Below are 60,948 nucleotides of genomic sequence, written 5' to 3'. Positions count from 1 at the left end.
AGTGCATTTTTTTTTGTTTGGTTTGAGAGGAAACAGAGAGCAAAATAACAAAACGAAGAACGAAACATGGTGAATTTTCCTCTACACATTTCTCAAAATTTTCTTTTATTCTTCTTTCTTTTCTTTTCCCTTCTTTTATTCAAGTTCCAAATGGGCCGTTCAATTCATCAAACTATCTCCGGCCTTAGCTCTATTTTAAATGCAGATAGGAGTTTAGCCCCGATTCAAACCGATATCAAATTAAGGTTTACTCAAAGGGTAGTAATTTTCACACTCCATTTTTTGTCCTTTAGTATAACTTCGATGTTTGATTTTATCACTAAAAGACAAAAGGTGGAGTACATTTATCAAAAAATAAAAAGTGAAATCATTTCTCTTACTCAAATCGTAAACCAAATTAAGGATGACTTAATACTTAAATTTTAAAGGTCATTTTCTCTCTCTTAAATTTACAACCATGTCATTCATAAACCTTTTACGCAAGTTTATGCTTAGATTGAAATTTGGCCATTAGAATGCTTCATATCAAATGATATTTTTACTCAAATTAGGTTAGAAAAAATTTGAGTACAAGCTAGAGATGTTCTCAGAAAACATTAACTTTGTTAAAAATCGTTAAAAATCATAGACTATTGAACAAAGAGACAAAAAAGTAATGGAAAGAGGAGACATTATTCCTTGCTCCTAGAACAATGTCGCAAAGGCACTTTCCCACGGCACATTTGTGTAGGGTCTACCCTTTACACATCAATGTGGGTGGCTTTGGTGGGAGTAGCCATAGGGAGTGACACATGTAATAATACCACATTTTAACATAGTATAATACCACATTTTGGGTTTATGTAATGTGTCATCACTATATTAGTAGAATGTGTCTCATTTTGTCATGCAATTGAGCACATTCTACTAATGCAATATTAAGACCTCACAAAATACTAAAAATGTGGTAATCAGATATGATTACTATAGCATTGTTATTTTGAGGGAGCAAATCAGCTTTGGCGCACGGACGATGGTGTTGTGGTGATGGTCTGTTCTCACGGACAGTAGATATGGTTCGAACTGGACATTCCACAGCAATAGCCAGTTGCGAGCCCCTATGGTCACGTTTGAGAGAGTTGCTACGCTCGTCTCCCTGTCCCACCTCTATGAGGATTAAAAAACAAAAAAATCAGCCTTGGCGCACTTTAGCGCAGCCATCCAGCGTAGCATAGCTTCCCGCCATATATATATCCATTTGTGTGGTTCAAATTCCAACTGGATCGCCGAGTATCATCAGACCAAAGAAAATCTCCACACTCACACCTGCTGCTTCTCTCTCTCTCTCTCTCTCTCTCTCTCTCTCATGTCTCTGTCTTCCTCTCTACCTCTCCCTTTCAACCCCACTCTCTTCCCCAGATCACCTCACCCCCCTCCTCTTCTCCCAGACCCTAATAACCTCTCCGCCTTCCCAATCTCCAAAGCCTCCCCAAACCACTCTCTCTCCAGACCTCTCGTTTGCTTCTCTCTCTCCTCCTCCTCCTCCAATTACGAGCAAGAAGAGGCCCGGTGGCTGCGCGAGGAGCAACGGTGGCTGCGGGAGGAGCAGCGGTGGCTCCGCCAGGAATCCCAGTGGCTCGCGGAGCGGGACTCCCTCCTCCGCGAGATCAAAACCCTAAAGCTCCGAATTCAGGAGCTTGAGGGCCGACAGGGCGAAATTCAAGGCGTTTCTGTGTCCGAGGCACTCTCAAAGCTCGCCGCCCTTTTACAGGTGGTTAGTTAGTTAGGCTGTATTTCTTGCCAAAATTATAACTAAGACTCTCTGACAATATTTTGGGTACCATATAATATGTCACCAATGTATTACTCTGTCCCAATTTGTTTGTCCACTATTTGAATTTTACATTTTACATGTCCCAAAATATTTGTCCAATATTAGGTTGACAAAAAAAAAGTTCCATCAATGCCCTGCTATTTTGAATATTTTTGAAAAATTATGCATTGGAGAATGTGGAATCTCATTTAATGTCAAAAAAATTAAAGTGTATCATTTTGTCTCCTTAATAAATTAGAATTTCAACTTAGACAAACAAATTAAGACGGAGTTTGGGTAGAATGTGTATTGTATGTGTAGTGATGCACATTCTATCAATGCAACACTGACACATCACATGGACACCATGGCATTGCTCCAAAATTGGTCGCTACTATTGACACTTTGCAGTCTTTTTGGGTATTTTATTAACTTTTGTCAAACTTGCGTTAGATATTCTAGGATTATTTATTTGTCTTGACGAACGTAATCTAAAATATATAAATTATGCCCAAAAAATCCACAAAAGTTTACAAAACAATTTCAAAAAAGTGAGTTTTTCATTAGGCTGATAGACGAACCAAACTGCTCGAATTTTATGCGGTTAGGTTTGATCGCAGAAGATCGAGCATTGGTGTAATGTTTAACAAGTCATAAACAAGGCAAACTCAAACATATTTTTAAAGCTCATTAAAAAAAAACTATCCGGCTCGTTCGGTTAGTTTTTTAGCCCTACTTGTCATGTCTTTAGATTGTCTTAGACTTTTTTTCATCTCAGGCACATATTTTTATTCTTTTCCAATTACTCTTGTCGACATTAATATTTTATTACAAAAACTTTAATTGAAAGCTAAATAAAAAATACTAATTGTCAATATACCAATATTTTTGTCCAAACACTGGTAGTTTTTTTTTTTTTGGGTAAATTATCTTTCATGACATAAAAGGTCCAAGCCATAATAAATGAGGGATCAAAGGGGCATTCCCCTGAGAAAGATCAAAACAAATTGCACAAGGCCTGCCTGCCATAAAGCCGAGACCAAGGCAGAAACAAACAGCCAAACGTTAGGAAAAAACTATGTTGGGAATGTTCCAACTAAGGCAGATTAATCTGTTAACATCATTCCTCTTTACACCCCTCCATGAGCAGAAGCATGCACGCAACTCAGAGAATCTTAGCTGAGAGTTCCAAACAAGAAAGGCTTTTCTGTTGGAAGACTCTTCTATTTCGTTCACACCACACATGGTAAATAACAGCAGCAAGGGATAGCTTGAAAACCTGATCTCGAAGATCATTGCCCCTTCTATGCAACAGAGCCCAATTAATCTCAGCCAAGAGATTTAAACCCGGTCTATCAAGCTCGTTCTTCTGCAGAATATGACCCCATACACCGGCAGAATACGGGCAGCCAAAGAATAGGTGCTGATGGACCCAAACACTGTCAGTTGTTACTTGTTAAGCACCAATTCAGCCAAAGCTTAAGCTATCAGTGAGATAACCGAATGGTTCCAGCAATTCACTTGTTGTTTTGCCCATTAAATGCATGGTAATGAGTGACAAATCCCATTTTGCTTGTTAATCTGAATTCTCATATGAAGGAGAATTTCCCTTAACCAGATCATCTAAAACTCCCTTTACTTGTATCCTCAATACAGGTGGTGAAGGAGGAGAATTTCGGGACGACGGTGAATCGACTTACGGAGAGTGGGTCGAGTGCGGTGCCGATGGTAATTGAGGCAGCAACGGCAGAGGAGGCGGTGGTGGTGAAGGAGGTTGCTGGAGTGGGGAAGAAAGAGGTTAATAAGAAGAAGGCGACGTTGAGGAAGGGATCGGAAGGAGAAGATGTTCGAGCAATGCAGGTCTGATTGCTAGCAAATATCCATTTCTCTTCTGTGAAATGCACAAGGCGAGTGTTGTTTGTTTCGTATATGCATGTCATTACTTGGACTTGACTTTCCATGTGTGTGTGTGTGGGAGTGTATTATATGGCTGCATGTTCTTAGAGCTCCTGCAAAGGCTCTAGCAAAACTTTCATCACAATGTCATTTTTTTGGCTTGGTACTACATCAAAAGCCAGTTTGTTGGCTATAGAGTGCTCCAATGATTTACACTCAACTCTCATATCAATATTTGACCATTCAATCTAATTAACCAAAAAAATCTTGTGAGTTGTGATCATAAATGTAATGTGGCATTTCGGCTTGGCAAAAGCTTTTTCCAAATTCAGCACAAGATTTGGTGAAACCAATTTTAGGATAGTTTTTTTGCATGGTATTGGAGAAGATTTTGTACGGTAAGCTGAAAATTGGCTTTGGCCAGACTTCTAGATTTGCCTTGGAGATGCTCTTATGCCCCATATTTCAGATGGAGGAGTGATAAAAGTGCATGCTTAACAGTATTTCCGATGCATTAGTTTCTCCATCTGTCATTCTTCAGAGCTTCCTTCAACATGTACACCTAATTATGGAACTTACATATATGTAATATTTGTTAATGTATCCAACTCAAAATCAATTGATAATGAGTGGAGAGGCCAATCTGTTAAAGCATCCAACTCAAAATCAATTGATATTGAATGGAGAGGCCTATCAGGGTCATGTAAACCCCAGCGTTCTAAAACAAGGTATTCCTCGCCGAGTACTCACCGGGTACTCGCTCCAAGGTTTCTGGCCGAGGCGACTAATCCCTACTCGGTGGGCATTACTCGCCAACTAACGCCGAGTACTCACTCCAAGGTGCCTGGTTGAGAGACTACCGATTAGCGAGTTATAGAACACTGGTAAACCCACACACGTGTGACCCTTGGCTAATGCCTTGCGGAGTTAAATAAATGATCCATAAACATAGGGATCGCGACAAAATAGGGTAAACTTAGGGCACAACCAAAGAGGCAATTTATCAAGAGAGTGATACCATATTACAACATTAAACTCAAGCCCAATTGGAAATGAGTGGAGAGGCCTTTCATGCTGGTATCCTAATTTTGGAGGCAAGAACTAACCAATGTGGGACTGGCTTTGACAAAAAGTTAATACGAAGGTGCACTAGTTGACACAGTATAACACACAAATCTGAAGCCCCAATAAAAGAAATGATTTTTTCTGTTCAAATCTCACTACTTTCTTCTAGTAGTTAATATAGAATGATGTCTGGGAAGAACATAGGTTCTCTTCTAATTTTTGTTGGTCGGCTATTGAGAAAATCCTTACCACATCATGAAATTAGAATTTTGCTCACAAACGAGCATGTCCAGCTCATTTGTGAACTGCACCCTACTAGTGGTCCCACTTGTTTGTGAAATTGACAAGTATACCACCTTGATGTGCTGATTACATGAAATCTTTCTGCGTGGGGAAGGGGGAGGGGATTCACAAAGCTTGACCTTGGGTTATAAATTGTTCGTGTAATAGTTCATTCTGTATTTCATAGAGATTCTCTAGCACCTATGTTCGGGTTATAATAGAGAGAAGTTGTTGAGCCAGTAGAAATTTATTTGGATAATGTTACTGATGTTATTTGTTATCCTTCAGATTTTGCGCACAATTTCCCTCAAAAGTATATCAACGCGGGGGAAGTTGTTATTTCGTGCAAGAATGATGTCGATGTTAGGTATAGTGCTTTTGGGATATTAATGTCCCTCCCAATATTATGCACGCTATCATAAGGGGATTTGAATTAGATGGATTGCACTGTGATTAAACAAGAAAGGCGCGGTTCTCCATATTAGTAAAGTTAAAGAATCCAAATTCCTTGTCTTATTTAGTTGGATAGAAAAATGAGAAACAAATGTCCACGTTGTTGCGAGTAAAATGAAATATTTACTAGCTATGTAACACTTGATCTGCAAACACATCGTTAAAGGGGAGGAGATTGTTGAGTACTAGGGCGTGAGGAAAATATTTCCATGTTATGAATTGAATATGTGAAAACATATGATTCTTGAAGCAGAGTCCTATAACTTAATGAAGTGTTGATGCAAGTTAATTAATGGATGGACTTCAAACTAAAAACTGTATGAGATTCAGAGTCAAATATGAGAGTGAAAGTTATAGTCTTTGTTCTTCCTAATTAAAACAGAAAAAGGGACTTAACCTCGTTCTTGCTTGCCTGGCACCAGTTTAAAAGAAGACAGAAATGAAGAATGTTAAGGAAAATGTTTAAGCATCCCTGCATTTCATGATTGTAAGCCACACTGGTCCAAAACTTGCATACTGGCTTTGGAGTAGATTAAATTCGGACCTCTCCAAGAGCTGTGGTATTAAATTCAGACCTCTCCAAGAGCTGTGGTGCACCTGTCATGTTTTGTTTCTGTCTTCTTCTTAGTTCATATAGTTTTGGGCGTTATTTTTTCTTCTTTTTGGGGGGGTGGGTGCATGGGTAACTCGCTGTGTAATTGTGTGTTCCACTGTACTCTAAACTGCTTCAATGGGGAGCTCTCTTTTGTGCTCAAGTGTTTATCATTGTTTATGAGTGCGATTGTGCATATTCTTCCATAGGCTGTAGAAATCGGATGCTTGTGATATTTAAAGTGGTCTTATTTTAAATTTTTACGTGTTCCTTAATTCTTAGCTCTTGTGGTTTTGATAGGAAGCATTGCAAAAGTTGGGATTCTATCCTGGAGAAGAAGATCTTGAATATTCTAGCTTCTCAAGCGGGACAGAGCGTGCTGTGAAAACTTGGCAAGTAAGTTACGATTTCATTTTATAGGCAAAAAACTCCCGAGAATTGTCAGGATGAGGGCTAATATACTTGCTTGTCAATGGAACCGCCAACTTAGACCATGTTCCTTTTGGGATTTTGGATTCTCTCTCTGCGCACAGTCCCCAATAAATTTTCACTCAATTACTACTCTCATTTCTCTATCTCTCTCTCCACTCATTACCCAAAATCCCAAAATGAACATGGTCTTAATGTTTATCCGAGTATTTCGTCTTTCTCATTTGCTGTTATCTTTACCATACACTGTAGCGTACCTCATAATCTTGCTTGACAGGCCACACTAGGTGCCCCTGAAGATGGAATTATGACTGCTGAACTCCAGGAAAGGTTATATATGGAACACCAACTTGGGAGTTCTGGCTTGGCAGTGAATACCATTCCAAAAGGGATTGGCATGGCTGGTCTTCCTAAGGTTTTTGCCCATTGCCTTTCACTCTAAAGAACCTTACTTTCGATAGTGTTTTCCCAGTATTGGATACTGAATTACTTGGTTTATGGCTGGCTTTTGAAGTTTCATCATATTTATGCCTCAATGTGCCTCCACTTTGAATCCCATTATTTCATGTAAGTACAGTCTAGTATGCAACTTTTTCCTTAACATTGCAGTGTGCACACAATCTCCTCCTGTTCGGTAGAACTACCATTCCCCCTAAGCCTAGGGATTTGTTTTTTGAACGGCCCTAATTTTTGGGATTGGTTTTACTATTTTGGGCAATGTCTTCTGGTGAACGAGCCAATATTTCCTTTCTTGCTTCATCAATAAAAGTGATTGGCGGCTTTGGCCCCTGTAGTGTTGTTTTTTTGCCTAGAACTTGAAGAAAGCATTTTCACAAGTCAATAAACCATTTTTTGTATTTGTTTTATTTTTCTCTTCCTATTCAGTATGTTGCAAAGTTTCACTGGTACTTTGTTCTTTCTGTATGTCAGCTACCTTGAGCCTGCCAATTAAAAGACTTCGTAATGCCCGTTGTCTCCATATCCGTAACTCATCATCCTTGAGCACGACTGTAATTGCAATTTAAAACCTGAAGACTGCTTTCATGATATTTAGATGCAAGCTGAGAAAGCTTGGCTCCAATTTAGAATTTGGGGCTCTCAATAACTATGCTTAATGTTCTAGACTTGAACTTCTTCAAACCTTATTAAAGTATAACCACAATTTGGGTCGGCTTGAAAGTTTAAATGTATGCCTAAACTTTTTTTTTTTTGAAAGGAGTACACAAACTTTAATAATTTTTAAAGAAACAATTTTTTTGCAGTTAGTAGCTGAAATGTGGTCATACATCATAAATGTCTATGAGTGGTGCGCCACATGCCTAAATCGTGGTACTCTAGGGGTAAGCTTCTATAGATATCCAAATTAGAACCAAATCTTCTATGTGATAAACAGCTAATTAAAGTAAGTGTTAATCTTCATCTTCTACATGCAAAACACATTTTTGGGAGCATAATGACCCAATTTTTTTACATTCTCCAAACCAAACCAAACCGAGTTTTGTGTTCCAATCAATTGGGGTCGGCTACATGAATCCTATTTTTCCATTGAGCTCCATCCAGGTCACTTAGATTTAGTAAGCACAAATCCTTCCTTATCACGGCATCCAAAGTCAGTTAGGTCTTCCTCTTCCCCTACCTTTATTATCCACTACTATCATGTCACTCTTCTTGACTATTGCGTCTACAGGTCTACGGTAAATATGTCAAAACCACCTTAATCTATTTTCTCTCAATTTGTCCTGTATAGGTACAACTCATACTATCTCAAGAATAGTTTCATTTCTAATTCTATCTTTCCTAGTCTTACCACACATCCATCTCAACATCCTCATTTCAACTACACTTATCTTACTCACTTGTTGCTTCTTGATAGGCCAACACTCCGTCCCGCATAGCATCACTGGTCATATAGTAGCTTTATAAAATTTTCCTTCCAATTTTATAGGTATAGTTGGATCACACAATACACCAGAAGCGGCTCTCCATCTTTTTACGTTCTCTATCGCAAAAATTTCACTCACTTTAGATTTTAACATTAATGATATTTTGGAAAAACTTTGGGGATCACTATGTTTAAGGTTTTGGAACTGAAGTGTACGATGTTTCAGAACGTGCGTATCAAGGCATAATTCTCTAGGATATTAGCATTCCTTGGTAACATGGGGAAGAAGGCATGCACACTATCAACAATAACAGAACCCATGTAGTCCTCAATCATTGGGGGTATGGGCGGGGGAGGATTGGAGACCGACCTAACGTTTGGCAATATGCACAAAGTGGCTGCTCTCAGAATACCACTGAAACAGTGGCCCCCCTATCAAAAAGATTAAAAAAACAAAATACAAGAGCCTCCTGAACTCAAGTTAGGTGATGAGGTGTGGGTTAGTTAAACAAAAAGGAAAACTGTTTCTAAAGATTGCGTTTTTTAGTAAAAATGTCAACTAACAGAAGTGGTAATATATGGCTAAGGTGAAGTGATTTATTATCCTTTGGGCCTCGGTATCCAATCCTTGTAAACAGATACCTTTAGTTATGGTTTCTAGAGATAGGAGGGCGGCGTGTGACATGTAGCTTAGAGGCTCTATTTTTTTTTTGGTTCAATTTTCTTTGCTTTAGTGGACTTCTTATCCTCTAATCTTCTTGTACTTTTTCATATCTCTTCACTAAATTAGTAAATTTCTTTTGGTTTTTGATAAACAAATCATTTTGTCTTTTTTATGGATATACATTGTCTCCATTTCAATTACTGGGCTACAGTGAGATCACTGGTTCATCCTGTATTGTGTTGCTGATGAAATGAGGACATGAGAGTGAAAAATGGAAAAATGGTGTAGATAAGCTCAACTGTGAAATGCAAAATTGCTCAATCTCTTACATATGTTCCAAAATCCACTAGTATGTTGATTCTGTTGTTACATAGGAGGCTGCAAATGGAGCTGCATTTGCTTCGATAACAGAAATCTCAGAAATTCAGAAGACAATAGTGGAAGAAGGTGTCGCTGACGTTGAGGTATCTGAACATCGAGTCTTTCTTCTTGGGGAGAACCGGTGGGAAGAACCCTCTAGGCTTACTGGCAGGAACAAACAAGGTGGAACCATAAGCAAGGATTCCAAAACAAAGTGCCTCACTTGTCGTGGGGAGGGTCGCGTATTATGCACAGGTACATATCTTTCTGTTTATGCTTAGCACTATTTTTTAAAAGCATTTATAACAACTCTATTCATGGTTGTTTTATTTTTATCATGTTAACCTGTGGACCTTTTCATTTCTACTATAGAATTAGTTGCGTGGATAAACTTCATATGATATGATAGCAATCTTCAAGAGCTAAACATGTAAATATTACCTATAGACATGTTTCAGCATTCAACATATCGGTTGTCACTTCTTTCTCCTAATGGGAAGCAAATGAATTTGTGTTTGTGATCCTTAAAGCCTTAGATAATACACATACTTTCAGCACCCTTCGCACAAGTCTGAAGAGCCAAAAGACATTAAAACATCCTTCTACATCCGAAAATAGTAAAATGAATAAATGATGCTCTCTGCATGCACTTACAAAATCGATAAATTGTTTAGAAACCTATTTTAAACGAATTGAACTGCTCTGATCATTTGTGTGAAACTCCGATTAGTGTTGTTAAAATTTGTGTCAACTTTTGTGCAAGGGGAATGCGGACGTGCTGGTAGCCGTTGGATCGTGATTTCAATGGTCCAGATTTTAATGAAACTTTTTTGGAGAAAAGTTAATTATGACCGGTCATAAACCTTCCACAAATCCGGACCATTGAAATCACGATCCAACGGCCAGTAGCAAACGTCCGCAAGTTTCTTAGAATGAGTGCGCCCTCATGAGAAGGGATGTGTGTGTGTGTGTGTGTATATATATATATATATGCGGGACGGTTCCGGAGACACTCAAAAAAAATCTAAAAAAACACCCCAAATCTCAAACTCAATTCCCGAACAAATTTTAATGATCCGAGCCGCTCAATATGTTCAGAACGTGATTTTAAGGGTAACTGCAAGAAATCGGCAAAAAGATTGACCGGGAAGAGCTTGATTTGAGCAGTTTTTTATTGAACCGCTCAATAAAAAATTGCTCGGATAAAGCCCTTCCCAATCATTTTTTGTTGTTGATTTCTCACGGGTACCCTTAAAATCACGTTCTGATCACATTGAGCAGCTCGGATTATCAAAATTCGATCGGGAACTATGAAGTGTTTTTTTAGTGTCTAATTAGTTGTCCCTGGAACTGCCCCGATATAATTGTTTACATATATTCTTTTAATTCGAGTCCTGTAATAAAGAAGGGTGAAAAAGATGCACAAAATTAATTTTATTGTAAAATATAAGTTTTTATATATATTCTTTTGTCCCAAGGAAAATTTGACTGGGCCGGCCCATAGCTTTGGGTTGACCCAATTTCATTTCGGCCAATTACGTCGGCCCATCTGATTTTGGTCTTGCTCACTTCTTGTAAATGGTTGAGCCCATACTTTGGCGAGCCCAATATTTTTTTGCATACTTTGACCAACATTTGACTTTAATTAATTAAAGATTATTTATTCATCTCAATTAATCGGGCAGCGATTAAGCTATGCCGAAATTTTAGCGTCTACCACACCTTATCGATTTTGGACGACATTGTAACCTTCATTGCAAAACTGCACACATACAGAACTGCTTATTCACTTCTTTGTATGTTTGCTAAATATAACATTTACCTGGAACTCGAGATCCAAAAAAAGTGCCTGTGGAAGGTTTATTGAAATTCTTAAACCATTAGTCCATTACTCCAAAAGAAGAAATGGATGAGAACTAACATTGTTTTCAACATAATAGTAAGAATTTTCGTTATCTTCAACGATAACCATTTCAATCTTAACTTTTGGATGACTTGAAGAACAGTCCAAGTTCTTGGCCCCCCACCCCCACTACATGTTGATGGCTCATTTGGTTCACCATTTGCTTCATGTTTAATTAAAACTTTTGAAACACAAACAATAAAATAAAATAAAATAACCCACTTCTTGACAATTTTTTTGTAGATGACGGCTCCAAGTTGAAAAGACAATGAAGATGTTTTAAGTTGTTCACCCTTCTCCTTTTAACATGCTAGAAGTTTAGTTTCATCCATTGCATCGTCCTTAAAAGCATTGGTAGCATTGCTTGTGTTAAAATAGCCCTTTTTTGGGTAAATGTGTTAAAATGGCCCTTATTTGTTCTTTAACCCTTGTGCATCTAAAGTTCATTGCTCTTGCAGAATGTGATGGGTCTGGCGAGCCGAATGTTGAACCACAGGTTCAATAATGTTTCCTTGATAAATCTTTTCTTCAATTTTCTTTTCTCAGTCCACCCTGCCCTTATCTGATCTGTTGCTGTTATACATGAGTGTGCAGTTTATGGAATGGATAGATGAAGGAACAAAGTGTCCCTATTGTGAAGGCCATGGATTCACAATCTGCGATGTTTGTGAAGGAAAAACATTGGTTTAGGTACACGTGAATATGTACTAATCATAGAGCTTTTCGAATGGTTGGTTACTATTGGCATTATCCATCATGCAATAGTATAATACTGTTGCAGTTGGAATTTTTTTTTAATTGGGGATAGAGAACTACAGATTAATGACTGGTGGTTATCACCCAAAAAGAGAAGCTATAGACTGATGAATGAGATTTAACCTTAGGATTGAAGCATGCTTAGTGTTATACATGTAAAAAAATTTAAAAAGGTCATGTAGGGCATGAGGACATGCCTTGTGGTGTAATAGAAATGTGCAGATGTTGATGATCCCTTCGAGTTTTGTTTGGAGCTGGAATTGGTTAGGAATGCAAAAGACCAAGCAATCAATGGGAGAAGGAAAACCATTCTTGTTTTTTTTCCCCTACTGAAGTATTAGTTGGAGGAATGAACGATTCTTTTTCCGGCCAAATGATAACAAGTGTTGATTAATCCAACAAAACTATGTCACGAGGAAGACCGTCCCTTAGTCGGGGACCAAGTAACCAGGACACCGTCCAAAGACTATAGCCCATACTAACTAATCTTTTCCCAGCCAAAACATGAGCAACTGTATTGGAAGACCTCCGAGCAAAAGAGAAGAGCACAGCACTAAAAGCCTCTGCCCAGCATGTTAAGAATGACCCCGATTCTTGGCTCGCCACAATGTGATCATTGAGCATATTGATTAAAGTTTCGGAATCGCTCTCCAACATCACTGACCGAACTCCTGGCTGAAGTCCGAGTATAACACCCCCACTGTATCCCACAGATTCTACAACTGCTGGACTGGCACTCCAAGGCGGGCTCCCCATAACAGCAGCAAAGAATTCACCTCGACAATTCTTTATCAATACACCAACCCTCCTTTCATGGACTCCTTTGTCCCATTTCCTGGACTTAGTATGACAGTTTAAAAGTTAAAATACCAATTAATATTATAAGAAAATAAGATTTTCATACCAAACTTGTATAATTTACCTGAGCACTTTTCCTGAGTCTGAACTTATAAGTTATAATCCTACGGAATTAGGGAAATAAAATTTTATTTTCCTCTATACATATAGATCATCGAAATTGCACAGACGCATGATTGTGTGGCAAAACGTGGAGTGGGAGTTAGAACATAACAATAATACTATGTGACCATCTAAGAATATCATGTGATGTGTCGCCAATGTATTGGCGGAACATGCTTCATTTGTCATGTAGTAGAGCACATTCTACCAATATTTTTATGACACATCACATGGTACCTAAAATATGGTACTCAAATATGATCACCATAGCATTCCTCTCTTCACAATTTTTTTTGGCAAAAGGAGACTTTATTAATTCATCCGAGGGCAAAAACACTTATACATCTGATAGCAAGGAACCTCATGGGAACAAAATCTAGGACGGTCTTGACTTTTTGGGACCTAAAACGAAGTTTAAAGATGGGGCCTTTTTATTGGAATATTACAAGGGATACCAAAGAAAGAGGGCATCTAAAATTAGTAAATTTTGGAGGCTTAAAGCGGCTACACCTTGAGCTTTCAGCTCAAAGTAAGCTCCAGGCAAAATAGTTGTCCACGTACGAGACAAACCACTAGTAAGGACCTTCTAAGCACAATTGTGTGCAGCCCAATTGCATACACGTTTGACATAAAATTAAAACCCCAAGATATAGAGTTCTTTAAGAACTAAGCAATCATGCACCAAGACCCTAGCATCACAAATGATCCCTTTATGAATATTTAAATAAATCCCCAGGACCTCGCCGTTGTCTCCTCGCGCTATAGCACTTGGTCCGCTTGTGTTCAACTCCTTGCAAATTGCAGCATCCACATTAACAAACCTTTGCGTTTTAGAAAAGTCGGATTTGCTTGTCCATCCACAATACCGCCACCGTTTGGTGATTTGACCGCCGGCCGAACAGCGGCCCATTGGGGTCTGGATGGAGACAACAATTATAGTGGCTACCCTGCATATTCAGTAACTTGGATTTGGTGAAAATTAGGAGAGAAGTAAATATGGTATTGTAATTTTTTCATCTTCTGCGTGTGAGGGAGTGTTGGGTGTCACTTATTTTTAGATTCTGGATTGTGGAGAGTAAATTATACCTACATTTGTTTGTAATAATAACAAGAATTCATAAAGGTATGTGGATGATATGTCCAGCATAGAACTTGTAAAAGAGTTTTGTGGGTCGAAAAATCCAAATTCAAAAGCACATTCAGTGGTGATTTTTAGATTCTACATTCTCCGTTTCATTCTGATAAAGCATTTTGACAGATTGAATTATAGAGGTGACCCCCAAACCCTCAAACTTGAAAACTGAAAAAAAAAATCTATAATCCAATAACTAGGCTCCCAGATAAGGCCTAAGTTTTTTCCGAAATCACACGGCAGTCTTGTGCATACCTAAAAAACATAAAGAGGTAAATCCTACAAGAGGCGAACGAGGAGTTAAGGCGGATTTTGCTTCTATTTAGGGGGTGTTTGGGAGTCCATTATATTTTAGAGATTTTGAATCCTAAATTGCAGATTATAAAATTTGAGATTATGAAAATCTGTAAAGCTTTGGACTCACTAGTATAACCACCACCACTACACATAACTGGAAAACATAGTAGGCACTGGAGTGAGTATTGCAACATAATTAGTCCAAGGAAGTAAATACTTGTAACATGTACACTTGAGACTTGGGGTTGAACTTTCTCCAGCTCAAACCCTATTGCCGATGGTCCAAAATACATTTGTAGAATACAACTCTTCACACCATTCCATTGATATTTCCATGAGCAAAAGGTAATAAAACCACCTCAACAGAACAAAACCACCTCAAAATAAGCCAATGTGACCTATTTCTTCCAAAATAGCAAGAGACCCCTATCGTGTGTCACGTATCCAAGATGATCGAAAAAGATAAGAGTGTGATGTATCCAAAGATTACAACTAAGTAAAAAAAAAAAAGATTACAACAACGTTAAAGAAACTTTTATTCTGTCCATTTGTAAAGGGACAATTTTCCACAGACCTCCCTACGGATTTTTCTACAAGGGGGTCACTGGAGGAGAAAATTGGAAATAAAAGATTCAATTAAATATTTATTTTCCTACAAGAGTAAACCCTACATATGATATAAGAGTCAGCATGTGCAGTGGAAGACGGAATCACCCAAGCATTTCACTTTCTTTGCAATCTTTTTGACACCGGTCTCGTTGTGAAAATATTTCGCACTGTGAGATAAATGGATTCTGTCCATTATGTTGACCTTGGGGGCCTCAAGAATAGCCTTCGGCAATGACAATGCCCATTGCATGCCCCAAATTGAGAGTGGCCTCATATATATAAGCGAACGGAAATGCCCGTCCATAGTCCATGCCTCCGGAGTTTGGAATGAGTATCTGACAATAGCATACGAAAAGCGAAGACGTCAAATGCAAATATTTCATACGGGAGTATATGCAAATCCAAGAGATAGAAAAGACACTTATAATCAAACAATGGATATTTCATACGGGAGTATATCCAAATCCAAGAGACAGAAAAGACACTTATAATCAAACAAAGGATTTTTTGCCATAACTAATTGATGGTACGCTGGCCTACGAAATGTTGATAGGAAAAGAATTAACATGACGACGAGAGCTACTCATCATCAAAGAAATGTGTGAACATTTGAGTAGCATATAGGATATACTACTTTCTCTTGTCAACTTGAAATCAAGTTAATCTAGCATTCTCATCTTCTAAAGGACTTCGCTAATAGTTTGTAAGGTCTACCTACAACATTACCGCCTTTCAGATGCACTAACAAACAACAAGATACAGTTATAAACTATGTAATTTTGAAGATGGTTTAATTATCGTTGGGCATAATGCCAACTGTCAATTATTTCGTTAACCTTTTTCAAACTTGTCCACGGCATGTAATGATTCCGACTTTTATGACATACCTCTACCTGAAAGCTGATTTTATAAGGAAAGGAGGAGGTAAGAAGCAGATAACAAGCTACGCTATAAACCCTGTTATGGATCCGTTAACTCCACGTGCGGGTTAAGGGTCGCATGTGTGGGGGAGTGTTAAAGCTTGTCCCACATTGGTTAATTATAACCTCCAAAACTAGTATAAGCCTAGGAGGCCTCTCTGCTTATCGCCAACTGGTTTCGAGTTGGATGCTTCAACAAATCCCATAAAGAGACCAAAAAACCCCCCATAACATTTCTAACAAGCTTTGAAAGAAAAACGGACCCCTCTCTCTCTCTCTCTCTCTCTCTCTCTGTGTATTGTCTTGTTTTCTTTGTGGGTTAGAGCTCCCATCCATGTTTTGGCCGCTAGGAGGGTTTGATTCAGCATTTTAGGGTTCAATTGACGGTTGGAGCCGGCACTTGGGGGATCTCCTAAGGCAATGGTGGACAGCAACGAGGTTGACGGTTGAGGGGGGCCAGCGTTTTCTGGGCTTGACTGATACAATGGTGCAAAGCAGTGGTGACGGCAGTATGTGGCAGACATTTTGAGGTTCTATTGAAGGTTTTTGAGCTGGCAGGCAGCGGAGGTGGTTGAGTTTTGAGGGGTAGTAGCGGCGGCGGTGGTTTGGGGTCACAGCAGTTTGGGGAGGGCGTTTTGAGGTTCATTTAGTGGCGTTGTGGGGGGCTGATTTGAGGCGTTGTGCAGCTGTGGTGGTGGGGATTTGAGGGGCCATAGCGGCAGGGTGTTTTGGGTGTTGCAGTTAGGGGCCGATGTTTCGAGGGTTTGATTATGGGGTTTTACAACTAGAGGCAGGTTACCGGTGGGGTCGTTAGATGGCGAAGGTGACTTTTCGGTCACTGCCGGATGGGGGTTTGCAGGATTGCCGGAGGGTCGATTGGAGGCAGAGGGTTTTCAGGAGCCACAGTCGGCGTTCATATTCAGGGGCAGCAACGTTGGGATTCAGAGGCAGCGCACAGTTTTTTTGGAGGACTTGGGGAGCATCTTATCTTTACTTTTGTTATTTTGTTGGCATCTTGTCAACAATATGTTGTTTTGTGGTTTGGTTTTGTTTTAAAAAAGTGAGTGGCTTGGACGTAGGTTTTGTTTTTGCAAGTAGCAGTAATCAAAGAGTCGTTACACTCTTCGAAGCTCTCTCAATGCATTTCTTCTCCTATTCTATTAGTTCCATCTTCTGATCTTGATTATTAATGGAATTTTCTTTGCCGTTAAAAAAAATGACCTAAAACAAGAGAGTGACAAAAAAAAAAGGAAATGTGTGAATGTTTCAGTGATCTAACAAGTTACAATGGAGGGAGTATCTGCATGTAACTAGGACCCTTGGTCTAAGGTAATGGAATGCATAATCTTTTTTCTTTATGGTGCACATAATATAACTTAGAAACAAGGAATTGAAGTTGACTCGGCAAAAGACATGTTGCAATTTTCTCTCTGCATATATCTGCAACATATGCATCTAAGAGGGTTCAAAATAGTAGCAACAAAAACAAGAATGTTCAGCAAAAGAGAAGCATTCTACCACATATACGGAAACCATATGGTATATTGCTTACCCAAATCCTTCTTCTGACCAGCCTGCAATGAATATACCCTCAGCTGTAGTGAACGCCTCTTCCTCCATCCCAGCAAGGATCATTGTGGCCGCAGCAGCATAGGTGACTCCAGTCCATATCTCACGCGACTGCATGCAAGTTTCATCCACCTTCCCGTTGGGATGCATGCCGTTCACAGCACCCATCCTACCTCCTCTTACTTTCATTACATTAAAGTCATAGATCTTCCTTAAAGAACTTTCAATCTTGGAATCATCAAACAGATTGGGCAAGCCTGAGGATGCTGTGTACCATTGCCCAGCCAGTTGATCAGTTTGGATGGATTTACTGTTACTGCTTGAGCCACTGTCATAGTTAAAATAAGAACCGTTCCACAGTTTGGCTTCAAACACTGATTTAGCATTTACAAATTTGCCTTTGCACCTTTCAGCAAAGGCCCTGTCACCAAGATGAAGGGCCATTGCAGCGGCAGCTTGAAGTGCAGCAAGCCACAAACCGCCACAGTAAGCACTCACACCGTGAACTGTCCAAGTATCATACGTTTGATCTGGAAATCCATCATTCTCAATAAGACAGTCATTGTCCCTATCAAATCGATCCATGTACTCAATAGCAGCACAAACAGAAGGCCACACCTCAGCTCCAAATGACAAATCCCCAGTTGCAGCAAAATCCCTGTACACCTGAAGCACAAATTTGGGGTTCAAATCTTTCCATGTACTTGTATCGTGTATATTATATGCATTCATTTCATGCCACGGATCGTGAGTTCCCAAATCATGAGGAATGGCTCCTCTGACCTTGCGAATTCCACAATTTCCCTCTGCCAAAAACTTCATTTTTCTTCTGTCCTCGCACAAAACAGCTTTTGCAAAGTCTCGCTGAATACTGAGTTCGATTTTGGGAAATAACATAAGGAGGGCATAAGATGCATAGAAGTGCACATCATACGTACACCACATGATGTATTCTACACCTTCCAAGTACAAGAACCCACCCACATCATCGCTATCATCGTGTGTACCCAACATATCATGTCCAGAATACTTGTTGCCTCTTCTCTGTAGAATCATAAACTCATTTTCACCGTATCTCATAAGAGTTGTTTTATCCGTACCATTTAAACTACTTCCTGCAGTGCTATCATAATGATTAACCATAGACTGCTCAATGGTTACACCTTGTTTCCGGTCCACCTTTGCTTCAGGTGCTTTAACTACTGGAGTTGATTCATGCTGATTACTTCCTCTATTAGCAGCTGGCAAGGCAGTGTCTGCATAGGAAAAAATCAAAGCCCTCAGACACCCACACATAGAAAGAAGCACATTGAAGAAACAAAAATGACCCCTATTAGTTGTCCGCCTGTTTTTCCATTGAACCACGAAGAACGAAAATAACATAATTTTATTTCAGCAGGAAAAGAACAGAATAACTATTGCACAAATAACATATGGCAGGGGTCACACTTCCCATAAGATTGAAAATGCACACAATAAGAAGAATCACAATACCAAACTGAGCATTAAGTCCCAATCCATTGGGGTAATGGAACTAATTATTAGGTCCGAATTCTGAAAATAATTAAAGGGATGAAAGCCGGTTAAATTCTTCAACACTTTGTGTGAAAACAGTCGCCCCCTACCCCATGGTTAAACAAACCCCCTTGTTGCTTTCCGTAACCATAGTTTTGAGCATTAAATAAAGACCACCCCAAAACCCACCCCCCTCCCCCCCCGCCAAATAGAGAGCTTTGGCCAGAAGGACATACAGTAGGATATAATGATGTAATTAGGACGTCAAAAGTTTCCATCCAGGCTCCAGGACTTTTTCCCCCCGCCTTTCAAAAATACCCCCTTTTTAAACGGTGCATGCCTCTCTCTCTTCTCCCTCGCGCGAGCCCCACGTTTAGCAATCAAAGTTTCGTGTTGCTTCGTGTACAGGCTAATGGGTTTGCTTGGGCCCACGTGTGGACAAATCCCCAAGTCCATTTATGACTATTTTTTCTTTTAATTCTTTTAAGCTATTGCCAGACTTCAGTTGGTAGTACTCCAAAGTGAGGGCCCCATTAAACGTGGTGCTTTAATTTTTAGTACTCCAAAGTGTTTTTGTTAGGATAAAATTCATTTTGCTTTTAGTTTTATATGTCGTGTTTTGTAGGGGCTTTTAAATAAACTTCCTAGTAAAACACTCAATTTTTGTCCCCTTTCAAAAAAAAATGTAAAACACTCTTTACACTCGCTACGGACTATGTTATCTATGTCAATCTATTTTTTATAAACATGAATTTTGCATAAATAATCTAATTTGTTAGTCTTCTGGGATAATACATAGTATCAATTTAGATAGATAACCATATCTGTTAATTTTATTGTAATATAAAATCTATGTAATTCGTAAAGATAACCTTATCGATTGATATTTTTGGTATAATACAAAGTATAAATTTGAACAGACAAGCACATTTGTTGATTTTATTGCGATTATAATGAGTTTACACGTGGCAGTGGTGACTTTTTTGGAAAAATGTAAGATAAACAGATAATGTTATTTCTGAGAAATATGTGCACTGTACAATCTCAATTTTACTAACAAATAAGGTTATTTGTCCAAACCAACACATGTGTTTCATTTTTTGACATTAAACCTTTTTCCTTGTTGCAAGGAGGTATATTTTTGGTTGGTAGGGAAAATAAATTTACACGCATCCCACACTTAGAGCTAGGTAAGATAGATGCTAAATGTACTACCTCTGTCCCAAATTGTTTGTCCGGTCCGCAAAACGAAAACTCAAAATTAATGCATTTCTTTCAATAAAAAAATCAAACTTTCTTCATAAATGACAAGTACTCATCGATATCTAATGAATTGTTGAAAAAAATTTGAATTTTTCTTGCAAAAATAGTATTATTTTTACGTTCTCGTTTTGCTGACCGGACAAACATTATGGGATGGAGGGAGTATTAATGATAGTCATTCCTGCGTATATGCAATTATTGCCAAATGCGTAAAAATCTCCCTCCCTATATTGATTTTTTATTCCCTAGGAAAATGTGAACCACCAGATTTTCTCAAATCTCCCAAATGTGTGTTACTTTGTCATCCCAATAACATAAATAAATACAGACAAATTGCGTTATATGTGTGACCCAAAAAACAAACAAATAAGGTTATCTATGCGAAATTTGTACTATGTACAATAGCAATAAAATCTAAACAGTTATGATTAACTGTCCAAGTCTATGCTCTTCTTCATTATCACAAAAAGATGAACAGATAAGGTTCTTATTCCAAAAAATTCGCGTTCGTTAAATTTGCGCCTAACTTTTGTGGATTATTAGTTTGTCTCGTCAAGACGAATTAGAAAAAAAAAAAAAAAAGCCCCAAAGAGTTTAGTGAAACAAGGCCCTTGTTGTCTTCCTCACAGAAATTGGACAAGTGTCCATACAAAACTTAGTGTAAAAAATACTTTTGGAGAATGTATTTAGAAGCCCCTATATTATTATTATTGTGATAAGTGGAGACTAGAGAGAGAAAGAGTGCTCTAGATTCCTAACATGGCACAATAAAAAAAGAAAGCCAACTGACAAGTTTGGGTAAATTTTCAGCCTTTCAGGAAAAAGAGATCAAGTGTTTATAGACTTGAGTCTGAAAAATCAATAGTGGAGATAGAGACAAGTCACCAAAGTGGAGAGATGGGAAAGTCAAAAGTACTCTTGTTCTTCTATTAGTACTACAGTAGTAGATAGTCTCACATAGGACAGAGGATGGCTGACGAACATAGACAGAAAAAGAGAATGAGAGGCGCACGCACTAGAAAAAAACCAACGGTTGGGGCACTTTTGTCCATGAATGTACCTATCACGCTACAACTTTTAAAACAATGGATTCCGGGTATTCTCAAAATCTAGCACGGATTAAAAGGCCATTAGCCCACTCCTTTTGGACTCTAGCCCAATTTACTGCCCCAAATAAAAAAATGACTCAGGTCAGTGGTCTTGAAAATGCAAATTTACCATACGCGTGCAAGCTAATGTCAAATAAAATAAACTTTGAGAACTCCATCGTAGTGCATATGGTTACAAAATAACAAAAATAAAAACATAGCAGAGATGAATACCTGTCCACACTGTCCCACCAGCAACCAGAAAGTACAGTTCATTAAACAGCGTGAATTTGTACCTGCAGACATTGGATGGACCGTTATTGATCTAAAAAAGAGAAGAGAAATGCCAAGTTCCAAGAGATTATTTCTACTAGAAAAATTTTCACATCATGGAATGCACAAGCTGAATGGGAAAGAGCTATTTCTCCCCTGCATTTCTTTCCAAGCAGATCAGGGTAACCATGGAGATCACCTCAATACAGAACCTTTAATACAATTTCCAAGCCAAAACAAGAGCTCCAAGTAAGAGTCCACATGAACCTTAAAGTTGGGACCATTAAGAAGCTATGTTACCAAAGTGCATAATGGAACCATGAAAAACACGTTAGAAAGTGACCAGGTAGTCAGGTACGAACACCAGAATAATTAGAGGTGTCTGGCAAGGCTAAAGGCAAGCAAAATAGTATTCTCTAAATACATAAATGCCGTTAAACAAGTGTATGGGCGTTTGAGCATGGGCGTGATCGTGCAAAGGGGAAGGCTTATGGCGTGAAATATGCATCAATGTTGAGATACCTCAATGTTACAAATGTAAACCAAAATTACCACTAGCAAATTAAGACCCGCAATTCTGAATTGCCGTCAGCCTTGCATCAAAAAAAGCATTAACTTACAAGCCTTTCCCCCTTCTAAAAACTTGAGAATGTAAGCTTACCATTCCGGTAGCCTGTCATCTCTGAGGACAGGAGCTTGCCATTTCTCAATTTCCTCTTCCCAGCGCTTATAATCTGACCAATATTCAAAATTAAATGGTATTTACACCACAATGAATCCAAAAAAATAGTAACATTTTCAGATATAACCAAACATAGGTGGGAATAAAAATTCAGCTCCCGGTATCTGATTCGGTCCACCATTATGTGAGAGGATAAATATTACATGGGAGCAGCTTCCCTCAAGACCTCCATCCCCACCATAACCCTCAAGACTCCATTTTGTGGCCCCACAGGGCCCACAAAAGGTGAACCAAACTGTTCATCTCATAGGTCCCGATGCGAAGAACATATATGCAATAAAAATACATTGACCGGAGTGTCTTGTTTTACAAATTGGACGGTTATTTTGAAATCATATTTGCTGCCCATTTTATAAAACAAGATACCATTAGTTAGCGTATGAATGTCTTATCAAGTTAGTTTTTTGCATGTATGTTGTTCTGGGTCTAGGATTAGTTAGTCCTTCTAGACCCACAAGTTGGAGTCTTGAGGAATATGGTGGGGATGGGGTCTTGAGTGGGAGCAGCTCCTATATCATGAAGCCGAGTCAAGACGATAGGAGGAATAAGCACATTCTATCCCGATATACATACTCGTCAAAGCATCATGTGCCAGATCTAAAGCTGCTCTTTCAGAAGTGCCATAGAATTTCGTATACCTCCTACAATAGATAAAAAAAGAAAATATGACATATGAAAAAAGTATATTATAAGAAATGATAATTCGACCAAGCATACAGTAGGATGTTCCGTCAGGACTAGAAAACTATCATAATTTTTTCATGCAATGGTGCCCCAGAGAGAGAAAAGAGGGACCCAAAGTCCTTGATCGGAGCAACAAGTTACTGCTGAAAATCTCTATGATTCAGCTCTGCTTTCGTAGCCCAACAAAGTGCAACATGCCTAAGTTTCAATCTTTTGTTGTTGCTAATAAAAACGTGTCATGCAAGCCTATTTTATTATGTGCAACTTGGCCAGACAAACCCCCGTAAGTTTTACTTCTCTCTTTGTTTCCTTTTCATTGTTGGTGTGGGGGTGTCTGGTCAGTGGAATAAGTGAGCTCAAGACTGCAAACAGGCATAATTACCTATGCGCCTTCAAATCAAGAACAAGGATACAAGGGTAATATATCAACCCATATGTTGATCATGTACAAATTGAAGGCAAAAAAAAGTCAGAAAATTACCTGTGATATGATTTTCCCTTCATAAATTTTATTTTTGGGGATGACCATGCAACAGCAAATGCGACAGTGCATTTTCCATGAGGTTCAACCCATGTGGAAGCAGAAACCGCAGCACAATGAGTATCACCAGGTGACGAAGGCATGCTCGGTCCACTATCAAAGTTCTCCCGATCGAAGTGCCCATCCTTAGGAAGAAAAGAACAGAATTTGACAACATGATATCATGAACAGTGCTTGACACAGCTGAACTCAATAAACACTTTGGGGAAAGATCATCATATGATGATCAGGGGGGGCGACGCCAGTGTATATCCACTGGGGTCACCTGAACCCAGTCAACCAAAAGTTTGCAAGAATTACTAAGTATGAATTATCTTTTCCTGGAAAGCCAATAGTCTCATGACACCACTTCAAAAATCAAATGAACCCACATAGGTGCAGACTGTGCACCTAGGAAGCATACTGAAGGTTAGTAAAATGTGCATGCTAAAGGCTAGCGTAGAGACGAAGCTACATGTTGCTTTATTCTCTATACATCCTTAGAAGGAGTAGTTTGTCGTAATTCTTATTTATTTTACAAAAGGTCTAGCAGAGTACCTTTTAGGGTGCGTTTCTATTATATTATTGGACTACAAGCTAGTGGCAATAGTCAAGTTGTTTCCGCTAAATGGTATTTTAGTTGATGTATGTGAGGAAAATGACATGCTTAGAAATCTGTGAAAATATGGGCTTTAATCCATTTTGTTCGTGGAAATCCCCCCTAAGCCTTTTTCACCCCTCTTACTTTACCAACTTAAAAGAAAATCAAATACATTGTCAACTTGCATATCCTTTTTAATTGTTTTTTGCTCGAACAATGATATACTGAGTCACCACCGATGATGATGAACAATGCTCGCACTTTTCACTCCGATTACTTGTGAAGGAGGAAGATGAGATTGGCAACATAAATTTTCCTTAGGGAAATTGGTTGAATGCTTGAAAAAAAGAAGCAAAATACTAGTCTTTCGGAATCAAACTAATATCGAGTCAAGGTATGAAGTGCAGAATGGGTCATACAGCATCTCGATGGTAAAACCATTACCTGCACCATTTTCCCCCACATGTCTTTTGCAGTAATGCAGCTTCCTTCAGAGAGCCCAAAGCAGGGCAAAACAGTCACATTTACGTTCTGAGTTTCACATGCAGCAATGGCAAAAGTAACAGGAGGGTTCTCTTTTGCAGTCCTAAAAGAAAAACAAGTAATTGTAAGAGATAACAGCACTTCACCATCATAGAATTACAACTTCAAAGCTTATAATACCAAACAACACGCAAAGGTTCCATGCAACAAGAAGAAAATAATGAAGAATGAAAGCACACAAAAGTTATCTCACTTAGTTCGGCAATATAAACGGACAACAGGGAACTTCATATACACCTGAAAATTTGAAAATGTTATCTGACACCACACACAAAACGGAACAGGGTCTGGCTGGGCAACATGGATTTATCCCCGAACCGAACCAAACTACACCTTATGGTTGGCTATATGAATCTTTTTTCAGCCAGTCTGCTCTATCAAGGCCTGTGTCCAATAAAATTCAATTCCCTGGCAAGATTTATCGTAATCCACAAAAAAAATGTCATCCTGATGGCAGTTTCTAATTACATTTAACCGTTTTTTCAAATATACCTGGAATTTCTAATTGAGAGGTCATCAAAAAGTCTGTTACATGGACTACATGTGAGTAATCGGGTTTGGGTGTGTACCAGACCTCCCAAACCCTTAGTCTTAGGATATGAGCATACGTATACGTGGATACACAGTGAACCTCCGAAAGTACTGGAAGCTCTGTGCTTTTCAAACATAGGACGTTGTAGTTAAACATGGGTCCGGTATGTGGATACAATGTGAACCTCCGAAAATACTGTATCCTGTGTACTATTTGAACGTAGGATGTCATAGTTATTTGGGAATGCACTTGAACTTAAGGGAAAAATATGAGATTTCTGTCTCTCAACATGTGAGAGGCAAGATTCTTTTGCATATCAAATGTAACTTGGTTGCTGCTTTAAATCCTTTAACCTACAGGATCCGAGTGTTCATTTAGAAACAGGTGTTGGACGCATATCTCACACTCTCACGTTTGTCCTACAGCCTGCTCACGTGTATACCGAATTGAAAAAATACCAAGTAACATTCCCAATATGTGGGAAAACTATTGCCAAATGGTGCAAGTAATGGTTTCACTTTTTCACACCCTTCTCTTCAGATCCACACCCCCATCTTCCATGGGAACGAGATTATTTTTAAATTCATTTCTACAGAAGACAGACTCCCTCCACACACTCCCCACCCTCTTTTCTAGCACCGTTCATGGTTAATGGAGCAAAACAGTTTCCAAAGTTTCCTCTTCCCCATCCTCCTTTGGGACTCACTCCTTTGAGAGCTCTGTTGAGGCAACTTTCTCCTCCATTCTATTCAACATCAGCAAACAAATGAATACCCGGTCCTCATAGGATACAACAAAAAATCTAAAATGCCGATCCTCCCCAAAACGCATGTTGAAACCTTCTCCCACTGAAAATTACAGTTTGACCCCCAATGGGGATTATGTTTCCCCAATGTATCGTTATCCAGGGCTTCACCAATTCCATCAATGGAATCCAAATACTCATGGAACCATGTGGTTTGTACCAATAACCCACCATCAACTAAAAGATGAAGTTTCCCCATCTTCTAATATCTGTCTTTCACACTCCCAGCTTCCTCCGGGGATGGAAAAGAAAAAAGGGAAAAAAGCCCCACGATGTCCTTAATCTCCACCCAAGACAGCACACACCATTTTCTTTTGCACCTTTCCTCGACCAGCTTCTTCTCCGACAACAGTGAGCCCCACGGCCCTCTCTGCAAAAAAGAAGTGATGTGGTGTCTACCCTAAACCTCCCCCTTTGACTTCTGGCACCACCCTTCGCCCTGATAAAGCATTTTGGCAATGGAGTTAGACCTTGCTCCCTTCCTGTACTAGCACTGAGTAAGAGCCATCCCTGTTTGAAAACCTCTTTCAGCAAATTGTTTTCTGATTGTCTTGCCATTGGAAGCCTAAATGTCCCTCCTCAACAACAGAACTCTCACAGCAGGTTTGATCCAGAAAACCCAGTTGCTCCACAACCACCTTACCGACTTTCTCAAACCTCTCCCTCGCTCCCCCACCTCAAAGTCTATGAAGTACATCTCACCGACCCAAGCAAAATCAGAAGTCCTTAGTAAAGATACTACCATTAGTAATCCCAAAGTCCAACGTCTCGTCAACCACTATGATACAAGGCTACAAGCAATACTCGTCCCACTATTTAAGACCAGCAATGTCAAATTTAGGCCGTTTCTGTCCTTGCCCCCACAGCACACTCTAGCAGGACCAACTTCATTTTACTAGATTCCACAATCCTGTTTTCCAAATATTCTTCTCCAGCACCAACACGCCTTCCACTTAATTATTTTACCCTCTTTCCTCTTCTTTTGAATCGGCAAAGAAAACTTAAAATTTTGGACCATTTCTTGAGTTTTGTGTGTCATCCTTGCGCAGGGGCCATGCTAATCTTCTCTGTATTGTTCCAATTTTATCGGATCTCCCCAAGGGACAAACCAGTTCCCTCTTCCCACTTCTTCATGTGACAGTTAATGAAATTTTAGTACAACAACTGCACTTCCACACAGTTAAAAACATCTATAAATCGCTTTTGCCAAATTTTTTTAAGCAGTTCAAATTCCAACAATGGGTTTGATTAAGACCTTGCCATCAGTTACGCTGACAAAACCCATGAAACTACCCAAGGGCAATATGCAAACCAATCATTATATAAAGCTACAAGGGTTTGATGACTTGCTTGTGATGTAGAAGAACACCAGAGACTCCATCTTCGCCGCTATCAAATAAAATAGGAGAAAGTCAATATTACAATCCAGGATAATATAATTATAAACAAATGACAGCAGCCAATGCATACTAACATGAATGGTTCATTCACGTGATCTCCAGACAGGTGTGAGATTCCTCCAATTGAGTTCTGTTAGAAACGCGAAACCACAAAAATTAGTAAGACGAAGAAAGCAAATGATATAGAAGAGCTTAGGACATTATTTACTGGCCGACACATGTAAACAAGCTTACCGCCCATGTAAAAAGAAGGCTAACTTTTGCCCTTTCCTTTCCAGTATTCACCAACTACAACAAAGCAAGCAACAGTTCGTAAGAAAACCAAAGTTATGATCAAGGTATCACTTTTATAGTTTGCACACATATAAAAATTTCATCAATGAAATAATAGGTATTGTGAGCTGTGGCATGCACAATGACCTTGCATTTTTCAAGTTTTAACTAGGACTTGGGCGTCACAGTACTTGTGATGGTCACCTTAAGTTAATGTGTGGTTCAAAGACAGTGAATTTGCTTATAAAGAGATTCAAGGTAGGAGTTAAATCGAGGAATTAATTAAACCCAAACTATCACTAATCAAGCCTATAATTTTAAAACTACCACTCTTCAAAGGAAAACTTTCCGCACGGTCCAGCCTGGAAGGTTACTAGCCAGGGAAGATCTACCGTGTTCTATGGATGAGAAAATAATAACTTGTCATGCAAATAACTTACTTCCCAGGATACGCAAAACATCAATCTCATCAGGATAGTGATAACGATCCAGGTGCTAGGTTGGATCAATTATCCATAAGGTTGAGAGAGAGAGAGAGAGAGTAGTTTCCAAATCCTGGGGGTATTCTAATAGACTTTAGCTTAAACGTGTCGGATTTTAGGTGTTTCTTGTACTTATGAAGTAGGATAAGTAGAAACATCTGACAAGTAATTCAACAGTTGCTCTAGTGAGCTAACTTTAGGATCAGGTAACATGATTGCAGAACGATGGAAGCATAAAGGCGGATGAATATACTACGTATTCATGAGCTTATGGAGGACTTAGTAAGAACAGAAATTCAGATGCCAGTACTTCTTTTGTCCCTCCTTCAAAAATTAGGGCTTGTTTTTCAAGCCTGCTAACCATGAATTCAAGTGCACTTGTTTGGGACTTGGATTTTTCTTAACAAAATAACAAATACGCTACTTCCATGCTTGATTCCTTCCACTCTTGCTTGTGGTACTTAAAAATTGTATCTACCAGCTACAAAACAACAGCCACATTCCACACAGGCCGTAAATGAGTATTGACCGATAAGCCCTCTTGTCTATTCATTTAATGAAAAAGTTAAACAAGTATTCAATTTGGTCTTCAGGAAATATCCAGAAATACAAGACCGTAAAACCCCGGAATGTGTTGATGACACTTACCCCCAAAAAGAATAATGCGTTGATGACAAAGTATATAGGCACAACTGCCATTGACGCTAAGAAGCTAAATTTGCATACCGTGTAGACAAAAACAGCAGTGGGAAGACTGCTATCTCGGTAATTATGAGGTATAAAAGGTGATATTTGACGACAGGATACTTTTAGCTCTGGGTCTGGTTCACCTGGAGGTAAGAAGTAATATTAGAATAATACTGTGAGAGAATATCTACATTAATGCAGCTATTGTATGTAAACAAATCGTACCATCATATATGGTCCATGCCCTGGGAAATAAAGCATGATATGTCGAATGCTGCCCACTCAAATTCCATCCCCATGATGATATACCCTGGTCATCTGATTTTCTGTAATAGGACAGAACCAAGAAAAAGCAACAAACTGCAGCATCACTATAACTGTTCCAAGACTTTACGACACATTGTATGGCATGCTTAAGAGCCTAGAGGCCTCAAAATACATCTTGTCCCTCAAAGTTCATTTGTGTTTACTTTCTCAAACCATCTCATCAATTGGATAGGTAACAGGAATAGCAGCGATAATAAATAAAAGGAATGTACGGTAAAGTATAATTTCTAGGTGACAAAACTTATCCCATTCATCTAGAAACAGAGTGTAATCACCTAAAATTCAGACTTCGAGTTCAAAATTTTAGAAACAATGGTCTCTATTTGATCTTTTGCATTGTTACATCGTCTACATTTTGTTTTTCCTTTACTCAGCGAGTAGAAAAATCCCATAATTATTCCACAGGCTAACATCTAATAAATTCATCATGTCTGATAGAGCTAGAAACTAAATAGCTAGGCTAGGCAACCCAAACAAAATTTTACACCAGGATTCAGCAGCCTCGTGAATAGAGTTTCAAGTAGATACACTTCTAGTACAACACTTCAAACTAATCATTGTGGGGAGTTGCAAAGTTGAAATTGCTTCGACCAGTATCCATGGCCTCAAAGAAAGATGCATATCGAGCACCAGTTCAAAAAGAATGAAAATTTGTTAAGTCACTAAGTGTCCAAAAAGGCTAAGCTGTTATGAAACTCCTAACAATATATCAAGCCATCCAACACCCCTCCCCTACATGCAATGTCGTCTTGCATATAGGAAGGCAAACCTCCATTCATTTTCAAAGGAGAAGAAGAATACAAATGGGGATCAAATGCACATGGAGAGACTTGAACCCAAGAACTCCCAAAAAGAGTAAAGTCTCATCCCATGTTGAGTTGTTCCAAAAGCTTCACTCATTCAGGTACATGCCCAACAATGTGCATCAGCGGTCCAACAATTTGATGTTGCTTCTTATTCTCATTTCTCAATTTGGACAATCTCATATGAGAATACTGACCTTTAAAAAGAACCTAGTCTGAATGATGAGTTAATGTATCACAGAGGATACACCAATTTCAATTAGTCATCCTGAAATATGACACTGGTCAAAGTACATCTGCTTGAAAAATAACGCAATTCAAACTTATATTCCTTACCCTATGCCTTCGTGTTGACCTGGAGCTAAAACTGACGCATATTTTTTATTTCCTTCGTCTCGAGATATAAAAATCTGCAGAAGTAGTAAAATGAAATCAAACACAAAATTCCAGAAAGAAAAAGGAACTAAAAGTTCTCATGAAAAACAAGGCATGCGATGTATGAAATATCACAGCAACAAAAATGTTTATATGTGCTGATTACTAAGATCTATAACAAAACAACTAAAGGAGACTAAAAGGTTCTTGCAGAAGTGTCTCAACCACAGACCCTCCATCGTAAGTGACAATTCTGTTAGGGCATTCTGTTAGGGCAACCTAAATAACAACACCAAATTGACGATGAAATTTTGAACATAACAACTCAGGTAGGTTCTAAGTGCACCTGAAAGTAAATCGTTGTGCTTTACTTTTTCCTTCTTGACCTAAATTTAACTTTTAGAACATGTAATTGCATTTGTCCTCCCTCTGGGATATCATTAACAATGTTAACAGACGCCTATCAAAAAAAAACCAATGTTAACAGACATAGGATTCACAGTAAGTAACTAGTATCAAATAGCTAAAATTGAATCTCCAAAAGAAATCTAAACAACTGCTGGAGATTTTATATGCTAATAGGATGAACAATGAACTACGGCAATGAGCTAGAAGCCTTCTAATCCTCAAGCCATTGAGCTTCAAGGCAACCAGAGTTCTCATGACACTTAGCCTTCTAATCTTCGAGCTATTGAGCTTCAAGGCTTATTTCGCAACCAGAGCTCGCATGACACTTGACGGGCAGTCCAGACTACACCACAAACCTCTTTTATCTCACCGGACTAGACACAAAATATCCCTTGAAGAATATGCTCTGAGGCATTTTAGATGCAAGCAGCCATTGGCAGAGTACATTTATTACATCAGCAAGACGCTGCTCACCACTAGCTCATCAAGACAAAAAAGTTTGACGAAATGAAATGTTACTGAGCAAAAGTGTGTTTTTGTTTGCACAAACTTAAAATAGATGGGCATCAAAGGTATAATGGTTCAACAAAGGGCCAAAAGGCCCAAAACTTAATTAGCAACCTCCATGGTTTGTTAAGTTTCTTAAGTGACTATAGAGTATGCCCAGCCATCCACCAATTTCTGCATATTGCATAGCTAGTGTTTTTTATGGGGGGGAAATTTGCCAAACTCGAATAGTGGTCTATGGTAGATATTTAGGCTCCAGCAAAATCCTTTACATTCGTATTTTTTTTACCAATAAACATAAGTTGGAAAAGGTATCAAGGGCCGTCACAGAATACATGCAAACTACTGCCAATTCACCCAAAACAACGGTGGCATCGTCGAGCATGGGTGAACCAGAGTCATCATGCTAATCAGGGACATATCATCAATGTATCATTTATGAAGGACAGCTTGCAATTAAGCATGAAATTTTGATCTAAAAAGATGCATGGGTAGAAGCTACCACTTGGCACAGCAGACACATTCTCTGATGTCTATAACGATCATGAAACACAAAACCACTAGCGAATCATCAATAGAGTATGAAAGAGAAGGGGACACAAGTTAAGGCAGAAAGAAAACAATATCTTATAACTTGGGTCTTCTGTCTCTTCTTTCTTTCAACATTTAACTATAGTAACATTTATATAATCAACCACCACCCTGTAATCAAATTACAAAACAGAACAACAAACCCCAGTACAATACATAGAAAATCTTTTCTTTTCTTTTCTTTTTTTTTGATAAGTACTGTTAGAATAAGAGTTTAGACTTAGTCCCACATTGGTTGGTTACGTTATGTAATTAGCTCTCACATAATATAAATAAAGCTCTCTTGTGTTAGGGTTGATTAACACCCTAAAAACACTTCTCTCTTTCTCAATCAACATGGTATCAAAGCCAGGTTCCGATCCTGGGACCGACTCTCGTCGGCCGTCGCCCAATCAACGGCGACCATCGCCTGTCACCGGCGACCCTCGTCTGTACCAGATCTGTAGTCCTATGACCCCGAAAACCCTTGAAATCCCTCGAAATTACTGAACTAGTGCTCGAAAATCATTACAAGTCCTTACCCAACGGAAATCAGTCGCTGTAGCCTGTAGGTGTTCGAAAAGTCTTCTTGTCTACCACCCAGCATCTCCGAACGTCGTCGGACATCAGTCTGCCTGCTACAAGTGTTTTCGTGACCTATTTGTGGCTTTACAGTGACCTATGTCTTTCTGGTTCTCGGTTCATAACTTTTGTGATGGTTTCCTCGCTTCGGAAAAGTGTTTCTATGCCTGGTTCTTGTCGGATTGATATAGTCTGTGGTTTATGGGTTGTTGTTTTGACGTGGATAGTATAATCACTTGCATAAGTTGGTATATGTTGGTGATGTTCCGGATCTGTCGTGTTTGGTACTTAGTTGGTTGTTGACGCTGTTGGTTGAGTATTGGTTCTTAATTAGTTATTTTTTGTTGATTCTTATTGATAGTTGCCTCGTCATTATACGGTAAAAAGTCTACAGAGGAGATTAAGTCTGCTTCTCCTTCTACTGTTACTGGTAGTTCTGCTCGTTCTTCTCGGTTTCGGGAGAGGCTATCTATTACCTCTACACTTTTGAATGGCAAAAATTATGTTGTTTGGGCTAAAGCAGTTGAGATATATTATCTGGGTGAGACATTGTATCATTTTTTGATAGATGACCCTCCTGCAGCGACTGCTGCTACATATGGGGCATGGGTGTCCGAGGATGCCCGGATTCGATCTGAGTTATGGAATAGTATGGAAGACCATATTTCTAGTACACTGGTGTTCTTACCTACAGCCAAACAAGTATGGACACAGGCTCAGGAGCTATATTCTGGTGTTAACAATCTCCGTCGCACATGATCTTCACCAATCTTTCTTTTCTATCTCACAGGGTGATTTATCATTGGAGTCTTATTATGCCAAGTTTCGTGGTATTTGTGAGGAGCTCAATATCTGTGAGCCTATTTCTACTGATGTTTAGGTTATGCGGCGTCAGCGCAAGCATATGCAGGTGGCTCGATTCATATCTAGTGTATCACCGACTACTTATGGTCCTGTCAGTAATCAACTTTTGGGGTCTCGAGATTTGCCTTCTCTCAGCGAGGTTTTTAGTCGACTTCGTCAGTCTTCTGTATCTGTGCCTGTGCCACCTCCTGATCGTTCAGCATTAGCTTCTGCTGTATTTGGTGGTTCTGGCCCTTCCTTCAGCCGTGGCCGTGGTCGTGGCCGTGATTCTGGGTTCAGTGGTCGTGGTCGTGATTCTGGAGATAGTGGTCGTGGTTTTGTTGGTCGTGACTCTAGCTTTGGTACTCGTGGGGGTCGCATATCCGGGGGAGGTGGTTGTGGTCGCGGCCGTGATTCCAGGTTTTGTACTCATTGTCGGGGAACCAATCATACGGTGGAGTTCTGTTATGATCTTCACGGTTTCCCTCAGGCTCATCAGGTTGCTATCTCTCAGGATGCTGGACAGCTTACTCATTCTGCTGCAGACAATGCGGTGACTATCTCTGCAGAGGAGTACCAACGCCTTATGTCATTTCAGTCTCTAGCTGTTGTTTCTTCCTCCACTGCTACGCTTTCTCAGAAAGGTCCGTCCGTTGCTTGTATTGCATCTTCCTCCACTTCTACTCCTTGGGTTATCGATTCTGGTGCCTTTGATCATATGACTGGTACTTCTACTCTGTTTTCTCGTCGTCCGTCAGTTGGTAAATCATCTCATGTTACCTTAGCAGATGGTTCTACCACAGAACTTACTGGTTTGGGTTCTGTTCCTGTCACTTCATCTCTTACTTTGGATTCAGTGTTACATGTTCCTCGATTTCCTTTTAATCTTATGTCTGTTAGTAAACTTACAAAGTCCTTAAACTGCTCCGTCACATTTCTTCCTCATGGTTGTGTGTTTCAGGATCTGAAGACGGGGAGGAAGATTGGTGGGCGTACTGAACGTGGCGGCCTATATTACTTTGTCGATGACATCTATCCTACGTCTGCTGCCCTTCGGTCATCAATATCACCATATCAACAACATTGTCGTCTGGGTCATCCTTCTCTTTCAAATTTGAAGCGTCTAGTTCCATCATGTAGCAATATTAAGGATTTGCAATGTGAGGTCTGTGAGTTTAGTAAACACCGTCGAGTGTCTTTTTATCCTAGGATTGAGCGTCGTGTGTCACGTCCTTTTCAATTAGTCCATTCGGATATTTGGGGTCCTATTCATGTTCCCACTATCGCTGGTTTTCAGTATTATGTTATTTTTGTAGACGATTTCTCTCGTGTTACATATCTTTATCTTATGAAAACGATATCAGAATTGTCTTCTGTTTTTAAGTCATTTTATACCGAAATAAAGACTCAGTTTGATACATGCATTTGTATACTTCGTTCAGATAATGCACGCGAATATTTTCATAATGCTCTTTCTCGCTTTTTTGATGATCATGGGATACTTCATCAGTCTTCTTGCGCTCGAACTCCACAACAAAATGGGGTTGCTTAACGTAAGATCAGACACATATCTGAGATTATGCGTGCCATGTTAATACAGATGCAGGTCCCTAAATCTTATTGGAGTGATGTTGTTCTTACAGCCTGTTACTTGATTAACCGTATGCCCTCCACTGTTCTTAGTGGTCAGATACCTCACCAAGTTTTATTTCCTAGTCGCCCTCTCCACTCATTACCCCCTCGGGTATTCGGGTGCACATGTTATGTTCATGCGCTTGATCCTGACCGGGACAAACTTGACCCCCGGTCGATCCGGTGTGTCTTTCTTGGTTATTCACGCACTCAAAAAGGGTATAAGTGTTACTCACCCTCTCTTCGTCGTCACTTTGTGTGTGCTGATGTCACCTTTAATGAGTCATTGCTTTTCTTCTCGGGTACACCTGAGTCTGAGTATGTTCTTTCTGAATCTGAGTATGTTATTCCTGTAGATGTTCCTCCTATTCCTGTGCCACCCATGCAGGTATATGTTCGTTGGCGACATGTATTAACAGCCCCACCGGTGCCTACCACTGCGCCTCCTCCGTCTCAAGATCCGGTTCCTCCATCACCACCACCACCACCACCACCACCACCACCACCACCACCACCATCACCTCCTATCGCTCTTCGTAAAGGTATTCGGTCTTGCACTTCTCATCCTATTGCTTGGTTTGTTTCCTATGATCATCTATCTCCGTCTCTTCGTGCTTTTACTACTTCTGTTTCGTCCATTTCTGTTCCTAACACTGTTCAGGAGGCCTTATCTGTTTCTAAGTGGCGGACAGCTATGGCGGTCAAGATGTCTGCTCTTCATGATAATGGCACTTGGGACTTGGTTCCTCTTCCGCCAGGGAAGTCTCCCGTTGGATGTCGGTGGGTATTTACAGTAAAGTATAATCCGGATGGCACAGTCGAACGGTACAAGGCCCGTCTTGTGGCCAAAGGCTATACCCAGACGTATGGCGTTGATTATGCGGAGACTTTCTCTCCGGTGGCCAAAATTACCTCTGTTATTTCTATGGCCGCTAATCTTGGTTGGCCCTTATTCCAGTTGGATGTCAAGCATGCGTTCCTCCATGGTGATCTGCTCGAGGAGGTATATATGGAGCAACCTCCTGGATTTGTTGCTCAGGGGGAGCGTTCTTCGGTGTGTCGCCTACGCAAAGCTCTTTATGGTCTTAAGCAGTCACCTCACGCTTGGTTTGGCAGGTTTAGTGACGCTGTGTTGCAGTTTGGTATGCGTCGCTCTCATTCTGATCATTCGGTCTTTTCTATTCAGTCCGATCGGGGAAAAGTAATGTTGATTGTGTATGTGAATGATATCATTATTACAGGGGATGATCAGAAAGGTATTGATGAGCTAAAACACTTTCTACGTCAGTTCCACACCAAAGATTTGGGTAAACTGCGATATTTCTTGGGTATTGAGGTAGCAAGATCCAAGAAGAGGATTAGTCTATCCCAAAGAAAGTATACGCTGGATATTCTAGAAGAGACTGGTTTATTGGGAGCAAAACCTGTGGAGACTCCTATGGATCCAAACGTCAAACTGTGTGTTGATCAGGGGGAGATATTTCCTCATCCAGACCGTTATCGTCGCTTGGTAGGCAAATTGAATTATCTCACCAATACACGGCCTGATATCTCATTTGCTGTTAGTATGATAAGTCAGTTCATGTCAGCCCCTCGTCTTCCCCATTGGGAAGCTTGTCTTCGTGTTGTGAAGTATCTCAAGGCTAATCCTGGACGTGGTCTATTCTATCGTTCAAATGGTCATTTGCGTGTTGAGGCCTTTACCGATGCTGATTGGGCAGGATCACCATCAGATAGACGGTCAACAACTGGATACTGTACTTTTGTTGGTGGAAATCTAGTTACCTGGAATAGCAAGAAACAAACTGTTGTTGCTCGGTCCAGAAGCAGAATATCGTGCCATGGCTCATACTACATGCGAGGTTGTATGGTTGAAAGCTTTGCTCGAGGAGTTGGGGTTTGGCGTACAGTTACCTATTCCTATGTATTGTGATAATCAGGCAGCAATACATATCGCTTCGAATCCAATATTTCATGAGAGAACCAAACATATTGAAGTAGATTGTCATATTGTTCGGGAGAAGATAGATAGTGGCGTGTTGGCTACCCCTTTCTTGTCTACAGGAGCTCAGTTAGCAGATATCTTCACCAAACCGTTATTTAAACCACATTTAGAGTTATTATGTAACAAGCTGGGATTTTGTGATATATATTCTCCAGCTTGAGGGGGAGTGTTAGAATAAGAGTTTAGACTTAGTCCCACATTGGTTGGTTACGTTATGTAATTAGCTCTCACATAATATAAATAAAGCTCTCTTGTGTTAGGGTTGATTAACACCCTAAAAACACTTCTCTCTTTCTCAATCAACAAGTACAATACATAGAAATTCAAAACCCAAAGAAATAAAAATGTTTCGGGAATCCAACAACTTACTAAACATATACTTTAATGTCCAAAAATTTCGAAAAAGTGTAATCTATATTCCATTTCTCCAAAGAAAGTTAAATTTTGCACCAACTTTTCCAGATATTTGACTGTTTCCAACTTCTATAGAACAGAAAGCAGCAGGACTATGTATTTACCACCAAACATTTTATTACTTCAGAAACACAACAGACAGTCATAAAAGTGTCTTATTCAACCTGAGGCGCTGTGTAAGGCTCCCGTAGAAGAACTTCTCAAACACCTCTTCTGAAAGGTGCACATATATGTATACGTCTATGTAGTGGCACTGGCAATAAACAGACCCGCAGGTCACTCACAGTCAACTCACATACACACCCAAATGTACTAGGAAGTCATATTTACCAATTGTACAAAAGCTACACTTCTAGAGCTGAAATATAAACAACAATGGATAATGAGTGAAGGGCAGAGATTTACAGAGAACTGATTGGCCATGACAGGAGAAGCCTCACATGTACTAGGAATAATTTGCCAATGCCTGAACTCTCCTCTAAAACCTCTTGATATGCTGCCACTCCTACAATAATACAAGGATTGAAACAATCAATCTCATAAAACTATTGAAGCAATAACAACTGTTTGCTAATTGACACAGTGCTCACCCCATCCCTCCAAGCGGGACCCCTTGAGTTGCTGATGGCTTGCAACTTTCTCGCTTGAAAGGATTAATAGGTGCTGTCTGCATTCATCACACGAGTAACCATTAAATCTAAAGAAAGGTCCAGAAGAAAACTGGATGAAGTCACATATTTTCCAATTATGTCAGGTGATAATTGAATACTAAAAATGACTTGTGGATGGATAAAAGTTGAGAAAGTTACCCTTCCCTGGGAAGCCTCTTCCCTTATATAGGACCACATGCGAATACCAAGCCGCATCTAAAAAATTCAAAATTCAAGACATAAATCACAAAACTAAAACTGGGGAAGGATAATGCATGAATTGGGACACAAGTCTATCCACCCTTTCTTCCTGCAATAGGTACACTTACAACTAAAGAATGCTTACCAATTTAATAGCTTCCATAAATGTAACACTAAACTCTTTCAGAATTGTAGCATGGCTGTTTAACCTCCTTCTCCAAGCATGTTCTGGTGGGGCAGCACTATCAAAATCAAGCTGCAAGCGAAATTTGAGGAAATACAATCAGTGAAAACTGAAGTGAAAAACAAGCTAAAACTAAAACAAATGTGCAACATATGGTTCATAAATGCATCACTATACAGTGGACAACTCCAACCGACACGCCCAAGCAATCTTCTAACTTCCATAGTTCCTATTCAATAATAACTTTAGTAAAATCCAAAACAACAACAAATCAACAATTGCCATTGCAAAAATCTTTGAAGCTCGATTTTGGGAAACACAATAAGGAACCTGATCAAAAAGAAAAATCTAGCCAACAGATGAACAAAAATGGTATACCAATACTTCACATCTCAAAATAACAAAACAAACAATAACAATACCCACGGAATTCCCCATTGATAGGGTTATGGAGAGAAAGAAACATTCGATTAACTTTGCAAGGAAAGATTAATTAGCTTTCACACAACCTTTTGAAACAAAAGAAACTCCTTAGCATATATCTCATTTTGGATGGTAACATTAATGTGTGAAGAACAAGAAAAAAAGCTAAGGGTAGCCGCACAGAAATTGTAAAATCATGTCCTCCTTTAATCTTCTTCTTCTTCTTTTTTTTATAATCGTCCTCCTTTAATCTACAAGTCTGTAAAACATTAACAGGGACCTGACCAATACAGTCAAAAACAAAATGTAAGAAACAAGTATTTAGGGTAGCCAAGTGTTAGGCACCATGCACTCTCATGCATTTGACAAGGGTTCAAACCTCACTAACTACAACTGACAATGCTGACTTTCGCCGAGGAAAAAAAGAAAGAGAAACAAGAATTCAGCTCCAATGATTTCATCTACTCATACAACCACCTCCAGCGAGCCTAGATAGTTCAACACAATAATGTTCTGCAACAACCGGATCATTAAATCTTCCCAACAAAAACTTGAAAAAGTAACTTTTTCCAAACGTCCTCCTAATGAAAGATCAGATGGCATCATGCAAAACAGATTACCGAAAGTCACAATTCTAAAAAAATTGTCAGCATGCAAAGTACGTTAACAATTAATTAAAAACTAGAGTTCTACAGCACTTTTGAATTATTCTGGCGTTGTAAGAGCATCTCCAGGCCCCTCTTTTTTCCACTTGAACTCGAAATTTGAGTGAAAATACCTAAAATCAACTCCACTCCTTGACTCAAAGTTATGTCAAAGTGAGTTTTACACAAATCTTTACTCGGGTCCTTACTCAAATTTCAGAAATTCTACAAGGATGTTTTGTGCATCTCAATGTTACAACTATACCGTCAAGATCGTTTTTACCCAAAATTTACGCTTAGATTTGGGTTTGTCAATCAGAGTGCTTCTTATCGAATGAAGCTGTTACTCAAAATTCGAGTACAGAGGAAGGCTGGAGATGCAAGAATTCCAATGATTTCATCTACTCATACAACCACCTCTAGCAAGCCAATATAGTTTAACACAATAATGTTCTGCAACAAACAGATCATTTATTCTTCACAACAAAAACTTGAAAAAACAACTTTTTCCAAACGTCCTCCTAATGAAAGATCAGATGGCATCGTGCAAAACAGATTACTGAAAGTCACAATTCTAAAAAAAAATTGTCAGCATTCATTCAAAAAATAGCGCTACAGCACTTTTGAATTATTCTGGCGTTGTAAGAGCATCTCCAGGCCCCTTTTTTTTCCACTTCAACTCGAAATTTAAGTGAAAATACCTAAAATCAACTCCACTCCTTCACTCAAAGGTCAAAGTGAGTTTTACACAAATCTTTACTCGAGTCCTTACTCAAATTTCAGAAATTCTAAAAGGATGTTTGGTGCATCTCAATTTTACAACTATACCATCAAGATCGTTTTTACCCAAAATTTACGCTTAGATTTGGGTTTGTCAATCGGAGTGCTTCTTATCAAATGAAGCGGTCGCTCAAAATTCGAGTACAGAGAAAGGCTGGAGATGCTCTAAACGGTTGAGTCACTTCAGGTTTCAAGTTACAACTAACAGTTTCAATCTAGAAGTATACATGTTCATTGATAACCCCCACGCCTCGGCATACAATTGTGCTCAAGCGTCTTTTGCAAAATAAAAACCAGATATAAAACAACCTTTCGAAATCGATCCGATTCTATGCGCGTGTGTTTGTGTACATGGTTAAGAAAACCTATTGAAATCCTTACCAACTGCAAAGTAGCTCGACTGATATATTCCTCCGGAGGCCATGATTGCTTCCTACAGTGGAATATATTTGCACCAACCATGTCGACTAATGGTATATATCTCTACTCGACTAGTCAAAATTGCATCAATATCCGTAGAAGCCAAACTCAATCATAAGCAATCAAAATTCCTTTGTCACCGCCAAACCTCTTCACAAAAATTCGTGTGCGTATGTGTTGTACGACGAACGCACAAACACACACACGTATGATTAGATCACTCGGAAGTGCCTTCAGCTTTAATCAAACGGTTAGATATCACTTCAAACCCCAAACTTTGGCTTTAATTCTCTGGAAAACGAAGCTTTAAAGCTTCTTTCTTCCTAAATCCCCTCTCTCTGTCTATAAATCTGATAATTAGTCTGTGACGATCCTTCAAAGTAATCCTCCGAACCTTTGGACAAACTTCAAGGAGTATCTTTGAAATTGAACACCTGGGGTTTGAAGGGGCGGAAATCGGGTGAATTACAGCACGAGCTGAGTTGATACTCGACAAGAACAAATTCTGTGCGGACTCAACGGATCGGTTTACAAGGTTAAGGGAAAACAACAGATAAAAAAAATAAAAAGTAGGGAATTTTGGTGATTAGGTTCGGAACTATTTTCGATGCAGAATCGGACACAGTGATCGCCAGGTGTTCGTGAGATTTCACAACTTTACGGGGAAGGGAACACCTCTCTCTCTCTCTCTCTCTCTCGGCTCCGTATGAGTATGGTGTATGTACGATTCTCTCTCTCTCTCTCTCTCTCTCTCTCTCTACAGGCTCCGTATAAGTATGTACGATCTCTGCTGTTTACGGTAATTTTTTTGAACAAGATCTCTACAGTTTCTCTCTCTATGTTCAATAGTAGTACTACTTGTTTGTGCAGGACAAGAGATTATCAGCTGCTGTCAGACTCTGGTCGAGTGACGCCTGACTTTTGATAAAATATGGGATCATACAAATAATTTTGAAAATAATGAGCATGTCACGTTACATCTTCGTGAGTTTTGTATATGGAATCGACTTCTACACTCATCTTTTTATTACATATATTTTTTTTTTATTCATGCGAATTTATCTTTTTACTCTTTCATAAGTTTATTTTTTTCACACATTAAAAGGCAATAGGGTAAATTCATATCAAATAAAACAAAAAAAATGAATGTATGTAATAAAAAAAGGAGTGTAGAAATCAATTTCCTTTTGCATATGAAATTAACAGGAATTTGTATTTGATTCCTGATAAAATACTCATATGAGGAATCATATTTTCCAAATTAAAAGAGGAATCTAAACTCTCTCATCCCCACGGTAATTTTAGATTTCCGGCTTAGACCATAAATAAAGAAATGTTTGATCGGTAAATATCCAAAATAACTTTATTTCTGGATAAGATTCTGAATTAATCCAACTGTCAAAATAGAATTACTTCGTGTATTGCGTTATTAAAAAATTAGATCCATTTTTTAGCAAATTCTTATTTCAACCGAAGATTACGAGCATCGAAACACAACTAGTGTGCTCCACTTTTCGGGAAAAAATATAGTGTATTCTTTTTAAATTTTTATGTCAAAGTTAGGTAAAAAATTAGTATTTTCAAATTCTACGATTTGGAATTTGTATTGTGCATAAGTGCACAATACGAGTGTTGTGCGCACATTATTGAGCTCCCCTCAGGTTTATTCATTTGGTTTGAACAATTCTTATATTTTTTGGCTAGTTGATTTGACACAAATATCTTTGTGATCGGAACAAATTTGTTTCGAAAAAACCAACTAGAATGATTTTGTAAATAAACTGTTGATTAATTATGTTCATCTTACATGCATGGATACCAATGTGCAATTAAACTAAATTTGTTCAATGGATACGATTCAGATCAATTGAATGAACGGAAGATGGGCTCGATAGTGGCGGCGACAACTAAATCCAGCACATTAAACTAAATCATCCAACACGATAAAGAAAAATTCTTACAACGAAAAACTCCGTATAGAATAATTAATTAATAGTTAATTATCACGTCTTACCAGATTTGACTCACTGATCTCTCAATAAAGGATGTACCAGGATGACTAACTAGTTTTAGCCCTAGTTTGTGATAATAAAGGAAAAAAGTTAGCTTTAGGCTCCGTTCCACTAATGTTCTTATTTTTTAAGTACTTTTATTTTTTATTTTACGAGGCAGATCATTCTATTACAATACATCACATTTAATTCATAAAATAAATATTGTTTATCTTAGTTAGTGGGACGGGCCTTTCTTTACTCTCATCGAATATGGAGCTTAAAAATGGAGAACTTATCCTATATCCATCAATAAAGAACATAACCTACATCATTTATTGTATCCATTTCAGCAAACCTTTGTATTTTATCTTGATTTTTAAATTCTCGTGCATAACACGAACTGCCTTGTAGTACCCTTAATAATTATTAAAAGGATACTTTTGATCCAAAGAGCTCGAAGTTATAGATTGTTTAATTGTAATTTTTAGTGGAAATAGGAACCTGATAATCAAATTCCAAATCATTCAACAGTATCCGAAGTAGTTCTATTCAGGTGTTTGGATTAATTTAGTAATCTTCTCCTCATTTATTTTGAAAATTTTTAAAGTCAAACATTTTTTTTTTGTGGGATTAGCCACGGATCTAGAATTTTCATAGGTGGCATGAGGGATCATATTCATATTTAAATGTGATTCCTGATTGAATATTTCATCATGAGTCACATTCTTATTCCTGCCAGTTTCAAATGTAAAAAATATGAAAATATGGCATCACATTTTCATTCCCTCTCAAGATTACCGTCATCCAAACTAAGCTAGGGTATACTTTGGTATTCACTAAATGGATTAAATTGACTAAAAGCACCCATTTTTATTATTCAAGACAAGTCATTTCCTCTAACCTGCTTTTTTGGTCAACAAGTCATTTCCTCTAACTAAATGGTATTTTTTTGGTCAACGAGTTGTCTTTTGCCATTTAGGGTGAAGACAAAAATTTAGTGGAAACTCAGACGATTTTACTATCCATTTTCCGTTAAGGTTTTTATTTTTTAAGTACTTACTTTTCACTTTACGAGATATGTCATTCTCTCACAATACATCATACTTGATTCAAAACATAAGTAGTTAGTACTCATTTCTCTCAGCGGAACGGGGCCTTATCTTGACCTGTGGGTTATATATCTGTTCCAAAATACAGTAAGATTTTCGAAAGGAACAAAAATGTCTCCATCAAGTTGAATTGTAGATAATCGAGAGATATGAGCTTTACTTTGGGAGGGAAAGAAAGAGATAGTTTGTAAGTGAAGTGAAAAAGATAGGGAATAGGCGAAGAAGAAAAGAAGAAAATACCAGTTGAAACATGCATGTATACAAATTTTGGAACTAGTTAACTTATGTGGTGTGGGGTCCACAAATTTTGATTATTGAAAAACGTTGTTAGTTTTGGTTATTCAAAGCTCAAATTTGATTATTTATAAGGATGTTGCTAAGATTGATTATATCACTGTGAGCCATTTTTTGTACCAACATTATTAACTTTAAAAATAATTGGCTTTTGATTATAGCATTGTGGATGGCCTTATAGCAATCACTACTTTTGGAAATCCAATCTGCCTCATCATATGTTTGTTTTTCATTTTTAGATTGATTTACTGATTATTTTATCTGGTTGTAACACTACTAATTTTTGCCTCGGACCCTCAAAATGTCCAGACGGCCCTGGGGTAAAATATATAATGGGAAATAAAAAGTTTGTACTAAGAGTGGTATTGCTATTTGCTAATACATTATTAATATAATAGACCAAAAAACATATTAATATGCTAGTAATTAATTCTCTATTGGACTATATGGTTGTGATTTTATTCAGAAAACAAATTAATGTGCTATTATAGCATATAGGACGTTAGAAATACATTATCTAATATAAGGGCCTACGTGGAACCCAGTATATCTCCATATATAAGTAATCCTCCATACCAACATTCCAACACCCCATAGCAATTATTAAACATGGTATACCTACGTACTTATGTTTCCTAGAATTAGGTATCTGCGTCAACGAATGCGTACATCTCGATTAATAAAGAGACCTCAAAAAGTACTAACGAGACTTTAAAAATACTGACTTGACTTACTTTTCACTTTACGAGATATGTCATTTTTTCACAATACATCATGCTTAATTCAAAACATAAGTAGTTAGTACTCATTCCTCTCAGCGGAACGGGCCTTATCTTGACCTGTGGGTTATATATCTTTTCCAAAATACAGTAAAATTTTCGAAAGGAACAAAAATGTCTCCATCCTCTTATCTTCTCTGTGATTTGAGCACAACTAATAAGACCTTGTCAGTTCCGTGCCTAATTAGAGAAATCCCGTTATGGTTCCTTGTCATTGAAATCGACGTTCTCGCTTTTAGATACCACTATTCCATTATCTGGAAAATACTCCAATCAGTTCTGTGGTTGTCATTTAGTGACAATTGCATGTTTGATTAATTTCATCCGGTTTTATTTTGGTCTTTAAAACTTACTTTAACAAATATTTTCTGATCGCTTTTTTATTTTATTTTAATCTTCCTCTGAAGACACACTCAAAAAAAAAAAAAACTTTGGAATGAGATTACATGGACCATTTAGGGCCTTCTTGATTGTGGCTCTATTGTCTAGATTCCTATAAAAATAAAAAATAAAAATGAAACAATAAGATGCCATAGCCAAACACGCCCTTGTAGAAGCAGAAAAAGTAATTTAAGTGTTTAGAAAAATAGAAAATAGACCTCTTAAATTTTGGGGGACCAGTCAATTTCGGCTTTTTGGGCGCCATCTTGGGCCCATTTCAAAGATTAGATTTAGTTTCCAAAGTTTGTTGATATACGACAGACTTAATCAGAATCCAATTAATATGATTTTGTAACATATTTATCTCTTCAAATAAATATACGACACACTTAATCGGGATCCAATCATTTAAAATAAATATGTATCGATCATTAATTTTTTAATTTCCGATTAAAGTGATATTTTTATAGGTTGAAATTCTCGACGAACTTTATTAAATGGACAATTCCGATAGTTCAAATTGGTCCGAAACTAGACCCACAAAATAAAAAATAAAATCATTTTGTCATACCTTAGGAAAAGCGTTATATTCTCCCATATCTCTACTCAAACTATCAATGAGATTATTAATGTTCTCTTTATAGGAATTGAACCTCGAATATAATTGCACATAAGTATAGCGACACATAATAAAAAGGTTTGAGGTATTTGAAAAGACGCTAGGTATTGGATGTGATGGTGATGAAGGGAAATTGATTAGTAGAATTACTGAAAATGGAGGAAATCGATGCGGAGCGATACAAAGCCATGCGTGGCTTCAGATTGATGTTTTCTGCCTTGAGGGGGATATGTTCGGGGTGCTTTTTTGGGTGGTGTCCTAGTAGAGTTGGAGATTTTAGTTGTGAGTTTTTTTTTTATTTTTATTTTTTAAGAATGTTCTTTTGAGATTTGGGTTTGGGTAAGAGGCATGACCAAAAATTATGGGCTAGTATTGTTTTGAACACCCAACTCAAATATCAATAAACACTCAATTCTAATAATACTGAACATCTAACCCAAAAACAATTGAACACTTAGTCACAACCCAATTACAGCCATCAATCCAGGCAATTCATACTTGAACACCTAACACATTACCTCAAACAAAGCTCACAATCCTAAAGAAAAAAAAATTATTAAAAAAAGAAGAATCTAGTTGTTTAAGTGTACGCTCTGCGTTCTTTATCCATCTCCATTGTTGATAGTCGAAATGTGTTAATTCCGCATTCGTGACAATAACTACTTTTTTTATTTTTGTCTAGTTAGCTTGTAAAATTACAGACAAAGCTTTAAAAAAATTCTACTACATTGCAAAACCCCATTAACTTGAATAATATTTCTTCGACTTTAAGGCTATGATAGAAAATTCAATCATGTCATCCAAACGAACAACATATTTTCGAAAAGGTGGGCCCAAATATTGTCTACTACGCAATACGACAACTTAAAAAAGTTTAATTTTTTGTTAAGTAATATAGTGTATATTTTTAAGCTTTCATTTTGCCTCGTAGTTAATTGTTTTTTTAGAATAGAGGTAATATTTTTTTGTCCGCACTATTTATTCTAATATATGAGGTTTTGCACATATATTATTGGTCAATACACCACCTAGTAACTAGAGTTAAGGTAATTTATAAAACACCCTATTACAAATTTTTGGAGTCGCCACTGGTTTGGGTGATCTTAGGTGGTGAGGTTTTTCGTTGCCCTCTTACCACCATTTTAATCTATGTTTTTCCTTTATGAGATTAATAAAAAAAATTTGTCGTTTAAAAAAAAAAGTATAGCGACACACTCTTTGGAGTGCACCAATTAAAAAGCCAAAATTGGAGAGGAGCCGGTTTTAGAAAAGAAAACCGAAATATGCTCTGTTCAATTATCAAGAATATTGTGTGAAAAATTGATTGTCGGAAAAAGTGAAGTGAGGTGAAGTAAAAAAAATTAAATTTATCTTCTTGTAAGTGTTCTCTTGACAAGAAATCTTGCAAAAAAATAAGAATTCCTTTCTTTTAACAAGATCTATTTTGCAGGAAAGTGTTTTCCAAGTTATTGGTCCTATAACTTTTTTGGTATCTTAACACACATAAAGTTACTAGAAAGTTAATTTTTCCATCATTTCTCATTCTTTCCGTGCAACTGAGCCTACATGTTTTCTAAAACCTCGTGCATGCTTTAATTACTGCTATAATTTTTTATTTTTGTTGATTATCCATTCTTTAATTATTGCTGTGTTTTGATGAGTTTTTGAGAATTTTTTTTATGAGAGTAATGATTAGAAGTATGTGTAATGAGTGAAGAGTGATAGAGAGAGAAATGAAAATAATTATTGTAGATAGGGGTAATGAGTGGAGAATACTGACCGGAAGTAAAGGGTAATGAGTGTTTTTTTAGTTTGAATTTTTTTTTTCTAAATCTTGATCCAAGGCATAGAAGTGTTGGAGTTGGTCGGCTTCCCATTGCGCATGGTGCGTCGGGTGCTTCTTTTTGAGTTGGTGCTTCTTTTAAATACTGTCGGTTGCTCACTTCGTAATCAGGATGTGCTGGGATTCGTTGAGGTGGGCCCCATTTCATGGTGGTTTTAAATTAGCTGGACCCCACTTGGATAGTGAAAATTCCACAGAGTCATCCATATTGGACCATTATGGGATCCACCCAGTCGGCACTGAAATTGCTATAGCAACCGACGACGGGCACCGAGTCACCGACCAAGGGAATCGAAGCCACACAGGGCCCACTCCGGATTCTTTGCGACTAATTCGATCCGTTCAATAGTATTAAAATAAAAAATAGATTAAATAGAAAAATAAGCTCAATTTAATATGTGTAAGTACTCGATCCAATCATCAATTTTTTCATTCAGATTTCAAATTTTTGAAAAAATGGAAGATTGAATCGAGTCTCCACACATATTGGATTAAGTTGATTTTTACAGGATCACTTAATTTTTCTATTTTAAAATTATTAAACAGCTCGAATCATTTGTGCAGGCCCATAGTAGGCCCCGCATGGTGTCGGTTTCCCTACTAGTGCCTCTCGTCGGTGGCTGTAGCAGGCTCCTAGAAAAAGTGCGGAGGAGAGAGAGTGAGTGAATTTTGCCCGAGCCGTTGACAAATGATTACCCACATTCTAAAAGGCCAGCTTAAGGGCTGTTTTGCGTCCTATTAATTCAAAAAACAATCATTTTGATGAAATACTCACATGAAGATAGAGTACTGCCATCCGCACCGACGGGCGACGATAGCATACCGACGGCCGTGCTGGACGAAAATAGAGTATTTAGATCGAGCACCTACGCATGTCGAATGCTGTTGATTCTTACATAGGTCCACTCGATTTCTTTTTTTAAAATTTTTGGACTGCTCGGATCAGCCGTCCGATAGTCGGAAACGGCTCAGTGAGACCGTCAGTATGATATTGGTGGATACCAATATCAAAATCACATCAAGATACGGGAGATCATCTTCTCATGTTTCACTGTTTGTAAACCGAAATGCTACTGGTACATACAATCTGTGCACAGATTTTGTGGTGGGGCCCACCATGGGTCCCACACAAATGATCCGAGCCGTTCATTAAATGTAAAATATTTTTTCAAGGGTTTCTGAAAAAAATCAGCCCAATCCAATACCTATAGGTGCTTGATCTAATCATCTAACTTTTCATTACCCACAAATCTGAATGAAAATTTAGATAATTGGATCGAGTACTTATAGGTATTAGATTGAGCTGATTTTTTACGGGGACTCTTGAAAAAATATTTTACATTTAATGAACGGCTCGAATCATTTGTGTGGGACCCGTGGTGGAAAATCTGTGTGCACAGATTGTCTGTACCAGTAGCATGATTCGTTTGTAAAAGGTATTGACATTCCTGTTGAGTCGTTGACTCTGTTGGGACGGGAACTATCATCTATTATGGGTCCTTTTTTGGACAATTCTAACACCACACATTTTTACAATAATTCTAACACAATACCTATTTATACACCCATTTACACACTCATACTCACAACAAAGGTAAGGCCCGCACACACTATACAACCAATCATTAGTTCCCACCCATGGGTCGAATGGTATCCGATACATAAATCAATTAAGAAAATAATAGAAAAAGTTTTTATTGTATTGCTTAAGTTATTATTCGTTTCATTTTAGTAAGTATTTACTTTGAAAATTTTCGTGAACCCGAAAAGAACCCTTCCTATTCTATTTCTATGCAAAACAAAAAAATAGTTTATTTACCTAATACTTATGGGACTAAATTAAAATTCAATGTCATTAACAATACTGCACTTGGTAATTTCTTCACCATGGCTCCCTTCGAGAATGTCGGCTTAAGTAACGAAACATTGGTGATAATCCAATGCCCCGAAAACCTAAGGGTTCCTCCGCAAGGTTCGTCCACTTTTTTATTAACCTTTTTGAAAAAGCTAAGATCTGGTGAATTGAAAATAATTTTTAATAAAAAGCTTTTTTATGAAACATGCATATCAATATGCGTGGATCATACCTTTTGTTCCACTTTCCATTCCTGTGTTAATAGGAGCGGATGTATGCGGGTCTCACCTTTGTTGTGAGTGTGAATGTGTGAATGAGTGTATAAATAGGTGTGGTGGTAGAATGACTCTTTCATCAAAATGGTTTTTGACATGACAGACGTTTTTTACGAACTCTAAAAATAAAATGTTCTAATCATCTAATTAAATCTAAAAATAGTCCACAAAGGATTCAACAGGATTCAACAGAACAGTCCAATCCTTAAAGAAGGGACCCGAGAAGAGCTTTTTTATTTTTACTGCCGAGAAGAGTTGAAACCATGGAAAATGGATCCTCTGCTGTCTATATTTTGGACTGCATAAGACAGTCATGATTTAAACCGTCTATTTACTATAATCACCTGTTGGCGAAAGCTATGGTACACAAGGTATACTGTATGTCTAAATTATGACAATTTATGATTTTCATTATGCCGATTTTTGATTTTCTAATGCATATTTATGATTCTAGTTACGATTTGTACTTTAAAATTTACCTGTTGAACAGGTCATTAGCAGGTTACCCATAATTAAAAAATATTGTTATTATGTAACTATAATTATTCGTACCAGAATCCATAATACTTGTACCCTAACTAAACATATGTGTACAATATCAAAAATTAAATAATTATACCCACAAATGTTAGAACAACACCATAAATTGGCATTATCTTACCACAATGAGTCATACCAAAAATACTTTGACTCGTATGATATTCCGTAACATAAACAAAATATGTTGTACTAGAATCAACAATTGTTATACCCAAGCCAAAAATATTTGTAAAATGCCACAAATTTTATAAAATAACCACAATTGTTATGACAACACCAAAAATTGTCATTTTCTTACCACAACGTGTCGTATCAAAAAAAAAATGTAAATACCACAATTATTATGACAATACCATAAATTGACATTTTCTTACGACAATGTGTCGTGACAAAGGAAATTGATGAAAATATTCCATAATAAGACATGTCTAAAATACCACAAATTCAGTAATATAACCAAATTTTTTATGACAACACCATAAATTGACGTTTTCATACCCATAATGTATCATATAAAAAAAATTCAATCAAAATGTTCAGTTAACGATAGTTATAATTAACAAAATATCATACCATAATTAATTAATATAACCACAATTGTTATATGTCTCTAATTAGATCGTTTGTCTATATTTCTTTCTAATTTTTATAGATTTTATTTCTATTTTTTTAGTATAAAATACACAGTTAGTCATTAAAGTTTCATACTTTGGCAAATTCAGTTGTTTAAGTTCAATACAACATTAAAATATATTAATGCACCAATCGAGCCCCACCTAAGGTATTTTTTTTATTAGAATGGTCTATCTTTTACACAATATCTATTAGATTATTCGTACCAAGAACGAATTTGATCGCTTATAACTAGACACTTAATCAGATGAAAATTTTCATTTTATTATTAAATTTGAGTGCCAATGATAGAGCTTCCAAAACCTGATCGAGCCATAAATTTACATGAATGACTTTATTCAACAAACATAACGAAATCAACGATTTTGATCGTTACTATTGTGTCACCGTGGCAAGGCTACATCCAACTATAGAAGAGAACTAAGTTTCACATCAAATATAAATTGAATGTGCATTTTAAATGTCGTTGCGAGTATATTTCTAGAATAATTGATCAAAACTGTTAGAATATCAAGTTATACGATATTCAGTATTGTCACCAAAATCAAAGGTCATCAGATATCGACAACTGCATAATTGAAAAACATTTAAGGTATTCAAATACATTAAAATCTAGGGAAAATGATGGCTCATGACGTATTTTGATAAGTAATACCCACCAAGGACAAGCTAAGAACATTTGTAAGGCTGAAAATGTCCTTGACGGGTATTAATTATTAAAACACGTCATTGGCCGTCATTTTTCCTAAAATCTAATAATGTACCGCACGAGCCCCATCTAAAGCATTTTTTTCCCGATCGGAACCGTCTATCTTTTACATAATGTGAATAAATCATATATACCAAGAATGAAATTGATCACTTATCGTTAGACCCTTAATCAAACGAAAATATTATTTTATGATTGAATTCGGGTGCCAATGAAAGAACTTTCTAAATCCGATTGAGCAAAAAATTTACGTGAATTATATAATCAACAAGCATAATGAAATCAATGATTTTGATTGTTATTATTGTGTCGCGATCACAAGTCTACCGTATATTCAGCTACAACAAAGAAATTAGTTTCATAAATAAAGTGTATTGAATGTACAAATTCTAAATATTGTTATCGAGTATATTTATAAAATGATCGATCAGAATCGTTAGAATGTAAAGTCCTACAATATTCAACATTGTCACCAAAATTAAAAATCATGGGATATCAACAAATATGTAACCAAGCGGCATTTAACGTGTCCGAATGCATTAAAGTCTATCGTTAATTGTGTTACGACATATTTTAGTCTTGCTACATGATATTTGAATTAATTTCTTTTGGTACAACACATTGTGGTAAACAAATGCCAATTTTTTGTGTCGTCATAAAAAATTATGGTTATGTTATATAATTTGTGGTCATTTTTTGGAGAGGGAGAGGGAGAGAGAGTGAGGGAGGAGAGAACAACCGGTTACCTGCTTAACCATTTTTTCATTTTATTAATTAATTTAATAAATGGGTGGTTCAGATCATTCACTTTTAAATCCGATGGTTTAAAATCATGGTATGTACGGTACACCCCTTAATGAGGAGTGTGTACCATAGGACTTCCCCCAACAATTTTGATTTTCTTGTCAACTCTTACCGGTCAGAGTTAATTCTTACCGGTAAGAATTGATGAGCAAATTCGAATATGCGAATGAACGGTCCAAAAGTAGACTTTCTCCTCCGGTCTAAAACATAGATTGAAGAGGCTCCTGACCCGAATTCATGATTACTATGTTCACATAAATTCCCCTCATAACCCCACCCCATGCTCTCGCAATGTTTTTCTTTTCGTCAAGTGATCGAGAGGGAGCAGTGCCTCAAAAGTGCTGCATCTCACCGTCCAAAAATGTTTTGGACGGTTAAGATTTTAGAAAAATCCCGGAAAAAGTCTAACTTTTTCCCATATTTTTTTAAAAAAATCTAGATCATTGATTGCCGAGACGGACGGACAGACAGAATCAAGTAATGCAACTTGTAGTGTGCTAGGGAAAAGTTTAAGGAAAAGTTTTTTTAAAATCTAGACCATTGATTGCCGAAACGGACGAACATGATCAAACACTGTAACTTGCGGCAAGCTAGGAGTTGCTGCAGGATCCCAAGGTCCGTATTTGCCATCAGGCTTCACTTTTTATTAACAATATATTTTTATTATGTTTCTAGAAGAAAAAATAGTATTCAAAATGTTAGGCATCCGATTTTGACTTGGTAAATCGCAGGGAGCCATTATTGCTTGGATGTTGCCAGCGACGAGATTGAAAAATGAGTTCTCATATGAGATCTTTCTGTTTTTTTTCTTTCTTTTTGGATAAGCTACCATATGAGATCTTGCAACCGAAGAAACTATTTTTTTCCTAACGTAGAGAAATTGTTAGCTTGATAGAGACTGTTAGGAATGACTTTTTTCTATAATGAAGGGTGTCCCATGTCAAGATTTTAGAAATGATGACTGTTTGGATTTTTAGGAATTTTTTTTTTTGTCAACTGATACAATAAATCATTTACATCATATATGAAGTACTGCACAAAATACAAACTCGAGACACCACATCTATTACGAGACTCTACTAGACAACCAAACCGAACAACAATTCAAATAAAACGAGAAAGAAACCCCATTATACTGTAGAAAAAAAGAAAGAAAGGAAAAACCCCCTAAGGAAATAATACCCACACATTGGTGGGGAGATTCAAACTCCTGCATTTCTTGTGAGATAGTACAATAGTTCTGGCCAACCGAGCTATCTCAAAAGTAGTCAAACGTTAGAGTGTAAAAACTGAGAAAAATCACCGATTGACGTTTGAAAAATACTACTCCTACATGTTTAAACTTAGTATTAATTTATGAGAAAGAAGTCAAGTTTTAATCGTTCAATAATAATCTGAAAAAGTAGTTGAATTTTTTTTTTATCCGGAAAAAGTAGTTGATCGAAATTAAAATAAAAAAATTATGAATGTTTTATGAAATTGACGTCATTTCGCCGCACTCAGGAGCATAAACTAGCCATTACTCATGGTATGAGTTCCTCGTAGGGTTGCAAAAAGAACAAGATTCAAAGTATTCTCCACTATGTATAGAATGGGGAAGGGTCTTGTCCAGTTTCATGTTGTCCAGTCCCGTTCAATTCAAATTTTGTGGGCCTCATCGTGGGCCGGTAACAATGAACAAATTCGTTCCTTTTCTAAAGCTTGTCAACACCTTCTACCACACAAAAAAATATGTTCGTCAGTCGTCAATCCACATTTCATCTAAACATATTTACCTTTGAACAAATGGGTCTGATCCAGTATGCATGACAAGTGAGCGCATTTAGAGAAAAATGTGTTCCGATCAGACGTTGATTGGTAACCGACGAACATAATTCTTAACGTGGCGGATAGTCTCAACGAACTCCATAAAATAAATGGTTTTGATCATTGTTGTGAGCCCACAATATCAAAATTGGACATTCCGGGCCCCACAAAATCGAAACTGGATGGTACTGGACAATTGGAACACTGGACATGGCTCTTTCCCGTATAGAACATGAACAATTTTCAGTTGTTCTTTAGAACAATAAAAAAACGTGATTTAAACGAATTACTTATTATCCTAACCATATAATAAAAGGAAAACACTTTGGCAATTGACGGCTTGCCTCTTTTATTTATTTTTAATGAAAAAGAGCTTATGGAAGCCAAATCTTTTTGACCCATTAACCATAACAGGTCAATAGCGGCCGAATGGTTTTTCAGTGCTCAAGTTGAGTATTGAAGTGCGACAGTGCTTGGTAAGGTTTTACATCTTCAATTATGCATTAATGAATTTAGGTTGTTAATTTGGCAGCCACTTTGGAAATGTTTGGAAATGTTTTTTTACCAAAATTGTAAACAGAATAATGGAGAATTCAAAAATCCGTTGTTGAGGAGCTTTTTTAGTTGGTAAGGTTCTACATCTTCAATTCTACATTAATGCTATTCAAAAAACAAAAAAAAAATCTACATTAATGAATTTGGGTTGTTTGGCCGCCACTTTGGAAATGATGACCATTTGGATTTCTAGGATTGTTTTTTTGTCAACCGATAGAATAGACCATTTACATCATATATGAGTACTGCAAAAAGTATAAACTTGAGACACCACATTAATTGCGAGACTCTACGAGACAACCAAACCAAACAACAATTCAAATAAAACAAGAAAGAAACCCCATTATACTGTAGAAAAAAAGAAAGAAAGGAAAAACTTCTTAAGGAAAGAACACTCATACATAGGTGGAGAGATTCAAACTCCTACTTTTCTTGTGAGATAGTACAATAGTTCTAGCCAATTGAGCTATCTCAAAAGTAGTCAAACATTAGAGTGTAAAAACTGAGAAAAATCACGGATTGACCTTTGAAAAATACTACTTGTTTAAACTTAGTATTAATTTATGTGGAAGAAGTCAAGCTTTAATCGTTCAATAATCTGAAAAAGTAGTTGAATTTTTTTTTAATTCGGAAAAAGTAGTTGATCGAAATTAAAATAAAAAAATTACGAATGTTTTATGAAATTGAGGTCATTTCGCCGCACTCAGGATCATAAACTAGCTATAACTCATGGTATGAGTTCCTCATAGGGTTGCAAAAAGAACATGATTCAAAGTATTCTCAACTGTGTATATAATGGGGAAGGGTCCTGTCCAGTTTCATATTGTCCAGTCCCGTTCAATTCCGATTTTGTGGGCCTCTCGCGGGCCCGCAACAATGAGCGGATTCGTTCCTTTTCTAAAGCTCGTTAACACCTTCTACCACACAAAAAAAATATGTTCATCGGTCGTCAATCCACATCTCATCTAATCTGATCCAGTGTGATAAGTGTGCGTATTCAAAGAAAAATGTGTTCCGATCAGACGTTGATTGGTAACCGACGAACATAATTCTTGACGTGGCAGATAGTCTTGACGAACTCCATAAAATGAACGGTTCTAATTATTATTATAGGCCCACAAGATCAAAATTGGACATTTCTGGCCGCACAAAATTGAAACTAGATGAGACTGGACAATTAGAAAACTGGACATGACCCTTCCTCGTATAGAACATGAACAATTTTCAGTTGTTCTTTAGAACAATAAAAACATGATTTAAACGAATTACAGTACTTAACCTACCCATATATAAACCTACCCATATATAAAAAGAGAAGCACTTTGGCAATTGACGGCTTGCCTCTTTTTCTTTTTCTTTTTTAATGAAAAAAGAGCTTATGGAAGTCAAATCTTTTTGACCCATTAACCATAACAAGTCAATAGCGGCCGAATGGTTTTTCAGTGCTCAAGTTGAATATTGAAGTACGTCAGTGTTTGGTAACGTTTTACATCTTCAATTCTGCGTTAATGAATTTGGGTTGTTTGGCTGCCACTTTGGAAATGTTTTTTTTACCAAAATGTAGACCGAATAATGGAGAATTCAAAAATCCGTTGTTGATGAGCTTTTTTGATTCTGATTGTTCTGTTACTCACAATTTTTTTTTGCAAAATCTATTCTGCACGTATGATCTAAATAGTTTTGTAGATTCACATTTAATTTCAAACATCTACAATCCAAAATCTAAACAATACTTGCCGCAGAAACGCCTCTTTATTCAGTTATTGAACCTTCGTGACTTTTGACTGGAAGGAATTTTTAGAGAATTTGTTTCAAGCCTATGATAATAGTATAAGGGCCTATTTGGTCACTCCATTTTTCATTTTGTATTTTTAATTTTAGCTGTTTGGAGCTTATTATGAAAAGCATTCTGTCAAAATGATTGAACTTTAGAATGCAGATTCCAAAAATCAAGGCCCCATTTGGGAGTCTAATTATTTTTGCATTGAAGTAGCATTTTGATTTGTGAATTGTAGATTTTGTAGATTGTGGTTAAAATAGATTTTGAATTAGTAGAGTCTTAGGCATATATGTGCAAATAGATTTTGCAAGAAAGTAGTGTTTGAGAGGATAATGATCAAAAGATATTTTGAATTGATTTTTTTACCAAGTTGCCATTGGTTAGTTATTGTAGTCAAAATATGATAGGATGAAAAGGTGGAGATAGCTAGAGATTGAATCTGTTCCATTCTCTCTCTCTCTCTCTCTCTCTCTCTCTCTCTCTCTCTCTCTCTCTCTCTCTTTCTCTATAACTTTTCTTTTCTCTATCTTCTCTCTACAAACATCTGGTAGGGTTTCCTGGTAGGGGGGCTGGGGTTGCCGCCTCACCCCACCCCACCCCCCACCCCTCCATCATCAGCCGTCTACTCCCTGCTATGACGGGTTGTTGGGCCGCTTGGTGGGATCCTCTGGCGAATAAACCCCCGAAACTGGAGCGGCAATTTGTTCGATGACATGATTATGTCTGGGGTTCTGTTTCCTCCTCCTCCTCTCTCTCCAGATCTGTCCCTCCTAAGTTTGGTGCTCCCCGTCAATGGCGCCAATCGTCCTCGTGTAGTTTGCCTATGTGCTCTCTTTTCCAATCTTCCTCATCGTGCGAGTTTTATCGGTTTTATCAGGCCGGCTCGGCCTTGTTGTTTGGGCGTCGCTTGTTCAAGCCTTGAAAAGGTTGTTGTTGTGGGACAGAGATAGCTGTTGGTGTTGCTGGATGGTGGGGTGTGGTTGTTGCGGTGATCTGCGATCTCGGTAACCGAATTTAAGAGTGTAGATCTATTTTTTCTATAGGTTTTGGTTTGTTTTTCTCTACTGCGTTTGTTTTTTTGGTTTCCTACCCCTCATGGGGCTGTTTTCTCCCCTTTGGGGATTCCTTTTGTAGACACCCCATTCTGGACCATCCGGATAACGCTATTTTTTGGTCTTTTATTGCCCCAATGATGAGTATGGTCAAGAACAGTCTGAGGACGGTGGCGTGTTTGAGCCTTGAGCATTCCGAACCTCATTCAAACCCATTTCAAACCCTTCAAGCCAGAACCAAACGGCCCCAGCAAAACCCAAACTGGCTTACGCCAGTACTGTGCTGCCGTATGCCAGTGAACTGCTACATGTCGGTCATCGACCGTTGACTCAGCTATCACTGGCGCACGCCGGTCTATATATGGCGCACGCCAGTCAAGCCCAGTCAAATCAACTTTATTCAGCCACATGGACGAGACTTTTGTGCCACCCTGACGTGGGCTACAGTCTCCCTGATGATTACACTCTGCAGGGACGTTTCCCTCTCTCTCCTACACCCCCCATCAACTAGTCCCATGCATTTAATGCATGGGAGGCTCCCTCTCTTAACCCAACCAGCCCTTAACCCAACTGATCTCAGTCTCTCTCTCCTCTATAAATACTCCCCTTGCATTCATTTGCAAGGGATTAACCACATAAAGAGCCCAAAGCCTTTTCTTTCTCCTTTTCTCTCTCTTCTCCTCCATTGAAAGAGGAAGGAAAGGAGTCTTTCAGCCACACACTCCACTGATATACTCCCCACATTGTCACCATCCAATCCCTATCTCCCTAAATCAAAGTTCAAGTCATCCATTCATCCCAACCAAAGGTATACCACCTTTGTGGTTCTTTCTATTTTCGACCCCTGAGGGGAAACAGTAAGGTCTAGGCTAGTAGTCAATACTAGTCCTGGCCCTAAACTGGTAAAATATAACAATCGTGTGAGATGAACAATGGCGCACGCTAGTAACATCATGCCGTACACCAGTCATGGCAGTATGTGCACTACTGGCATGGGGATCATTGATCATCATTTTTTTTGCTTGCTTACATTTCTGTCAATCACCTTAGCAGGCCAATAACCAGTTTACTGCTTTCTGTATTTAGAGCTGTTTAGCTGTAATAGTCAAATGCTTACTCCCTATCTGTTTAGAAGGCCTCTAGGATCCTTCTGGTCATGTTCCAGAGCCCAGATGATGCAAAGCCAAACACTGGATAAAAGTGAAACTAGCGTACAGTTGTTCATGACCGGCGTACGGCAGTGTCACCAGGATCCAATGGCTGGCCCTTGCATCTAGCTTAACGTTGGCCTCCTTTCATGTCCCCACACAGTTTTTGGGGTATTTTGTTATCTTTTGTGGCTTGAAGCCATTTCACCTGTCTGTAACTATGTATATTCTGCTCTATTAAATTGCGTGGTTTGTCTTGGGTGTGCGCTGGTCCCTTTCCAGAGCCCAGAGGGTTGCAAACAAAGACTGTGAGACCATACAAGTGGAGTACACCAGTTTAGTTGTGGTGTGCGCAGGTCTCATCAGCATGCAGTGGTTCGGCCAGTGCATGCTAGTGCGGGGCCTGCTCACGTCCCTTCAGGGCAGCGCACTCCAACTTATTCGGGTTGCTCAGTGCTTGTTCTCAATCTATGTTTATTATTGCAAGCAAATCATCCATAAGCATTTTGTCACATAATTGCAACTTGTTACAGTTTTTTTTTTAAATCCCCATTAATTGCTCCCCCTCCCTAACTGGCTAAAAATGATTAATGAGAGAAAAATGCAAACGTTTTACAAAATGCCTAAGTAGAGACCGATCTCCGGATTGGGTGAGAGGGGTGCCATAAAACCCTTCCCCTCTCGCAACTTGGCTCCCAAACCTCAGATATCGAAGGTGATGACGGACCGGTCTATGCCTTTTTCAAAATCAAACAACGTAGCAAAACGTTTCAAGTTCGGTTCCTTGGGTATTTTTCACCGCTAAAACCCGAGTGGCGACTCTGAATCGAAGCGTTTTGCCGCGCTTTTTCCAAAAAGGGCAGCACCCAAATTTTTCATAATAAAAATTTTCCGGGACGTGTGCCCACAGTGGCGACTCCGCTGGGGACTCATCGCATTAATTGGTATTTGGCAATTAATACATAAGTGAACAATTTTCCAAAGTCTGTCAAAACAGTACGCTTCGCGCTGCTGAAGAACGGAATGGTGACGTAACAGGATCTCAGCATCCGATCAATCCGAACTGGGGCTTTTTGCTATTGTTCATTTGTGTAATTTTATCCAAGTATTAATTAATAAAAGTGAGCCAAACTTCAAAAGGCATTTTTTTTCAAAGCGTTGCATTTCTCTCTCGTCGAATCATTTCTCGTCATTCTCCGTTCGCATCGATGGTTGGTCAGCCCCGTTGAGGTGTTTTAGGTAACCGACACAATTTATTGGAGCCTAGGGTCCTCGAATGCCCAACAACCTCGGACGATGATGAGTCGTACTATCGTTCGACCGTTGCTTTGCTCTACGCGTTGCAATGGAAGGTATATCGCGACTTTAGTCAGAGGAACCCCCTTAAGCCAAAACCGACCTCTACATGCTTACAACACACTAGAACCTTTCAACCTAGGACAGGAACCCGCAGGGTAGGATTATTTGCATCTAACCCCCATATTCTGTCTATGTGTTACTACTTTCCTTATCGCATGCCTGTACATACATCCATGATCGTTTCGCATAGGAGCATGCTAGAGTGGCTTTTAGGATTGTCTTCTGTCGAGCCTGCCTTGTGCCCATTCGACGTTGCCTTGGACCGATGATGAGTCGTGCATCTCGCTGTTGCATGTTATCAATTTTTAAAGTCCTTGGATCAATGAGACTTTGGGAAATCAATACTTTCTAGGTCCTTGTCTAAAGCCCGATCGAAGTTTCAAACAGAAAATCAGGAACAACGGAGAGAATGTTGTGATACTCACACCATCCAGGTTAAAAGTGCTAATCACTTACACCGCTCAGGCTCCGGCACAGTGCTGCTTATGCCATTTCGGTTACGGTATCACGCCATCTACACCGAGTTGTCCCGAGCTCAAACTTTAAAACTTCGAGAAGGGGAAAAGTCAAAGGCTTAGGCTGTTTTGGCATCTTTTAGTGACAGTCGATTCAATCAAGGACACACCGCCGAAAAGAAAATCCGAGGATTCTATGGCAACTGTCCGAGTACCGTGAG

General features: G+C 38.2%; 2 protein-coding genes and 1 non-coding gene across 3 annotated transcripts; 1 reads left to right on the top strand and 2 right to left on the bottom strand.

Moving 5' to 3' along the window:
- Window positions 1-1,245: 1,245 nt before the first annotated feature.
- Window positions 1,246-12,212, top strand: LOC131300435 (protein disulfide isomerase pTAC5, chloroplastic). Its single transcript, XM_058326280.1, has 7 exons — window positions 1,246-1,750; window positions 3,449-3,652; window positions 6,381-6,476; window positions 6,787-6,924; window positions 9,430-9,670; window positions 11,777-11,814; window positions 11,913-12,212. Exons 1-7 carry the CDS (start codon window positions 1,346-1,348, stop codon window positions 12,006-12,008), a joined length of 1,218 nt encoding a protein of 405 aa, XP_058182263.1. The 5' UTR covers window positions 1,246-1,345; the 3' UTR covers window positions 12,009-12,212.
- Window positions 12,213-14,847: 2,635 nt separating this feature from the next.
- On the bottom strand, window positions 14,848-41,690 carry LOC131300433 (uncharacterized). Its single transcript, XM_058326279.1, has 18 exons — window positions 40,699-41,690; window positions 38,432-38,542; window positions 38,245-38,301; window positions 38,026-38,102; window positions 37,841-37,940; window positions 30,436-30,509; window positions 29,195-29,295; window positions 29,009-29,112; window positions 27,762-27,815; window positions 27,602-27,657; window positions 27,478-27,516; window positions 24,692-24,833; window positions 23,608-23,792; window positions 23,016-23,083; window positions 22,362-22,434; window positions 21,662-21,723; window positions 17,545-18,817; window positions 14,848-15,407 (listed from the first exon to the last, which is right to left on the bottom strand). The coding sequence occupies exons 1-18, from the start codon at window positions 40,777-40,779 to the stop codon at window positions 15,149-15,151; spliced, it is 2,916 nt and encodes a 971-aa protein (XP_058182262.1). The 5' UTR covers window positions 40,780-41,690; the 3' UTR covers window positions 14,848-15,148.
- On the bottom strand, window positions 27,131-27,232 carry LOC131302203 (U6 spliceosomal RNA). The gene has a single exon (XR_009191667.1). It is a non-coding gene; the product is annotated as a U6 spliceosomal RNA (small nuclear RNA).
- Window positions 41,691-60,948: the final 19,258 nt, after the last annotated feature.

The sequence above is a fragment of the Rhododendron vialii genome, chromosome 9a (assembly GCF_030253575.1).
Source record: "Rhododendron vialii isolate Sample 1 chromosome 9a, ASM3025357v1".
NCBI classification, from domain to species: domain Eukaryota; kingdom Viridiplantae; phylum Streptophyta; class Magnoliopsida; order Ericales; family Ericaceae; genus Rhododendron; species Rhododendron vialii.
Note: the sequence above shows the minus strand (reverse complement) of the source record. Positions and strands in the feature narration are given on the sequence as shown.

What these genes read in the sequence shown, in the direction of transcription:
- LOC131300433 (XM_058326279.1), bottom strand. Translation starts at nt 40,779, where the DNA reads ATGGTTGGTGCAAATATATTCCACTGTAGGAAGCAATCATGGCCTCCG. An exon ending in GGTCAACACGAAGGCATAGG is followed by an intron (nt 29,296 to 30,435) that starts GTAAGGAATATA and finishes GTCCTATTACAG; the next exon opens with AAAATCAGATGACCAGGGTA. An exon ending in CACGTGAATGAACCATTCAT is followed by an intron (nt 27,517 to 27,601) that starts GTTAGTATGCAT and finishes TTTATTTGATAG; the next exon opens with CGGCGAAGATGGAGTCTCTG.
- LOC131300435 (XM_058326280.1), top strand. Translation starts at nt 1,346, where the DNA reads ATGTCTCTGTCTTCCTCTCTACCTCTCCCTTTCAACCCCACTCTCTTC. An exon ending in AGCTCGCCGCCCTTTTACAG is followed by an intron (nt 1,751 to 3,448) that starts GTGGTTAGTTAG and finishes TCCTCAATACAG; the next exon opens with GTGGTGAAGGAGGAGAATTT. An exon ending in AGCCGAATGTTGAACCACAG is followed by an intron (nt 11,815 to 11,912) that starts GTTCAATAATGT and finishes ATGAGTGTGCAG; the next exon opens with TTTATGGAATGGATAGATGA.